The following is a 62821-nucleotide window of genomic DNA, read 5'->3' as shown; positions in this document are numbered from 1 at the left end:
GACATCCACTACCCCTTTTACTTTCACAATGAGATGAATGTTTCAAAATGTGACATCATTAAAAGTGGCAGTTTTATACAAAAGTTTGCAGTCAATTAATGTTTAAAAGTCGTTTCAAAAAGACGAATGTTCGAAGCAAAATAAGTGCAATAAACATTTTAATTCGAATGAACAGAAGTTAATGTGTCTGTTTAGACCGTCACGAACATCCCCATGCTGTCAACGCGATGGAATTTATTTTTTTAACAGAGAGGGGTTCTAAACTCTTTTCTATTGCTGGTGATGAACTGGCCAACCAATAAGATCCACACTTTTTGGTCACATGCCCAGAGCCACTGCTGTTCCATAAAACTAAAGCTGTGTCCGAAACCGCTCCCTATCCACTATATAGTGCACTACATTGGGTGTCGGCCATTTTGTAGTGGTGTCCGAATTCTGAGTGAACGACATCATTCCCTACTTTTACCCACAATCCTCTTGAATTCGAGTGTACATTCGATGTACACTTGCTGAAGCACTATTTCCGAAGTCTATTAAAATTCCTTATTTAGGCATTAACTCAATTTAATGTGTTTTACTAACAGCCAGGTGTTTTAAAGGTGTTGTTAACCCGTTAAACTGTAAGGAAGAGATGATAATTTGGTGGATGATTAAAAAATATTCGTCAATCATCTGTAGGTGCGTATTCATTGGAATGTAATAACCATAACGGTCGCCTGAGGGCGCTCAACGACCACGTCATCTGTGAGCATAAGCGTTTCTAACAATTTCAATCGACGAAACTACAAAGCTGGTACAGAGGTATATATAATTACAAAATAAAGTCATTATGATTGTTATTGTTGTTAATATTACTCCTAATATCACTCCTTGTAGATATAGTGCACTCAAATGCCATTCACTATAGGGATTAGTGAATGAGTGAACGAGTGAGCGGTTTCGGACACAGCTTGTGTGCGTCCGAAAGCTTAAAAATGCTGCCTTTGGAGGATGCCTTCCAAGATAGGAAACCAATATCAGTGCCCGTCTACAGAGAGCCTGGCCACTCCCTATTAAGTCCTATTGTACCGAATTTTGGTTGTAGTTCCACCAGAGTTCCACTGGGGGCGATCACCCATGAGTGCAAAATGAATGGGAGTCTATGGGGCTAGACGGCTAAATTTGTCTCTTTCACCCGATTACCGTTGAGAAATCTCAGATTTGATTGTAGGTTTTGCAAGTTCAACATGGGTTATAGGTCGAAAGTTGAATGAACGAGTACTTATGTCCTTTCGATTTCTTACAGGTTGAGTTGTTGTTGCCCATAACACGCTAGCATCTGCTAGTGAACGCTGATTGGTCAGTGAAGGACTGATTACGACCAGAGATACCGCTTGATGGCATCGTGGCATCCGAAGCGGGACCAGAAACAAACAAAACAAAAACTCTTCTAGCACGTGTATTTACCTGTGTCAGCTGTGTTGTCGATGCCTCGAGTGAAAAGAAAGTGCAGAGCGCGAACGCACCAGAGTGAGTGAAGGATTGCCGTAAAGCAGTATCTCTGGTCGTACGATGTGTATGACGTCATTGACATTTTAAAAGACTTTTTAAAGCAAATAAGTGACTCTAAAAAAATCTAACACCCAGCAATGTGTAATTTCTTTGCATCTCCTTTCGAATACAACATTCAAATTACTAGACAAAAAATGATATCCTGAGAAAAGTGGATTTTGAGGGGTATAGCACCATAGACCTCCATTCATTCTGCACTCATCCTGTGAGCGCCCTCATATGGAACCAGAGTGGAACTGCAACCAGTTCAGAAGTCGGAAGTTTACTGAGAGTGGAACTTCTCCCCTTATTAGACATTCTCTGCCAATATTAGCTTCACTTCCTGTCTCCTGAAATACCTTTATCTGATCGCTTTTTAAAGGCAGCATAGATTCATCCTTGCCTCCCTTTGATATCCTGTGCGTTCCATTCTGTGACAGTTAAAGGAATAGTTCACTTCAAAATGAAAATTCTGTCATCATTTACTCACCCTCAAGTTGTTTCAAACCTATATGAATTTCTTTCTTCTGCTGAGCGCAAAAGAAGATATTTTGAAGAATGTCGGTAACCAAACAGTTGATGGACCCCATTGACTTCAAAAGTTTTTTGTTTTTTTTCAACTATGGAAGTCCATGGGGCCCATCAACTGTCTGATTACCGACATTCTTCAAAATATCTTCTTTTGTGTTCAGCAGAAGAAAGAAATTAATTCACCAAAAGCTCTCTCTATTTTGTTGTAGATCATTAAACCATTTCATTAGGTACCTTCGTTGCCAAATAAAGCCGCGGGGCAACAAATCAGCGGCCCAAGCTTTCGGACGCAGCCTATGACTTGGTGGCACTCACACACAAAAAAAAAACACTTTGATAAGCAAACCGGTGTGTTTTCTTCTCAGACACCTTTTGGTATTTCGGCTTTCCTTTAAACGCCACTTACTGTCAGAGAGTGAAACTGCAGTTTTATTCAGTCCGCCTGACGGTTTTTACGTATTGGTCTGAACAGACATATCGCATGCGAGAATTTTCATGCTGAACATTCGTGTTGATGCAAACAGGCCGTAACACCTAAACAATATCAAACCACATTCAACCAACAAGGCCATTTGGCCATTTTAACTTTTACATTCTAGAGGAATTCTGTTGTTGTCCTGAATATGAGACAAAGTATAAAAAGCCCCATTTCCTACTTCATAAAGAATATCCCTTTCATATTAATTTTAAATGGACTGTAGTGGGATTGACCTGTATGTAGCGACAGTACGGACAGACAACTCAACTATCTTTATCATATTCCCACTGGAGTCTCCCTGACTGAACTAACATACTCTCACGCAAATCACACACGAATGCATGCACCTGTACACTCACACACGCATACTAGTCCCGTGCTTGCGTCTCTAGGTCTGGGAGTAAAACATTCTCATCTTGATCACTGGCTTGGGAGCTTGTCTGTCTGTAATAGGCACTGCCAAATGTCGGAAGCCTCTGGATGCAAAGAGAGTTTCTCTTGTAAAGAAGCCACAACGATCCAGTCATCACAGCAAACAAAACAATGGCCACCAAAGCAGCCACTGAGATCACACCTCGGTGCAGACCTGAAACCAAATGAAACGTCGAGTCTTACTGCATACTTTATAACATGTTTTCTTATTTTCATATGCCTGACCATGATTGAAACTGAGAACTAAACACTGTAGACATATTACAAATAAACTAATTTACACTCAATTTTGAGGTACTGTAGTTATCGCTTAAAAACAGAGCTGATAGTGTTGCAGAGTACACACAGGAAGTGTTATTTCCTCAAAAATATGATTCAGCAAAAAAGATTATTCTCACCTTTCAATGGCTCCACTTCTACCTCTTTGATGGCTCCTGTGATGGAAAGTAAAACATCTGAATGAATAATGATTTTTAATTTTTTCATTTTTATTTACCTTTGTGAGAGCTATTCCTTTAACCTCATCCTCTCCCTAAGGTCAATGTTTGTTTTTGTTTAAAATAAAAATCAATCAGTCACAATGCACACAGATATGAAGTGGTTAGATTTGATGGCATCTGAATTAACAGGGTTATGCATGAAATGGTTAGTTATTTTGAAATAAAGTTGAAAGAATGTGCTGAGTTTATATCATTTATTGATCAAATCTAGTAATTTAAAGATAAATATCTCCCAAACAATTTGCATAAAAAAATTGAAAAAATATTATCCAAATGAAATGATATAAGCTTTCTGGACAAAACAAAAAAAGTATAATTTTAGGGCTTCAGGCTATTTTGACCCATGAGAAAAGGATTTATTACAAATACAGAAGGATAGGATGCCGTTAAAAGATTCTTATTTTGCAACTTGTGAGTCAATACACAAATGACACAGCACTGCAACAAAGAAATGTTGCTATTCTAAGGCCAAAAGTAATTTCCTGTTCGGTTTCTGAACATGAACTGGGACTATACTGAGCCTCTGCTGGTGGTTTGTGGTGGTTTTGATGTCAAAGGCCATTCCTTTTACCTGATGAGGTTTTGCAGATGAAGCCCTGGGTGTCAGTGCAGTTGTCTAACTGCCACACAGCATCTGATATCCGCATAGTCACACATAGACCAGCCCTCATGACACTGGCATCTGGAGCTTTGGAACGCCAGTAAGTGTACTGGAGCGGAGAGCCATCCAGTCGAGTCAAAGCGTTCTCTAAAAATAAGCATTTTGGTAACATAAGGACAATTTTATTTTTCAGATAAAACTTTCAATAAATATAACATAAAACTTTTAACATAAAAGTGCCCCTATTATGTTTTTTCAGATATGACCTTTCATGTAGTGTGTTACTACATTGTAGTGTTTGTGAATGTTTCAAGTTTCAAAGAACAAAGTGTTAAATACGCTAAATGGAGTTATTGTCTCCCAAAAGAAAGAACCGATTCTGAACTGCCTGAAACGAGCCGTCAGTAATTCCAGTCTTACTTCCAGTAGGTTTATAACACATTTGCATAATGCCAGCCTATGGTCTTCAGTGGCTGCCTGTGAACAACGTCTACTTTGACCTACTCTCAAAAACGGTAGCTCTTGCTGAGGAGAGTTTGGTCCGTGTTGCTGACATGTAGAAAAAAAACAGTGTTTTCTGTTCTGCAAAAACAAATCCACTCTGCATGCACTTCCAAAGGATGAGGACTCAGACTCGAATTGATGTGGAGCAACCGACCACATCGTTACTGTTTAAATCACTGTGAGGAAGTGGAAGCAGTGTGAGGAAGCATCTGGAACTGAAATTCAGACAGGATAAGGGGCATAAGCAGGAGATTAATAACAACAGACTGGGCCATCTGACCAATCAGTGCAGAGCAGGCTCTCGGAAAGGAGGGGTTTAGAGAGACTGTGTCCTTCATTGAACTGTTTTAGACACTGGGAGAAAAGAGGTGATGCTGCGATGTATATTATGAGAAAATTAAAGTGTTATTTTTCTCTTGGATGCATGTAAACCTATTTTAGGAGACTTCAAAAACAAAAGTAGGAACCTTTAAAATAGCATAATATGGGCACTTTAAATATAACATATTATAAATTCAAGATAAAACAATGTATATAAAAATTAAATAGAAATAGAAATAAATATCAATACAATAAGACATTTTCATATAAAATTTAAATGAATACAAAATAATATAAATTAACATTCCAAATTAATTTTGTAGTGTGTAGTGTATCTATATATATATCTATATATATATATATATATATATATATATAGATATATATAGATATATATATATATAGATATATATATATACACACTACTGGTCAAAAGTTTTAGATCGGTACGATTTTTTATGTTTTTAAAAGAAGTATCTTCTGCTCACCAAGGCTGCATTTATTTGATAAAAAACTATTTAAAAAAACAGTATTATTGTGAAATATTATGACAATTTAAAATGACTGTTTTCTATTTTAATATATTTTAAAATGTAATTTATTCCTCAGATGAAAGCTGAATTTTCAGCATTATTACTCCAGTCTTCAGTGTCACATGATCCTTCAGAAATCATTCTAATATGATGAATTTAAGCTAAAAAAAAACATTAATTATTATTTTCAAAGTTGAAAACAGTTGTGTATTTTTTTCCCCAAAATTCTTTGATGAATAGAAAGTTCAAAAGAACAGTTATTTAAAATAGAATATTTTCTAACATTATAAATGTCTTTACTGTAACTTTTGATCAGTTTAACTCATCCTTGATGAATAAAAGTATTGATTTATTTGATTTCTTTCCCCCAAAATAAAATTAAAATTCTTACTGAGCCCAAACTTTTGAAGGGTAGTGTTTAATGTTACAAAAGCTTTCCATTTCAGATAAATGCTGTTCTTTTGAACTTTCTATTCATCATAGCATCATGAAATAAAAATGTAAAAACTGTTTTCAACATTGATAATAATCATAAATGTTTCTTGAGCATCAAATCATCATATTAGAATGATGCTGAAGGATCATGTGACACTGAAGACTGGAGTAATGATGCTGAAAATTCAGCTTTGATCACAGGAATAAATTACAGTTAACTATATATTCACATAGAAAACAGCTGTTTTAAATTGTAATAATATTTCACAATATGACTGTTTTTGTTTGTATTTTTAATCAAATAAATGCAGCCTTGGTGAGCAGAAAATCTTTTTAAAAACATAAAAAATCTTACCGATTTAAAAGTTTATATAACTGTTATATATAAATAAATTCTAAATACATTATATATTTTTTGATTTATATATTATGATATTTATGATATAAATTTACTAAATGCTCAATATTTAACATCAAGGCTCTTACTGTCAGTGTTGTAGAAAATTCCTAGCCAAAATTTCTGAGGCCCCTTGTAATAACGCGCCAACTCGTTAATGACGAACCGGCTCTCCTCATCATCTTGAACTGTCAGAAGGTCTGAAGAATTTCCTGAGAAAAATAAAGTCTTGTTAAGCCATGCAAATGCAACCAAAGATGATCAAATCCACCCCTAGGTGGAGCTCTTGATCTAAACTATTTTAAAATGCAGTACCATTCTTTTTACAGTGATTTCTCGCGTCCTCCAGGGTCATCTTTGTCATAACATTTTTAAAATAATAGCAGCTCCCGCGAAACTTCAGCCAGCGTTCAGGACATACCACTTCATAGGAGAAAGCAATGCTTTCTGTGTGAGGACAGACAATGATATCAGTCAGATTTCAACATTTTACAAACTAATAAAATGAATCAAAAGACCGGAGGAATGGACTCACTCGGAGGAGGTATGAAGCATATCGCTCCTGATAACAGCATGTCACATTCGGCGTGTTTCCAGCGTCCATTAACATCCATGAACCCGCAGTCTCCATCTCCTTTTGGCATTTCCCAATTAGTGAACGATCCCTCACTGCCATCGGACCACTGGTGATCTATATCCTCCTATGGAGATAGAGGGCGCTCTTGTTTAATACACCAATACAACTCATCATAATACATCACAATGTGATTTCAAAGCCTCCTTACATCTGTACTGTACAAGCCGATCCAGAGTGGGGCTTCAAGCCTGTTGATGAGCACATTGAGATAGGCCTGCTGATACGGGTCTGTGATACGCACAAGTGCCGACCCCTTCTCCAAACAGGCTTTCTGGGCCTCGTACCAACTCAAGTTGCCGTGGATGATACGGTAACTCTGGTTCTTATACTCAGATGAGTCCAGAGAGGAAGCGGTGTAATAGGGCTGGGTTGGACGCTTGGTGATGTCTGAGATAAAGTAGGAATGCACCGGTATAAAAAAATGTTCATGTTATGAACAACAACCACCCAGCTAACAAAAATATGTTCTAAAAATGTTTTGTTATTTCTGAATTTTCTTTGAACATTCAAAACGTCAATTTAAAAAATAAAAAAAGATTGTTTTTTTCTTGGTTATATTAACTTTAAACAAAGTTCCATTTTATAATTTTTCAAACATTATTGGAATGTTACTTTTGAATGTTCTCTGAAAATTCTGAAATAGTAACATTTAAAACAAAACATTTTAGGAAAAAAACCTCCATGAACGATGTATAAATAATGTTTGGTTACACTTTATTTTAAGGTGTCATTGTTACAGTGTAATTATATATTTAAGTACTGTGTAATATTAATTAACTACATGTACTTACTATAGGGTTAGGGTAGGATTAGGATTGGGTTAGTTGCATGTAATTATGCATAATTTACTGTTATTACTATGGTAAGGACATGTAACATATGTAACAAGGACACTGTAAAATAAAGTGTTACCTAATGTTTTTGTGCTAATGCTCTGAGAAGAACATTTGTTCATAACTTTTTTGAGAGAACATTGCCAGAACGTTACCAAAGCTCTGAGAACGTTTCCTGTTAGCTGGGCAATAAAATTCTATTTTATTTTGTCTAAATAAATCAATAATTTTAAATGCAACAAGTGAATTTTAGCATCACAACAATATAATTCACAGAATAAAACAATTAAATTGTTTTTTTTAATCTTTTTATGATTGTTATTAAATTACTTGTGTTTTTAAGTTAATGATAGATGAAGGCAAAGGCAATATAAATGTAAAAATGTATTAAATGCGTATCCGCAATCACATAAATTATATCTACTATCGGTCAATACTAATAAATAAATAAAAATCTCTATTGTGAAAAATCGATCTATTTCGTGAAAAGGAGCCTACCTTGTGGCTTCTGGCAGACAAAGCCATAGATGCTCTCAGTACAGACGTCATCTTGCCATTCCCCTGTCATATGGAAGATGTGACTGTTGGACAGGTAAGTACAATGATGTTCCATAGGAGATCTATAATGAGACTTCTGTAGACACACACGTAGAAAAAAAACATTTAAAAACAGTATTGGAATCAAGTTACATTTCAAATATATTAAATCCTGAGTTTATACCTCCCAGTTATCATAGACGATTGGCTTCCCGTTGATCCATTTGGGAGAAAAACGCCCCTGTGCACCGATCCAAACCCCCGCTGACCTGCCATGAAGCAGCATGACGATGTAGGCTTCAACCATAAACATAAAAGCCATTAAAAAATGTCAGTTTCACTTTATTTTAATGGTCTATTTAACACATTCTGTTGACTATAAGTAACGTTGCATCTACATGTCTACTAACTCTCATTAGAGTTTTAGTAGAGTATTAGCAGACTGTTAGGTTAGGGTTAGAATAAGTTGACATCTAGTTGCAAAGTTACTTATAGTCAACAGAATGTTCAAAAGGGACCATATCAATATAAATTGTTGGCAAAATGTCAATATAAAACAACATCGGAAACGTCATCGGAAATGAATGTGATCTTTACCTTGTTCGATTTCATCCTCTATGGACACCAGAGATCCCGAATAGGATGTGCAGATGGACTGAGCATCCTGCCAAGTTTTCCCCTCTTCCGGGCGGGCTGGGAGATGCAGAAACAGACACTGGCAACCAATCACAAACAAGCAATTCTCAATCATACAACAAAACACAAGAACCTAAAATGATCAATAAATAGTTGATTTCTGAAGGTCATCTCTGAAGAAAATGGATAGAAACATACTCTGTGAAATAATTCTGGTGTGCTACTAATATCAGTTCCTTAAAAAAAAACCTGATACATGTGAAAGAGAAAAGGTATGAGTCTACAATATTAGGAATTAATTGTTAAATTACGTTTTTGTTGAAAAACTGCAGTGAAAAAAGTCCTGAATTTTTTAAAGCTTTATATATTTTTCACATGATTATTGAGAAAGAATGAATTGGATTTTGTTGTTTAATATAAGTTGTGCTGCGAAACATTTTAAATGGTACAAAAAATAGAAAATAGAAAAACATTCCAAAATAAATAGACAAGTGATACTACTTTGCAAGAGCAATATGAAAGGAATATGCACTTTGTGAACCACTGATCTAGGTTACATTCTCACAATGTGAGTGTATAGTGTATATAACCTTGTGTCCGAAGTAGAACCAGTTCTCTGGGCAGCTGCCGATATAGTGAGGCTCGACTGGGTCCTCCACTAAAGACACCGTTCTGCGCTTGCACACGTAACCATGAGGATCTTTACAGCTTCCTGCCGACCACTGACCTGCACGACATCATCGAAAAGCTGTGTTTGAGTATACTGGATAACGCTACTTGTGTGTGCTTAAAATATTGTGCGCGCATGTATTGTTTACCGGACTGAGACGACATTTGGATGCAGTTTTGGCCAGGCTTTCGGGAAAATCGACCATTTTCCCAGTTCTCATAATCCAGAGCGGATCCATCAGTCCAACTGCAGGACACACACATAAAACACACAAATCCCAACATGAAGTCTACTTCATACTGTAGAGTATGTTCCTCTTATGCTCAGCTTTCTTTCTTAAAGGTGAAGTGTGTGATTTCTGTAATACTTGTTGACCAATTGCAAAAATACTGTTATTTTGACAAGTTAACGAGAAAAATACAAGAATTTTTTAAAGAATAAAAAAAATTTCTCCCGTTTCTTTCTGCCTTTATCTTTCACTTATTATATAACAATAAATACATAAATAAAAGTCAAATGATTAACTTAATTCTACTACTCATTATGGAAGTCAAAGAAAGGCACCTGAGGCCATTGTGATCGCTGTTAGCAGACAAACCAATCCACCAATATTTAGAGTCCTAAAAAACAAAGACACAAACAAAGATGTTATTTTATATACATACATATAGTTAGTATGTATTTATGTATAGTACACACACACACACACACACACACACACACTACTGTTCAAACGTTTGGGGTCAGTCTGTTTTTTTTTTTTCTCGTTTTTTGTCTCTTATGCTCATCACCAATGCTGCATTTATTTGGTCAAAAAAAAGTAAAAAATGTAATATTGTGAAACAAATATTAGTTCAAATATATTCTATTTGAATATATTTTAAAGTGCAATTTGTTCCAGTGACGGCAAAGCTGATATTTTAGCAGCCATTACTCTTCAGTCTTCAGTGTCACATGAACTCATTCTAATTGGCTGATTTGATGATAAGTTGCTACATTATTTAACTGATAAAATCATCAGATTTCTGTGCGAGTATGTGTCTGTACTGTATGTGTGTGCGTTTAAGTGGGAGAGAGAGCGAGAGAAAGAGAGTCCTTACATAAAACGTAATTTTGAGGCCAAAAACATGGAAATAATTTGTCGTTTTTATCCTATTGTTTACTAGATTTATTTGCTCGGTCAGTGTCCTTGTGGGTTTTGGTTCTGTAGTCTGTAAGGACCTTTGAAATAACTGAAATCATTTGGTGTAGTGATATGGAACTGTAATGCGGTCAAATCCTGCCTGGAACTACTTTAGCAAATCCTGCCTGGAACTACTAACGTTTGTCAACCAATCAGATTCAAGCATTCAACAGCCCCGTAGTATAAGATCACTTTAATGCATCCCTGCTAAATAAGTATTAATTTTTTTTCTTTTTTTAAGCTTCCTGAGCCCAGACTTTTGAACAGTCCTTCAGTAAATCTCTAAATAATAACCTTTATGCGTTCTCTGATGAAGTTCAGTTCCTCGCTAGAGTGAACAGAGAGAAGATCAGCGCCCATCATCTTACAGGCGAAGGCGACGGCCTCCCAGGGAAACGGCTTACTGGCAAAGTAATATTCAGCTCCACGGAAAAACACCCATGGGTCATGTTCTGCACCATAAACAAAAACAAATGTCATCAGCATCAACATCATAAGTGAGTCTTTATAGTATTTACCTGTACTGTACTTACGGTCGCTGTACCAGTACGGCTTGACCAACTCCACACCTGAGGAAAAACACCTACATTTCAACAATTAATTTATATTTCAGTGCAGTTTTATGGATGTTCTTCATGCTTAAAAAACAAGCATGTTGTTGTTTTATCCTCAAAAAAAACATATTATTGTTATTATTGTTGATATAAATCAGAGACCATGACTAGACCTCTTTCAATGAAATACAAAATAATTACAAAGGTAACAATTAAAATTGGAAATTTAAGAATGTCTAAGCTAAGGCTGGGTTGTAGTCATGCAATTTTTTTCTGTTCATACATTTTTAAGTCAGTTACATAAAAACGTAGATCGGTCTAAATTGATACCGAAAAGTAAGACTGATTACCCCAAACTAACTGCTAGTTGGTCAGACACAGTCTTAACTTAATGGGGCCACTTGTTTATGCAACTGGCCCCTGGTCTTTTCAGCATGATGATAATGAATTTTTCATTAAATATTTGAAATGTATATCCATACATCCTAAACACAAACCTTTGGGGACCTTGCAAATCCACTCATATTTGGAGTCACACGAGTGGGCCGTGAGAGTGTTTGTGAGGTCACTGTACACAGCACACATGTGAGAGTCCACTTCATTCATATCCTCAAAGAACGATGTCACCACCTACAGAATGGTATGAATATGACAATTGTTTAAAATAACTAAAGCTGATGAACTGGTTCCTCCGTGATAGTCTGTTTTTCTAAACAGATTTGCTGTCTTTTTTCTTTACATGTAGATAATACATTCAAACAAATCCAAATCACTTGACTCTCTGCTTTCTCTTTTCCTGGCTTTTTTGTTTGTTTCTCTTTTTTTATCTGAATTCTTACCGGCGTGCCATCTGACCACTCCCAGGCTCCCTCGGACGTAGGGTTTCTCTTAGTAAAGCCCACCCAAAACCAGCGACCCTCTGTACTGAAAAGAGACAAAAAGAAAAGGAAGGAGAGAGAAAAAATTAATAATTATGTAAATAAATAAATTGGTGCTGTTAAATCAATTAAAAGTTTATATATATATATATATATATATATATATATATATATATATATATATATATATATATATATATTCGTGTGTGTGTGTGTGTGTGTGTGTGTGTAACTTTTATGTTAAATGCGATTAATTGCAATTAATCGATTTTACAGCACTAAAATAAATAAATACAATTTAGAAGAATTGCAAAAAAATAAATAAAAAGTAATTCAATATATATTTTTTTATCAATTATTATATATACTGTATAAATTAGGCTACTTGTCAAAATTGGAGACAAAAAAATGAAGAATATATCCAGATACAGTGGGGTCCAAAAGTCTGTGAACTTGACAATGTCAAAAATGTATTTTGTTTGGTTAGTTTATTTTACCTATAAATAAATCTGAACCTTAAATATTTATTTACCTTTCAGGTTTAAACTACATATTAAATCCTTTATTTTCAATGTGGTCTTGAGAGATATGTTATATATAATGACCACTTACATAGACTACCATATAAAATAATATAATATAATAATATCATTTTAATAAACACTTTTATCTAGCACTATGTATATATACAGTATACACCCCCACACTAGTATTGATCAAAAGTGAGAGTAAGACATTTAAAATGTTACAAAATTAACTTTTTATTTATCAAAGAATCCTGGAAAAATGCTAATTAAGCAATATATTAAGAAGCACAACTGTTTTTAACATTGATAGTAATAATGTTCTTCTATTTTGTTATATATTAGTATAAATTAAGATCATATCTGGATTTAAATTGAAATATAAAAGTTATTTTAAAATGTAATATTATTTCACAATATTACTGTTTTTCAAATAAATACTGTTAATACAGACTTTGTGAGGATAAGAGTTATTTAAAAAAAAAAACATTAAAAATCATCATACTAAACCTTTAAAAATTGCTTATAAACCCCCACCTGCCGTGGGTAAACGTGTAAACCAACCTTTGGAACATCGTGGAAAGGAGATGTTTGACAAAAGTCTGATCTTCATTGTGATGGAAACTGGCCAGATCAGCACCCAAAGCCCGGCAGAAGAACTGAGCCTCGGTCCAGGTGCGCTGCATCAGGATCTTCTCACTGTGATACACCTAAACAACAAACAAACAGATCATGATCCAACAGATGAACTGCAGTAACATACTAAATATTAAGTAAACAATGGGTAAAATTGTATCAGACAAAAGATTCAAAGCAAGATTATGAGCATGCAGTTACTCTCTATTATTGATTTATGATTATATACTCTCTGCACCTTGTAACAGTGAGACAGGCTTTTGCGGCTCTCCCATCCTTTCGGACATGGTGCATTTATATCTATGTGTGGCACAGGCATCAGGGTGTCATGGTTGTCGCTCACTTCCTGTTTGCACACAGCCAGGGCCTTAAAGGTGTGACAGTTTTTCACCTCCCAGTGACCCAGTGCTTGACCTCCAGACATCACCACACACCCCCCACTACTCACTGCAGGCAGAGGGAGAGACCATCAAATAAAGCCTGGTTGTGCCTGCTAGCCCAGGTTTATGATGGTAACTGTTTTAAGGGCTTACCTGGCTGGTGTCGGTTCCAGTTGTTGTAGTTGAGGGGTGTCGACGAGCCGTTCAGGGTCAGCCATCGGTACTCTCCGAATCTGTCCTTGTCCTGTAGGGCTGTCCAGTAGGATTGGGAGTCTGAACCTCCCGTTTCCCTGATCAGGCTGTTTAGAAAGGCCTGCTCAAACCTGCCACAGAGAAACCACACACTCCAAATGTGATGAATTTATCTGCTTCTTTCATGTTGTAAACATCGTAATTATCCTTGTATAGTAAGCATTGCCTGACTCAGCTACTCATTTGAGGTTAACACTATATGAAACACGTTACCTGGATATTCCAGGTTGGTTTATGATCCTGGGAAATTCCATTAGTTACATAAACTACCACTTAGAAGGGTTTTTTTTAAGGGAGTTACTGTAATACATTTATTCATCAAGGATGCATTAAATTGATCAAAAGTGACAGATATTTATAAAGTTATAAAAGATATTTCAGTCACACTTTAGATTAGGGTCCAATTCTCACTATTAACTAACTATTAACTACCACTTTTGACTTAACAAACTCCTAATTACTGCTTATTAACAGTTAGTACGGTAGTTGATAAGTTTAGGTATTGGGTAGAATTAAGAGATGTAGAATATGGTCTTGCAAAATAAAGCATTAATATGTGCTTTATAAGTACTAATAAACAGCCAATATCCTAGTAATTTACATGCTAATAAGCAACTAGTTAATAGTGAGAATTGAACTATAAGGTGTTACTGATATTTCTAGTTCAAATAAATTCTTTTGAACGTAATATTCATCAAAGGATCCTAAAAAATGTATAATGGTTTCCCAAAAAATATAGAGCAGCACAACTGTTTGCAACATTTAATATAATAAATGTTTTTTGAGCAGAAAATCAGCATATTAGAATGATTTCTGAAGGATCATGTGACATTGAAGACGGCTGAAAATTCAGCTTTGCCATCACAGGAATAAGTACACTTTAATATATACTAAAATAGGAAATAGTTATTTTAAATTGAAAGAATATTTCAAAATATTAGTGAGAAAAATACAGCCTTAGTGAGCATTAGAGACTTAAATAAAATAAAAATTACACATCCCTTACTTTTCCCCAAAATAGTAAATACAAAGTGATTTTGTTCAGAATAAAATAGACATTCTAGGTAATTTCATATTTCATGTTTTATTTAATGCACTCGCCAAGCTAATGTAGCAAATAAAAAAGTATGTATGTGTTAGTTGTTTAATTGACTAAATTCTACTCTATTCAAATTGAGTACAAACTAATTTGCCACCATTCAGTTACCGCTTACTCTGTTCAAAGCCGACAGAATTCCATCCAGACGTTTTCTACATACCTGCTTTCTACAGTAACAAGAGGAGATTTGCAGTAATATCCTTTCACTGCATTCTCAAACGTCTGCTCCTGATCTGTGATCTTATAACACCAGTTGTCCTTCCTTCTCCAGTCCTGCACATGCACACAATAAGCAAACTTTAAATAGATTCAGCAAGGCCTTTAATTGATATACAGATATACTAATCATATAAAATGAAAACTTGAAAGAACACAGTAATATTAACATGCTGAGATATATGTGAATGCAAAACAGATTTTCCTCACAAAATCTGATTGTTATGGTTTGTAGAGTGTAGTATAGGTATAGGATTAATATGTCATATGTAGTGTGGACTACTAAGTAAGTCTACTAACAATGTGCAAATTAAAGAACAGATGCAGCCATGTCAAGCGCAAAAAGGGTTAAGACATGCTTTTGTTTTACTCTCCTCCCATAAATGTTGCGTCTGAAAGGGAAACTCCAACAAATGAGTATGCAATAACGTCAGTCACAAAAATAACTTTGCCCAACATGGGGACAAGGTTGGGCGAATATTTGCACATCAGCTGAGGCAACGGATTGCTAATCAGTCCATTCCTGTAATTAATGATGAGCAAGGCTTACAAAATACTGATAGCTTAAAAATTAATTCCTGTTTCCAAAAGTTTTACCAGTCACTGTATACATCCGATTTATGTGTCGACCCTCATTCGCTGGAAGATTTTTTTGAAAATATACATATTCCCTCTATAGATCCAGTGAGGGCTGCTGAATCGGAAGAAGACCTCACGGTGGAAGAGATAACATTAGCAATTAGATCTATGCAGAGTGACAAATCACCCGGACCGGATGGTTTTCCAACAGATTTCTTTAAAAAATTCTCAGAACAGCTTTTCCCTTTATTGTTATCAGTTTTTAAAGAGTCGCTTTCATCAAAAATAACTTTGCCCATGCCTTTTCATCGCCAATTTGTCACTGTATGTAGTAATTCCTCATAGTAGTTTTTCTTTAGGGTTTGCGCTGGTGCAAGTAAATCTGGCTCATACTCGGGTGCGACTTTTTGAGAGAAAATATGGTATATAATACTACTTATACTATAAATAGTGCATGGTTCATAGCAAACGCAGGTAATTTGGTATGCAGCATTAGCTTCAGTGGCATCTGGCTGTGTTTTCACACCTGTTCTCCATTAACCCTGAGTCCAGTGGCCTCAATTCAGTGTCTTTCATATAACCTAGACCAGACTGAAACAAGCATTTTAACAGCTACAAACATACACAGTCGAGTAGCTGATGCTGAACTTTGAACCTTTTTATTCAAGATCAAGATTTTAGGTTAAAACCGATATGAAAGAGGAAGTGTTTTTTCATCATTTTACACTTTTTTGCCTTCAGTAGAATACAAAACCATTTCAGTAGATACAGTACAAATAAACGGTTGTTCTTCACATACAGTATGAGATCAGTAAGTGTGGGTGTGTGTGACACATGAGCGTTCACTAGCACGTGTGCATCTTTGAAAAGTGCCCTTTCTCTGTTTGGCCATATCCGTCATGTTCGTCCTTCTCGTAGCCGTCTTGTTTCATGGCCAGCAAAAGCAGAAACAGAGCGACAGAGCAGATCTGAATCAGTCTGTTGTTCTCCCGCCGTGACCCGCTCTAACCCTCGCCGACGGCCGCTCCGACCTCTAGACACACAGCCTGTCTGCCCTCCTCACCCCACACAAAGCACATCTCAAGCACAACCAATCAGAAATGCCGGAAAATGGATGGAAGGAGAGTGACGGTAATTAGATTGATGGGAAAAAGTTAGGACCTCAACTCATTCACTGCATTTTATTCATGTTTCGTAATTGCAATGTACGCAATGTATTCGGAATGACATGGTAAATGTGTGTATGACTGATCTGGGGAACTTTTGGTTCTGTTTTTTGTTCTTCCTGTGCTTTAATTATGAAATATGAACTTCAATTATATTAGTGGCCAAGAAAAATCTACTTTATTCTATATAGTGGTGGATCACAAAAAAAAAAAAAAGTTAATGATGAGTGAAAAACTACTCCAAAACTACTCTTTCTCTTTCTCTCTTTATAAAATGAATGGTTTGAATGATTCAGAATAAATCACTAACCAATTCAGGATATTTACAGTAACCTACTGTATACTGTGAGTGTATCACTCACTGAAAAGGACTGACTCAAAAAAATGAATCATTTGTGAATTGGCATCAGTTTTATTTTGGTATTACCAGTACAGTACTTTAGTATACCATTATTGTAACGGTCACCAGCTGGAGTGCCCTTGAGAGCCACCAGAGGATCAGAATATTGTCATTCCCTCACAAACTACATCTCCCATAATTCTCTGCCTGGACTCATCAGCGCTCATTGTTTTCAGATGTATCTCATTACTTTGTTTATCTCACACTATAATAGCCTGGTTTTCACATTCATTCCCAGCGAAGTCTTGTTTAGTGTTACACTGCAATTCTGAGCATTCTCCCTGGTTTCAAGTCTCTTGGTTTTTGGATTTCTTGAATGTTCCGTGGATTACTCTTTTGCCCGTGTTCCCTGCCTTGTTGTGTTTGTTTGTATGGACTGCCTGTCTGTGTTTGACCTTGCTTGTACTTTGGATTACCCTGTTCAATAAATACTGCATTTGGATCCTCAACCTTCGTGTCTCAGAGCAGTTTGTGACAATTATAGTATTTATCAATATTTTTATATATATTTTATATATATATATATATATATATATATATATATATATATATATATATATATATATGTTTTTTTAAAGCTAATAATTGAGCTTTTATTTGTATTTTTTTTATTTATTATTAATTTATGTACTTTCTATTAGTTTTTTATATAGATATAGCTTTAATTTATTTTCATTTCAGGTTAGTTTTAGTCATTTTAGAACTTTGACAAACTTTTTTATTTCAATTAGTTGCCAAGGCAACATTTCATTTAAGTTTTTCAAGTAATATTTATATTTTATTTTATTTCCGCTTTATTTCAATTACCAAAAACATTTTTTTTATAGTTTTAGTTAACAATAACAACACTGATAGACATCAAAAGTTCTGATTCAACACATCTTGCAAAAAATACCAGACACATGAAAAACATACAGCTATTGTATTGGCTAGCAAAACATAAGCAGAAATGATTTTATGATGTGTGTGTGTTTGTTATGTTCTCACCTCTGGACATCCTTCATCCCATTCTCCAGCAGGACGCTGAGCCACAAGACCTGACGTCTTACAGATCGCGGCATGCTGCTCTTCACACTCTGCAAACTGCCATCTGCCTTCCTAAAACACACACACACACACACACACACAATAAGTCTTTCATCAAGCACAGAAGAAAATTCAGAACGACCAGATCTGTCACTTGACCTGCTGGTTTACTACTGTGACTAACTGGTGATCACCCAGGATAACGTTTCCATGCAGTGACTGTCTCTGAAATCAGATCTCGTCGTGTTCATCCAACACACAGTTGCTGTATGATTTATGGGGTGATTATGGACACGTGCTTCCTATTTGACCACATACTGTGTGTTCGGTTTATGACATTAATCTGATCTCTGACCCTTTGAACTCACCTTCGAGTCCGCTGTAACACAGATGCGCTTGTCGCCATGTTGATGGGAAGGCTCCTGAGAGGACCAGGATGTGAATGTGACAGGAGAGTTGTCTGACCATTGGACTGCTGGAAGTTTAGCCTCCTTGTGCAAGCCGATCCACACCTTAGAGTTGGATCCTGACACAACCAATAACATATTGTGATCACTGTGACTTTAATAAATGACACTATAAAGTGAAAAACATCCAGCCAACCATTCGAGAGAAGTTTCAGCAGCAGTTCCTGTTGGGAGAGGGAGTGGACGCTGACCAGCTCTGCCTCAAGAGACTTGCATGCGCTCAAAGAGCCGTCCCAGCTCGACTTCTTCTCCAGGTACCGGTAACAAAACCCATTGTGGTCCAACCAACTGTCAGGACAAATCGTCTCCTTATATTGCCAGTTATCTTGAAGACAAACAGACAGAGAAGATTTTAAAATAAATACTACAGTATAGACTACCGTTCAAAAGTTGGGAAAATGTTTTATGTTTTTGTACAAAGTCTCTTAAGCTAATTGAGGCTGCATCAATTTGATCAGAAATACAGTCAAATCAAACAATTTTTCAATTGTAATTTTTTTGAAAATTGTATTCCTGTGATGGCAAAGCTGAATTTTCAGCAGCCATTACTAGTCTTCAGTCACATGATCCTTCAGAAATCATTCTAAAATGCTGATTTGAAACATTTCTTATATGATTATCAGTGTTGAAAACCGTTGTGCTGTTTATTTTTGTAGAAGCCTTTTATAGATTTTTCCATGATTCTTTGACAACTAGACAGATCAAAATAATTTGTTTGAAATAAAAACATTTTGTAATATTATAAATCTAATTTAATGCATCCTTGCTGAATAAAAGTATTATTATTTTTTTTTAAATATTAAGAATCCCAAACTTTTAACAGTAATTTTTGGCCAAAACAATAGGGCTGCATTAATAATACATTTCTGACCAATAATAAATAAAAAAAATCAATAATTGTTTTCAAGTTGCTGATATCAAAATTCTAAATTCTAAAAATAAAAAATAATAATAAATTAAAATGAAAATCAATCCATTTTTGTCCATGTCAAATCAATTTCTGTGATGCCTAAATTAATGAAAAAGTGTTTGAATGAAAGTCCTTAGTAGCCTGGAAATCCAGACCTAAATCTAAAAGATTAATGGTCTGGCATTGACTAATGAAAATCGACCAGCTCAAGGGGCGGCACCAAGCATGCATTTGAAAATCTCACTGCACGCAATTGGATAACACTACAACCAACCACAACAAGCCCCATACGCTTAGCTACCAGCGGAGCTAACTGGTAGATTAGACTCTTGCCGTATCCTTCTTGCAAAGGAACAATTCGAGCGCCGTCTTCTGTTCCTCTTTTAGATAAAAAGCCAAGTCTAACTCGTTCATTGTAGCGGCCAAAGCCGTTTCAAACAACTGGTATTCATCCATAGCAATCTTGTAATGTTTACTAATGACTTCGACATCACAGCGCTGTCGTCATCTGTTTAGCTCGCCTCTGGCCCGCCTATATCAGATAACCCGATGTGATTGGTACAGCTCGGATACAAGGGCATATTTAATGAGCATCATTACTCGACGCCAGAGTAAACTCGCTGAGCAAATTCAATTTGTGCTCTTGCAAGAACTCTGGATTTCCAGGGTAAGTCCTTAGTACAATTATATAAGAAATCACTCTTCAGGAAATAGTGATCCTAAAAGGGTAAATCTTTGAATCTTTGTCATATATATATTAGGGCTGGGGGAATTAACACGTACATTTTTGCGATTAATTTGAAATGTTTAACGCGTTTAAAAAAAATAACGCAATTGACGCAGCACTTTTTTTTTTGCCTCGTTTTAATGATTTCCTGTTGCGGCTGCTCCGTGTTCGGCGATCAGGTTTCATTCTCGCGCAGCTTTCATGAGCGGGTCCGTGTGTGCGCCGCCGGTTCCGTGTGTGTATTTGTGTGCGTGTCGGCGCGCTCTGCCAGCGGCGCGCTCTCCGTTCCGTCCGTGTGTGTGTGTGTGTCGGCGGCTCTGTCGTTAACGGCCCAAACGCTCCAATCATGTACCGAGCACTGGAAAAGTAAAGTCCACTCAAATAACGTGAAATTTCTCTGTAGACTTCTGTTTGCTGAGCTGGTATAGTCATGCTGGGCAACAATGGTAAAAGCTCTGATCACATGCTCTGGTAATAATAGCTTTGTAGGATTAACGTTATATTTTATTTTGATAGAAAAAAATAATAATAATTGTAGTGTATTGGGTGGTGTAATCTGTTAAATTGATTATGTTGATTGATTATTGAAAAATAATAATATATATTGATATAGGCTATTGATGTTTAATATTATTTTAATATAGGTCTATTTTCTGTTCCTTTTTTTTCCTGTGTTGTTTAATTTAATTAGGTGATTGTAAGTTTAAATATTGATGATTACAAGCTTGGTGGAAATGCAATTAATTGCAATTAATTACAGCAAATTGTGCAATTAATTAGTTAATTTTTTTTAATCGATTCCCAGCCCTAATATATATATATATATATATACACACACTGCCTGGCAACAGTTTTTCTAACCCTAATTGTTGGAGTGTGTAGCTTTTCATTTCTTAAAAAAACATGTAGGAAGACACATCATGGCCATTTTCCAGGATGACAATGTCAAGATTCATCAGGCTCAAATTGTGAAAATGGTTGGGAGGGAGCATGAAAAATCATTTTCGAACATGAATAGGCTCCTCTGAGTCCAGACCTTAAATTTATTGAAAGTCTTTGGGATGTGCAGGAGGAGACTCTCCAGAGTGCTTGACTTGCATTGTCAATACAAGATCTTGACTGAAAATTGATGCACCTCTTGATGGAAATAACATCACAACATTGTATAGAGAATAATCTTTCAAAAACAACTGCCTTCAGTAGTACTACTAATTTATATAATATACTGTATAAAGTTTTGGTATCAAGACAACCCTTGTAAGGAAAGGACTGATTTTTATACTGTTGCACATGACCCCGACCGTTTCTATATTTACATACACACTGTGAGAATGTGTGTGTTTGTGTGTGTTTGATAGCCAGGGCCAGTAGTTCAGACTCTAGATGAGCCACAGCTGTTGAGCCTTTGAACAAATCTCAGGACACACCCACATTCTTCTCTTCCAACCAATCACAGTCAATGCTGACCATCATGGAAACAATAGTCCCTGGTCTGTCTGACAGCGTGCTCATTTCCTCAATAATGAGCACTGGAAAATGACACACTTTTTACGTAATACTTGTTGTTGCATGCTGAGGCTGAAGCTTAAACTAGACAAAACTTGATAAAACCAGGTGGATGGAGAGTCAGTCATGTTAGAGGAAAAGACAAAGGCTATTAGAAACGGACGGATGGACGGACAAAAAAGCTGGATTAGTGAAAGGAAGGATGAATAAGCAGTCAGATAACTCATCTCTTTACCAAGCGGCTCGGCATTCCGGCTGTAGTTGGTGGTTTTCTTGCAGATGTAGGGCAAGGCTGACTCACAGGACAGACTCTGCCAGGAACCCTGCGATGAGTTAAACACCCCACACTGCTGGTTCTGCTGCACCGGCGTGGAGGTCAGATCTGGACAGATGAATAAACAGCGAATAGGGCATTTAATAGGTAATACTGCCCGTGAAGAACAACTCTTCTACTTAAAAACATAAGCCAGCTTACCTGAGGTATGATTGACAAGAGCCAAAGGAGATCCATCAGACCATTGCCATCCCCCATGCTGACTGAGATGGTTTAATCCAATCCAGACCATCACACCCATATCTGAGAGTCTTTCTGGTGGAACAACAATGATGTATCAATGAAACACTTCCATGAAACACAGCATGTTAGGAAGAATGTTTGAGCTCATCTTTTCCATGAAATAGTGGATGGAAATTTATAGTGCTAAGCTGCAACAAAACAACCAAAAGCACCATAAAAGTTGTCCATGCAACTAGTAAATGTATCTTATGACTTAAGAAGACTGGGTATCAAATGTTGGGAGTCAGATGGACTACTTCTTTTGGTGCTTTATGTCCTTTTTTAGAGCAAGATAGTATAACTAGCCATATCACCACAGGTCAAAGGTTTGGAATAATTAATAATAATAATTGGAATAATTTTGATGTTTTCAAAAGAAGTAACTTATGCTCACCAAGGCTACATTTATTTGATAAAAATGTAGTAAATGTGATGTATATTGGATATTTGTTTGTCTCTTATTGTTTTCCTCCATTGTGTTATAATGAACATCCTGCATTTGTATCTCTCTTTTTTATTATTATCATTTGGTTTTGTTTGTGTTTTGTCCTTGGTTTGTGTGCAACACGCCGGTTGTTTTTAATTGATGTGGACATGGTTGAAATATCAATTTTAAACAAATGTGATAAAAAACTGCAATATTGTGAAATATTATTAAAATTTTAAATAATCGTTTTGTATTTTAATGTATTTTAAAATGTAATTTATTCCTGTGAGGGCAAAGCTGAATTTTCATCATCATTACTCCAGTCTTCAGTGTCACATGATCTTTCAGAAATCATTAATTTGTTGATTTGATATTATTATCAGTGTTGAAAACAAGGAAACAGTGATACTTTTTTTTCACGATTCTTTGATGAAATGAAAGTTCAAAAGAACAACATTTCTTTTGTAACATAATAAATCTTACAGTAACTTTTGATCAATTTAATGTGTCCTTGCTAAATAAAAGTATTCATTTCTTTCAAGTTTTAAAAATCTTTCTTACACCAAACTTTTGATTGGTAGTGTATCACGGTTTCTACAAATAATTAAGCAGTAATGCTGTTTTCAACATTAATAATAATAAGAAATGTTTCTTGCACACAAAATCATCATATTAGAATAATTTCTGAAGGATCATGTGACACTGAAGACTGCTGAAAATTCAGCTTTGCCATTGCAGAAATAAATTACATTTTAAAAACATTTGAATAAAAAATAGTTATTTTAAACTGTAATAATATTTCACAATATTACTGTTTTTACTGAATTTTTCTTCAAATAAATGTAGCATGTGAGCAAAACAATTATTCCAAACTTTTGACTAGGAGTGTACTTTCCTTCAGTGGAAAAAGATCTTCTTTTGTGTATCACAAGAAAAAAATAATACAAGGTTTGAAGGACAAGGTGGTGAGTAAATGATGACAAAAGTTACATTTTTTAAGTGAATGTATCCTTTAACTAAACTAACATGACTTTCTTAAAGGGATGGTATAATGCCCTTTTCACAAGATGTAAAATAAGTCTTTGATGTTCCCAGAGTGTGTATGTGAAGTTTTAGCTCAAAATACCCCACAGATATTTTTATATAGAATGTTAAAAAAATGCACCGTTTTGTGTCTGTTCCTTTAAATGCAAATGAGCTGCTGCTCCCAGCACAGAGGGCGGAGCTTCAACAGCTTGCACTCACACAGACATGCACTGAAAATTTCAAAAACTTTTAGCCTTTTATGTTCAAACTGGATTCAGACAATGATGGAGAGACTCAAGAAGAAGTGACAACATGTAGAAGCAACAGGACGTTTCTGAATGGTTAGTTGATGAATTTATGTAGCTTATGTGTAGTTATCTTCTAGTCATTGATTAGCATATTCTGTCTTGATAATCTTTAAATCGTGTTCAGGGGGCGGGGTTTATGTAAATTTTAGGGTTGGTGATGTCACTAACCCTTAAGGAATGTTGTGTAGTCCCTACCAGCCGTTTGTTATAGTCCTTAAAAAGTCATTTCTTTAAAAGCAAATATCTCCCTTTGCTTTGAACTTTGAGCGTTGTAACTTTGCAGATGTTGTTTACGCTCAAACAGCAACATTACACACTAACTAAAGTTAAAAAAGTGAAATCTTAATCAACCACCCCTTTAAACTAGCTTCACCAGACAGACTATGCTCATAGACCATCTCCACCAGCTAAATGTAGCTTGCAAACGCAATGGCTATGTTAGTTATCCACCAGTCAGACCAAACCCAAACCAGCATAAACCAATGAATGTCAGCAAAGAAACACAAAGAAATTATGTCAAAATAGTCTTAGATTATGCAAAGATTTGAGCGCATGTATACCTCTGATATAGCTCTGTTCACTGGACTGTGTGATGGACAGAAGACTCCCACCCTGTGCTTGGCAGGAAGTAAGAGCTTGACTCCAGGTGAGGATGGAGTACAAGTTAAACTGGTAACAGGCATTCAGCTCCGGATGGCTCTCCCAGAATTCATTGCAGCCTGACACTGAAGAAAACACACATAGATAGGTTTTATTTGGTTCCTTTAGTTAGTTAGTATCCACTCAAAATACACTACCATTCATAAGGTTGGGGTCGGGAAAGTTTTTGAAAGAAGTCTCAACAAAGCTGCATTTATTTGTTTTCTATTTTAATAATTTCAAATTTAAGCTGAATTTTCAGCATCATTAACTTCAGTCTTCAGTGTCACATGATCCTTTAGAAATCACATGTTGATTTGGTGCTCAAGAATCATTTATTTTTATTATCAATGGTAAAAACAGTTGTTCTGCTGAATATCCTTGTGGAAACCATGATAGAAATCTTTTGTAACATTATAAATGCCATTACTGTAACTTTTTTATCAATTTAACTGAATAGAAATATTAATTTCTTTCAAAAAAATTAAGTTTGACCACAAACTTTTGAATGGTAGTGTATAAAAAGGAAAACATACATATTTAAATTAATTAGCACATGGTTTTACCTGAATTGGGGCAAAAGCCCCATTTCTCATCTTGATCATAGTGGTTTGTGGTGGCACACCAGAGGTGATGGTCCTCTCTGCCCTCAGAGGTACAATCCCAGAACCATTTATTGTTGTATTTGAAGGGTATGGAGCAGGTCATGCCATGGGAGTTTCCCTGTAGTGTGTGGATGTCTGCCAATGGCAAGAGAACAACAGTTACAGAACACGTAGAATCTGTCTAACTCCGGCAACATCAAATAAACCTCATCAAACTATCCACCGAATGCACTAGTTTGATAGTGGTGAACCAAAATGGGGCATCAGTTTAGCGATGATACAGATATCTAGAGCGGGTTGTGACAGCAATTTAGTTTATGTTTAAAGGGGTGGTTGATTATGATTTCACTTTTCTAACTTTAGTTAGTGTGTAATGTTGCTGTTTGAGCATGAACAACATCTGCAAAGTTACGACGCTCAAAGTTCAAAGCAAAGGAAGATATTTGCTTTTAAAGAAATTGCTTTTTAAGGACTACAACAAATGGCTGGTAGGGACTACACGACATTCCTCCCAGGTTAGTGACATCACAAACACTAAAATTTACATAAACCCTGCCCCCTGAACACGATTTATATATTATCAAGACAGAATATGCTAATAAATGACTAGAAGATAACTACACATAAGCTACATAAATTCATCAACTAACCATTCAGAAACGTCCTGTTGCTTCTACATGTTGTCACTTCTTCTTGAGTCTCTCCATCATTGTCTGAATCCGGTTTGAACATAAAACGCTAAACATTTTTGACATTTTCAGTGCATGTCTGTGTGAGGTAATGGAAGCTGCTAAGATCGAGCTCTTGAAGCTCCGCTCTCTGTGCCGGGAGCAGCAGCTCATTTGCATTTAAAGGGACAGACACAAAAACGGTGCATTTTTGCTCACCCTCAAAAAGTGACAATTTTAACATGCTATATACAAATATCTGTGGGGTATTTTGATCTAAAACTTCACATACACACTCTGGGGACATCAAAGACTTATTTTACATCTTGTGAAAAGGTCATTATACCACCCCTTTAAGTTTTGCCAAATCAAAGTCATGTGGTGCAACCACCATGCAAAACCATGCAGGAAAAGACACATAAAACAGGAAATTACCCTGATGACCATCATGGCTTTTTGTCAAGGTCCCTTAAAATATCAAATAAACTTATTTAGTTTGTTTGTTTTGGCAATGCAAAGTTAGATCAGATTATAAAATGCCATGTGGCGATTAATGATTTGTGAATAAATAATTAATTAAAAAAAAAAACTTAATAATTTTAATGTGCACACTCACATGTACTCAAAACGTAAGAAAAATATGTTATTACTTTTTACTTTATGGTTACACTGATTCAATAAACTGAAACTTTTCTTGAAAATGGTTTAAAAGTTTTTCAGAACCATACGAAATCAACAAGGAGTACATTTCTAAGAACTTGGTACATGTGTGGACGCTAATATAGTTATCGTTATAGTTATTATTCGTGGTGTGAACGCGCCTTTAAACTAGATTTTTACTTTTGCTTTATCGCGGACACTCGTATTTGTCATTGATCCTAGTTTGAAAAAAAAAGTGTCTGAAGACATCTTGCCTTCGTACGGGTAAGCGCACGGCCCTTCACCAGCCGCCCCATAAATCCTCCACTGTTGCAGAACGGCTTTCTTTACCAACACTTTTGAGTCCACCACCGCTAGCTTATTATTCATCGCTCCGTACAACATGCTGCCCCCACAGCGCCACCACATGGTTGGGAGGGAAACATCACACTCAAAGATGCCAACGACAGGCTGCTTGGTCGTGTTGATCCCTAGACATCGATTGGTGCCCAGATTGTAGAGACGGTGCCGGGACACCCATTTCCAAAGCAGGGAGGCAGACGGGGGGTCACAGCTGGCCAGAGATAGACCGGACGACTCTGCTGAGAGGCAACCCTCCTGCGATACACTTTCCAACCGGAAAACTCCTTTACCTGAGTCACACAAACACAGATATTGAATATGGCAGCTTGTTAAGCATATTTTCTTGTCGTATCAAATACATTTGGGAGATGTGAGGCCCTAGGGTTTTTTGACCAGTGGGAAAAGCCTTTCTTTAGGAGTATTATATAGCCATTTACATGCAGGGCCATGTTAGATTATAAAGGCAAGTGATATTGGAGATTCTAAGCCTTTCAGAGGCACTGAGGTATCAGACAGGTCTGATTATGCAGCGAACAGATAGAAAGATAGAGCTGCTCTCTCCAGTTTCACCTCCACAAAATGGGGCTTAATATTTCAGAGTTCTCAGAGTCGTCAGGGCTGAGGGTCTTTTGTGGGCGTTGACACGAAAGAGTAATTGAAGACACAGGCCAAAGACAAAGATATTCTCAAACAGTCGAACACACACAGAGTATTCTAAAACTTCAAGGGGAAGTTACGCATTACACTCGCCATATGTCTGAGTCGGAAAGTATATAGGAAGTATAGGATTTTCTTGTGCTTGTGCTGAGAATGGGAACAGTATTGTGTTTTTTTCATCTGCAATGTTTTAAAATATGTTAATAAAATGGCTTAGTCTTCACACAACACCGTTTTAAATATAGCTGAAGATCTTTACACATTTTTAAAATGGAAAAGATTAGATTCACAGTGAGAGCTTAAGTTTTACTTTAAAATGTAGTGCCCTTTCCTGGAATACTTTAAGGAGACAAATATGTCCTAGAGTTATCTTACCTTTTTTTTCTATTTTATTTTAATTTTGTTTATTTTTGCCACTTTTATCTTACTTTTTTTCAGTACACTTAGTGTGTCCAATCCTGTTTCTTCTGAGGTATACAAAGGAAGATATTTTGAAACATTTGTTTTGGGGTCCAGTGTTGTTTTGGGCCCCATTGACTTTCATTCTATGAACAAAAACAGTGGAACATTCTTATATCTTCATTTGTGTTCAACAGACACATAAAAGGCTCATTTTTGGGTGAAAGTGTCCTACTTTACCTAAATTCTTCTTGAAACAAAACTTAAAGTGTTCCACGACCCTAAATATCTCAGTGACAGATAAATTATTTGCTATGTGAGATCATAATACTCTGGAACTGCAAGACCCAAACGGGGTATTTCGAACGTGTTGTTACCGGTCTGAGTGAGCAAGGGTGTAGTTTTGTGTTTTTGAATGTGCTGCTAACCTCATCTGACCCTGTTTATTACAAGTGGGGTGACTCATAACAATGCTTGTTCCCAAGTAAATGTATACCTGGAATGCAATGCTAGTCACTTTGGATTAAAGCATCTGCCAAATGCATGAATGTAAATGTAAATGCACTGGGACTGTAACGAATCAGGCTGTTGGACAAACTTCAGAAACCCACTGTGTCCTTCAGCAGGGGTCTTGTGACATCCTGTTTATTAGAGGGAGAAGTTATGCGGTATTTTACTGTACTCTATTATCCACAAGGTTTGCTTAACTTTTAGTCTTTAAGGGGAAATGTGCCGAAATACAAAACATGTATGTATGTTTTGTATTTTTGTAAAGCAAAGAAAAAATGGAATCTAGCTTCTATGTGTCTATCTGACAGACAGACAGACAGACAGACAGATAGATAGATAGATAGATGTGTATGTTAAATTATCAAACTAGACTATAGCAAAAAGTCACCATGGTAGATTATAACTGAAAAGTTGAACTGTTCTTAACAAATGGGTAGCCTATGTGTCAATGTATACTGGGGCAAGTTGTCACGTTATTAATTTAACAATAAAATTTGTTGGTCAATTCAATGATTGGATATCTTTGTCTGTTGTTTCCTGATACAGTTTTGTAGAATGTCAAATTCCACTGTGAAACATAGCCTATTCTGTTTACTATAAGGTCATGTTGTCACAAAGGTCAACGTGTGTTCAATAAAATGGTTTTTTTGTTGTTGTTTATTTTTTTTGGAAATGACCACTCAGAAAAAAATAAATAATAAATCCTTAGTTTTATTTAAAAATGTTGAGTGTAGGCTACTTTGAGTTCCGTCCAAACTGTCTCTGTTGTATCATGTGATGAGCAGCCGCCTATCGGTTTGTTTGTGTGCATTTAACTTTCACTAAAACAAGTTAAATGGGCAGCAGTTGTGCAAGTCTTAAAAACACATTACTAAACATATTTTGTATAATCTCCCGCTTGAGACTGAAATAATAATCTGTGCAGCCGGTTTATCTCAGACGAGGAATGACACACTACGGCCAGTCTTTCATAGAGAAGAGCTGGACTATGCGCTCTACATACTAATGTAATTTACAGAGCACAGCACACTTAATCTACACGACAAACTCTTGATCCTGACCAAACCCACGCGCTCATGCCATCGCGCAAAGTAGCGTTTCAGTAAGAAATGTCACAGATATGTCGCGCAGGCCGATTCCACTTACTGTACAGCTCGAGAAGCTGAGTTTTGTTCCAAACTTCCGTTATGTTCGACGCTTCCACAGCAGCACAATCGAAGTTGACGTAAAGCAGCATATAAAGGACATAAAGCGCTTCATGGAAGCGAATACGAAGAGTTTGAGTGTATCCTTGCATTTCCATTGGAGTTGCGTGCGCCGCATAGACTGCAGCCTGTTTTTCTCCACACTTTCCGCAAGTTTTTAGGTTCTTTACGTCACTGGTCTCTGTATGAGGCAATAAAAGGCTAAATATTTCTCTCTTCTTACAGCCCGTCTGCTCTGAACGCGACGCGACGCGACCAGATTAGAAGCGTTTTTTTTTTTTAAATTCCCGTTGAGTCGCGTCACTCGCGTACAGTTTTTTTTTCTTGTAATCGAGCATTTGGCAAGAAAGTAGCCTAAGTATAGCATGCCAATACTTATATTGAATGTTCATTTAAATGTACAGATTGTTTTAAATCACTGCACTGCAAAATGCGACACAGAAGGATGCATCTGAAGTGGCTTATATCCAACGAAAAATGACGGAATACACACAGTTTAATGCTGCATGACTCGTCATCATAATTGTATTTACACATGAATTACAAATGCAGAAATAATATTTTGAAAACAATGTTACTTCGACACACTAATCCCTGGCTGAATACTTGAGTTCAATTGTAACATTGAAACAAGCATTTTCTGTAAAGCTGCTTTGAAAAATTATATTGTGAAAAGCTCTATACAAATAAGCTTGAACTGAATTGAGTCCAAATAGTATTTGGACTCACTGGCTTATGAGCCTATACAGGAGATAAATGTATTGTCTTTATGTGTGTCTCTTTTTTCTTTTTTTTTTGTAGGCTAATATAGACCATTATTCACGTGTCTGAAATAAAATAAAAATAATAATAATTTAATATATGATCTTATTAACTTTTTGGATCACACTGCAGCATTAACCTGGCCGTGTAAAAACACATTTAGAGAGAAATAATGTGAGACTCAATATGGAAAACCATCAAATATATTACAAAACACAAGTACAAACAGACTTTTTACATTTGATCCTGCAAAATTGAAATTAATTAATAAATTCAACAACAACAAAAAAAAGGCTCAGCCTCAACTAACCAATCACAAACAAACGGTCACAGATAGCCTATATGAAAAACATTTCGCTACAAAAATGCTAAATGTAAAACAAGAAGATCCAGTGTTGCCCAGATTTAACAGTACCTTTACCACCTTTAGCAGCACAACACATTGTTCAAAATTATTTACATTTTTTAAAATAAATTCACTGCCAGTAATTGACAATCCTGCCCCCAATTTACAAGCACACAATTGCACACACACACAGTGTCCCACTTGTACAGTACAATAAAATACATTTAAATAAAAAAATAGAAGGTAAATAGAAGCCTATTCTGTGTTTCAACACATAAAGTTGGTCAGTAGCCCTAAGAAATATCACTCTTCTGCTGGCCTGCGCTTTTGTAGGTCACATTTTTAAATGTTGATGTCGAGCTCCTGAAAAGAGGATTTGTGCCCTGGGGATAAAATGTAGACAAAAGCACATTACATAAAAGCAAATTGGGCCATTAACACATAAAAATGAATGGAAAATGCAGTGAAATGCATGAGTAAACATGTTGGAATAGGGCAAAACTCTCAATAATGTTATCATACCGACTGCCATTTTGCTTTCGCCTTCTCTGCCTCAAACTTGGCAACCTCTTTCCGGTCATGGACAGAAACAAGAAACTTCCAGATCAAAAGGAGTGTAATGCCAACGATGAGGACAGACATGCACACGCCCAGAGCGATCAATGGTGCGTTCGGTGGCTCAGGGCAGGCTGTAGGATAATTATAGACACACACTATTTTAAATATGATTGTAACTTGTGTATAATGCCGCAATGTATTAGTTAAACTGTATATGTTCATGTATTAAAAAAATGAAATTTTTGATCTCACCGTAAAGCTTAGGGTTGTAAATGATGCTGCCGTGATCGCTGTCCACCAAGCTGAAAGACAGTAGGCAGCTGTCCTCGTTCTGTAAGGTGCAAAATGCTGCCCGACTTTCCTCAAAATCTAGAAAAATAAATAAATAATTATTATTAAAAAAAATTACACACTTTTGTATTAACCCTCAGGGATCGACAGAGGCACTGGCGCGATCACTTGCATTTTTTCCCGATAACGGCGAAAATAACTTAAAATATTCCGTCATTTTGTGCCATACATCATTCAAAACTGTAAATGGTCTATTGTTTTTACGTACACGCAATAACAACAAAACTTTGTGCTTGTGTAAAAAAAAGAAGAAAGAAAACAATCAAGGTGCGCTTTCTGCCGTCTCAGTATCTGTGAACTTTTTTCTGAAACGCGTTTCAAAAAATGAACCGAAACTCAGCGAAGACTTGTCACACAGACATGAGAGATATGTCTTTAGAAAGCTTGAAGTGTCTAGTTTTATAAATAAATTTATACGCCCCCATTACCTCCATAAACGAACCATCAGGCTTCATCAGGTTCATCTACTTTTCATCGAGTTTGAAAGAATAATACACGCTTTGAGGAATAAGCCTTGAATTTACCTCAGAAGAAGAAGAACGCGATGCGTGGCTTGATCCAACGGAGGATGCATCAGTAAGTCATTTAGGTTTGAATTAATAATCTTTAATTAAAAAAATGGTAATAAGTTTCTCCACCTTTGGAAACAACGTTCCTTTTCTGAGGACATCACCAAGCCCTCTTATTTTTAAACCCCGCCTCTCCAACCACCTGACGTATAAGAGCCGCTTTTCACGATCCAATTAACTCCTGACAGATATAATCATTTTGTTCTCAAAATTAGTTATTCGTCACTCCAATATTCACCAATGTCACGCATGCATGATATTACTGTGAACAGGATTTCACCAAGTACAACATGTTCCCAAAGATGTTGATCCTGGAACAACATTCCAATCAACCAATCAGATTTGAGACACAAGTTTACAGTTTATGTCAAGTTTTGGCTTACAACCAGAGCCTACCTACCTATCATTTCTCTCAGATATTAGGGATAAGTTATGGGTAGGGTTAGGTTTAGGGATAGGGTTAAGACTATTTTTTCAGACAGGAATGTTGTTCAGGGATCAACAAAATATGTTGATCCAGGAACTTGTCTTACTTGGCAAAATGGCGGTGACCATGATATTACCCCATTAAAACCTCATTTTGTTCCCTTAATCTCTTTCCTTTGTTCCTCTTGTGTCTTTATCAAAGACTGTCAGGCGTTTTGTGTCTTTTCATCGACAGTCAGTATAGAGCCAGCCTCCACAATACCAGCTGGCTTGTGATCTCAGGGTTCATATAATAGACTGATCTTGTATAGACACTTGAGGGTCTTGAAACTCAATGAGCCCCAACAATAGGCTCTCCACACAACAAGCTAAGTAGCGTGTTTTCCTTTGTAAAGTGTCAAGAGGGATGATCTAAAGAATGGCTGCTTTTTATGTGCGTGCATGAGTATATCAAGACAGATTTTGAAAGAAATCGGCGTTAAAGTATCATAAAATTGTCTGTATGAGTTAAAATACATGAATTTTTTGCTATACTGTACCTTTAAAAGAGGTGTAAAGTAAAATGTTTGCCTAATAAACAACTACCCTACTGAACATGTGAGCATTGATAAAAGAACACTGCAGAGAACAAAACAATGGATTCTGACCTGTGGAATTGCTGACAGTGGCATGTAGGGAGTTGCACTTCACGGCGCACTCGTCCGACGGGTCTTTAGCTTTGAGGTAACACTCCACACAAGACCTGTGGGACACGTAATGACAACATTAACCCGTCAACCTCACAGAGAGTTTGTCTCTAGAGGAAGCTTAGTTTTGTATTCGTTGTGAGTTCATTCTCTCTGTATCTCTCTATCACAGAGTCAAATGACCCACAGGGTGATCGGACCTTTAGTGGGAAGGAAATGCAATCCCACAGAGCTGCCACATGCCTTTCGGTGCTCATATAGCCTATGGCCTCTGGATATGAGTGAACAAGAGGAAGACTCACACAAACACACAGTCATGAGAAATACGCAGAGGAAGGACAATGTCAATCAAAGAAATCAATTAAGGTTAAATTAAGCATTGTTCAAACCAGGCTGTAGTCAAAAACAAATGCCTTTAAATGCCTGTCACGGATACATGTGCATGGCTTTACCTGGGTAAGTTACAGATATCGTCACAGGTTGGGCACCTTTCGCAGCGCTCTCCTGAGGCTCCGGGAACGGTGCACTCGCACTTCCCACACACACACTTGCCCCGTCCGCTGCAGATGGACCCATCCGCCGATGTGCACATGCTGGTGCTGGTGCTGCAGTTACAGAACTCCCCCATCCAACCGCTGTGACACACACACTCGCCACAGTCACATTCCCCGTGACCTGCACAAACACAAATTATTGAAAAAAATGTATAATGTATAGAAAATATTTTTGTCATGGTTTCCACAAAAATATTCAGCAGAACTAAATTATTACATTGTTTAAATTAACACATTTTTAGCTAACTGTGTGATTTGTATATATACATTTCTGAAATACATAACTTAGACAGTCACCTCTGATAACAGATCACTCTAAATTGTAATGTAGACACATGCATTTTCTGTAAAGCTGCTTTTAAACTAAATTTATTGTGGAAAGCGCTATACAAATAAATGTCAATTGAAAAAAAGAACAACTGTTTTCACCCTTGATGATAAGAAATGTTTCTTGAGCACCAAATCTATGGGGCGCCGTTTGTAAAGTGGTTCACGCTGAAAATAACAGCAACATTTTGTCACATTTAGCTTCAAACATCATTTAAAAAACTGGTATGAATTTTTGACGGTCACTTTTTAGCACATTTACAACAATATTTGTCAACTTAGAGATATTTTAAATAGTTAAATCTAAATTTTAAATGTTGTACCTAAATGTTAAATCTAAATCTAAATGTTAAATCTAAATATTAAATCTAAATCTAAATGTTAAATCTAAATGTTAAATCTAAATCTAAATGTTAAATCTAAATCTAAATGTTGAATCTAAATGTTTCGGGTGAAACTAAATATTTAACTAATATGCAAATTCAAAATGCCGGTAACCGGATTTAGATTCAACATTTAGATTTAGATTTAGATTTAACATTTAGATTTAGATTTAGATTTAACATTTAGATTTAACATTTAGATTTAGATTTAACATTTAGATTTAGATTTAACATTTAGATTTAGATTTAACATTTAGATTTAGATTTAACATTTAGATTTAGATTTAACATTTAGATTTAACATTTAGATTTAGATTTAATATTTAGATTTAACATTTAGATTTAGATTTAACATTTAACATTTAGGTGTAACATTTAATATTTAGATTTAACTATTTAAAATATCTCTAAGTTGACAAATATTGTTGTAAATGTGCTAAAAAGTGACCGTCAAATATTCATACCAGTTTTTTAAATGATGTTTGAAGCTAAATGTGACAAAATGTTGCTGTTATTTTCAGCGTGAACCGCTTTACAAACGGCGCCCCATACAAATCAACATATTAGAATGAATTCTGAATGATCATGTGACACTAAAGACTGCAGTAATGGCTTTGCCGTCAGAGGAATAAATTACATTTTAAAACATAATAAAATAGATTAAATATAAAATAGATGAAAGTTATTTTACATTGTAAAAATTTCACAATATTTCAGTTTTATTGAATTGATCAAATGCAGTCTTGGTGAGCGCAATAACTTCTTTCAAAAAGTGTGTGTGTACATACATACATTTATAGTTGCCATAGATACTTAACTAATAAATAAGTTTTGTCAGACCAGTCAGATATGGTGATTAATTAATCAAAATAATCACATAATCAATGATCAACAAAAAATAGCCTTCAAAATGACAATAACTTAACACATTACATTATTAAGGTAGACAAAAGCTTTAAACTTGAATTGCTCCAATGGTAAGAAAATTCCTTATTACAGAATTATATTAGATTTATTATTTATTTTATTATTTATTAATTTTAATAATTATAGTTTTTTACTCTTTTAAAAAAAATTTTTTATCACATTAAATGATTGTGATTATTATCACACTAAATTGCCAGCCATTAAATAAATATAAATAAACTCGCATAGCACATTTGCATGGATATAAATATAAACATGGGAAGGCCCAAACTAAACCCTTCCGCCCGTCTCCTCCCGGGCACAGCAACTGTTTTGGCAGTTATCAGTGTGTTATTCTTTCATCAACATTCCACAGGGTGAGAGCAGATCAAATATCCCCCTCCACTGCATCAGCGCTTTCTTTTCCTCCCACAAATTTTATCACAGTGTTACGGTGTGATCTGACCTCCGCAAAGCTCTCCTCTGAACCTGACGCAGGAGAAGTCGTCACACTCGCAGTACGCCCCGTACACGTGACCGAAATCGGACGGGTGACACGCGCACTGTCCGCAGAAACACTCGCCCTGGCCGCTGCACATCTCCGCACCTTCGTGTGTCCTGCCAAACACATAAACTTACGTTAAACTGTGTCTGCGTGCCTCGCAGGAAACACTCCATGACGCTTGTTCTCACCTGCAGTCACTGACTTGGTCTTGGCCCTCTGTGCACTCACACTTCGGCCCCACAAAGCCCGGATCACACACACAGGCTCCGCACTCCAGCGCCCCTTGCCCTTGGCTGCAGTGGGTGCTGTTCGCCTCGGGGGTCTGATGGCAGTCACACACGCACTGGGACTCCAGTTTGATCTCCAGGGTATCTTGGAAACCCACCGGCCGCAAGTAAAACAGCCGTGGGCCAGCAAGACAGCCTTTTAACTCGACCGTAACGTTAAAAGATACCTGAGTGAAAAAATCCGTTTTGTTTAAATTTCTTTGACGTCAATTGATTGTTACAGAAAACAGGACATATTTATCAACGTTTCGAGCTAATATTTTCTAAACGTGTCCAACTTGTTTGCAGAGGTTTGTTTGTAACTGTCAAATTGTTTGATTTGCTTGAATGCAAAACTTTTATGTAGCCTACACAAAACAATGAGAGCAAAGACCTTTCTAAACTAAAATAATAGTATATTCATGGCATTGTATATCATACTTAAGAATGACATGCTTGTTATTTCGTCTCGTTTTTTTGCTTCAGTCCTGTTTTAACCTACTAGGGAAGTATTATTGAAAGCAAATAAAGAATAAAAGAACTGACCACATCACCAGCTTTGACATTGGAGCAGTGTTTATGTCCGGGGATGATGGTCCCGTCCTGACAGAGTGCCGTGAACGAAATCTGCAGACCCTCAGTGTTGCCCAGAACCTCCAGATCAATCTCTGACCTCAGTTCCTGTCAATCAAAAAACAGATACATAAACTCCTTTGTGTGAAGTGTGTCATTTTCTCAGTGTTATAAAAACTAAAATTAAATAAACCCAGTCAAAACAAAGCAAAGCAAAGCAAAGCAAAAAAACAAAACAAAACAAAACAAAACAAAACAAAACAAAATAAAACAAAACAAAACAAAACAAAACAAAACAAAATAAAACAAAACAAAACAAAACAAAACAAAACAAAACAAAACAAACAAAACAAAAAGAAACAGCCAAAACAATACATTTCATTTGTAAGATCACAGTAGAGTGATATGAGAGACATTAAACTAGCACAGCTTTGAAATTATGTTTAGTGGTCATTTTAGAATGTTGTATTTGATAATAATCAAGTATTTCATAGAGCTGGGTAATAAAGAAAACAAAATATCAAAACTGTGAGTCAGCCAATCAGCTTCAAGGACTCAAACCAATGTTATATGACCGACACTATTGGATGAGAACTGAACTGAGCTGGACGATGACATCACTGAATGAGCTGCTTTACAGTCAAAATGAACTATGTTTGCATCATTGAATCATTCTCCCGTTATCACTGTGAAGCTGTCCGGATTGTTCAAAGCGCTAAAAATAAAGGTGACTTGACTTGACTTATATAAGTATGCGGCATACTCAGCTGGAGTCCATCATGACTCTGAATGACTCACGTGTTGTGTCAGCAATACGAGCACACCAGGTGCCAACACGTCCAGAGCATTTTTAGATGGTCAACTTCACTTCACATAGTCTTTTCTGCTATTTTGACATGGATTTGTCATAGACTTCACACTTCAATTAATAATACACCACCATATAGTGCACCTGTGTCTTGTCGGTGGGATGCGCAGCACTTAGAGGGTTCTAATGAAGATTAGAGTGCAGGCAGAGGAAAGAGAGAGTGGGGGATGGAGGAACGGAGATGAAGAGATCAAACAACAGCCAAAGAACGAGTGCAGACACGCTCTGTGAACACGACGATTCTCAAGAAAATGAGCAGAGGGGGTTAAAGGGAGGGGAAATGTTGAACAGATAAGACATGTCAGCATAAAAACATAAACTATTCTCTCATACTCAATGATCATTTTGGTAATTTATGCAACTTCCTGCAAATCATCATGAATAATTTGGTTTCTGCTTTTTTAAATATTTCCTCAAATGACAGACATGGACTACATGCCTATTTTTAATTTGAAACAATATTTTTAGTGCTGGGCAACCATTAATCGTGATTAATCTTATCCAAAATAAAAGTTTGTGTTTACATAATATATGTGTGTACTGTGTGTATAATTATTTTGTATATATAAATACACACATATGCATGTATATATTTAAGAAATATTTGCATGTATATACTGTATTTATATTTATACATAATTTATATTATATTTAAATATAAATATTTTATATATATAAATAACAACTTTTTCTTAAATATAAACATGGATGTGTGTGTATTTATATATACAAAATAATTATACACAGTACAAACACGTACTGTATATTATGTAAACAAACTTTTATTTTAGATGCGATTAATCGCGATTAATCACGATTAATCGTTATCCAGCGCTATAAAAAAATTATAGAAATTTGTATATTAATATATTTGTAATGTATATTAATGTAGGCCAATAGAATGTATTCATGTATTTTTTAGGGATTCTTTCAAAAATAATTTTATAACAAATAATTTATTTTTAATTTGCAATATCTCACAGCAAGAATTCAAACATTGTTGCTGGAAAATGATGCCATTTTAAGCCTCATCTATGTCAGCCTGCTGACATTTCAGAATTCGCAAAACATTCGAAACATCAACAAACAAGTTTACAAAGCATAAAACCACATACATGATCATTAAATGTATGAACGTTGGCCTAATATGGCAGGTGACACCTGAAAGGCCATCCAGAAAGACTTGTGAAGACTAAAAGGTGTTAATTTACCTTATATGAGGTCATGATGAGTTCCAGAATGTTTCTTGAATCAGATGCCAACACCCCCACGGTAGCACCAGGAATCAGACTTGCATAATTCTGTCAGAAATGCAGAAGAAACTGGTTAAACATCAACTCCAAACTCCTGAAGCCACAGAATGTGAGATGTGGGAGATCGATAAGGAGAAAGTGAGAGAGGAAGAAAGGAAAAGGAGAACTCAGAAAACATTAAATATTTGTGTCGTGAGAGGTCGGTCTGGGTGATGTGATAAAGACTGTGTTTGAACATGTTATAGGAGAACTGAATACACTAGTGATTCATGCAGTATATTCACATACTGATATATCTTCCTTCACAGGTCGTCTCAAGTTCCACATGCAACACATACCTGTTTGTTTGCCTCACTTGCCTAATATGAAAAGTCCCTTACTCTTTTCTCACCTCATAATTCTGTCTCTGTTCATCAGTCACAGCGAATATAAGGAGGATATTGTTTTCAACCAGTTTGTCGACAAGCTGCCCTAATGTTGGATACTCCTAAATATAGAGGACAAAAGCACCAAAAACAAGACACCCCAGTCACAACACAACAAATTCACACAAAAAAATTAGAATACAGGGGAGAGGACATAATTCAAATTAATTTGCATTAAAAAACAATATTTAGTTGTGTTCGTTTAAACAAGAACTCAAGATTGCAATTTGTAAAGGAATATTCCAGGTTCAAATCTGAAAATAAGGATTCTATTATCTTATTTGAAGTATTACTGTAAATGCTTTCAAAAAAATGTAATCTTTTCTTTTTTGAAAACCGTTTTGCACAACTTCCCCCATAGGCTACCATTGTAAGGAAGTAGTTGATGAATAAAATGTTTCTTTTTCTTTTTCCTAACAGCTTTTCACTATTTTAATAAAAATTTTGCCTTAATTCTTTAAGTAACTAAAACAGAAATAACAATAATTTCAAGCAGCTTTACAATAAAATATGATATTATAATATATTATAATATAATATAATATAATATAATATAATATAATATAATATAATATATTTTAAGAACAAATGAAGAGTTAAGATGCAAAAGCCTCTAAGTGCCATCTGAAATTTTCTTCTAGAATTATCATTTTTATCAAGCTCGTATATTTAAGTTCAGTATTTTCACTTAAATGGCAATGAAAATTACCTATTTGTTGTATTTAAGTGAAATTACTGAACTTAAATATACGAGCATGATAAAAATGATCATTCTAGAAGAAAATTTCAGATGGCACTTAGAGGCTTTTGCATCTGAACTCTTCAAATATTCCATGAATGCATAAATTTAATGACTACCACAAATACAATCTGCTATAAAAATTATAAATAAAAATTGTTAAAACAAATGAATAAGAATTAGGAAGATGGTTTTTACAAAAGTTATAGTAGTATAGCGTGCCACGCCACAGGAAACAACTTCCCAAAAGTAGTTCCCGTCAGCTAATGACTATTATTGTAAACGCAAACCTGTAAGCATTATACTTTTCCTCTTAGAAACTGAAGGATCAAAATTATTCACTATTTTTTATCTCGCATGGCGTCGATCGTTCAGCTGATGAAATACTGACAATATGCGCTTCCAGAAACTACATCCATCCATCCCTCACAGCCTCTTATTTATTTATATCAGATGAAAAACGACTATAGAGTTTCATTTCTATTTATTGTAACCCGGAATATTCCTTTAAGTGATCCAAATTTCCCGATTACTCAGGAATTGAAGCTGCAGACTTCACCTTACCAGGTGGGCAGTCATTGAATACTCATTATTGCCATCCAGGTGGCACTCTCCGTCATTGGGGACCACGATGCCGGACATTTTGCTGTCCATCCCAAAATGAGAATCAGCGTCGCTCACGAACACCAACAGCTTCATGGAATCGTTCCGCCAGCCAATCCTGTCCTGAGGTGGGATGGACATTTCCAGGAAGTTGGAACAAAATGGCATCCCTCCATAAAAGCAAAAACTGAGTAGGATTTCAAGGGCGTCTTTGGAAAACGACTCACCCCACACACCGCCGCTTGCATGATGGCGTCGAAACCGCACTCTGGCACGTCAATGTTCGCGGATACCCGTTGCTTCGAGATGATCTCATTAAACTTGTCAGTGCTGCTTGTTAAAGACAGGAGGTGTCTGTATCCGAATGTGGGGAGACATTCAAAATCAACACTCCTGCGAAAGACAAAAGCGATAAAAGTGGGTTGCTATTGTCTGAAACAGTTCATCATTCACTTCTAAATGGAAGATGATGTAACGCACTGGTCATAAATATGATTGGTTGAAATTAAATCACACATTTCCCCCACTGATGTCCCATCGGCTGTCACGATTCATCTCCCTATGCGTTTATACTGGCCGACCCTTTAAATCTGGCAATGGGAGATACCTGCAGGGATTGGCCAGCTCCTCGCGTGTTATCTTGATGAAAGGCAGAACTGGTTTCTCCACAAAGGAGCCGAATCCTAGTCTGAATTTGCTGGTGAGCTTAGCCATCTCTTTTGAGAGAGTCGAACCCAAGTCTTTGATCATTTTCAGATCGTCAATCATAGATGCCGACAGGTCCATCAGGTAATAGATGTCCACCGGATGGTCCTCCGGTTGCTGGACTTGAATCGGAAAGGTCAGCTGACTTCCTGTGGAAGAGAAATGACATAAAAAGCTCAAAGTTTCAAATGCACATTCTAAGATTCCAGTGTGGTACAAATGTTTTCCAAGTCAGAGTGATCTTCAGTGCCCACTCTAACCAGTAGACATTATTTAGTTTGTCTATAGATTGTTTTCGGGCTCTGAATGACTAGATGTTTCCGTCAGGGGAAGCACCTCGACAGCTGTGGGTAGAGAGTGACGTTTCTTTGATTTTCAAAATCTGTGTCACCCATTTTTATACCTGGTCTAAGCTGGAGGCGCATCTTCTGAGGCGCGATGTATGAAACATTGGTGTGGTCGGAGCGCTTTCCTAACCCTTGATCCTTCAGCACGTTGACATTCGTGACGGGAAACTCCACAAATTCGCCAGGGCATCCCTTCTGAAGAAGAGCCTCCGGTGTGTCGCATCTCTCGTCGATTGAGAAAAAGTCAGTGAAATTCTAGATAAACAGTTTGAACTATTATTAGTGGTAATGCTTTACAGCGTTGCAAAGTGACATAATTAACCAAAATAGAAACAAGAATAATTTCAAGCAGCTTTACAAATAATATAATATAATATAATATCACAGTGATTTTATTGTTTTTCCGAGTTGTAAATGAAACAAAGATTATTGAAGTACGTTTTGCAATAATATATTTCTTTTAAATTTCATGTTTTAAATTTCCGCTTTTTTGTAATGAATTATTTATATGAATTATTATATTTTTGGCCCCCTGCAAGTGTTACAACATACACATATCCTACATCTTATTCACAACACATAAACACATTAAATCCATAATAGAAAACAAACAAACATTAATGTCATTAATTAAATAATAGTTCAATTGAGAATGGTATAAAAGATTTTTTCCTTCATGCGCCCTAAAAATTCATTAATTCATAAAAAAAGGATGTAAAGAAACATTTACTGCCATTTTTGCTATATTATATTGTGTGTATATATATATATATATATATATATATATATATATATATATATATATATATATTATAATGTATTAATATATAATAATAGTGTAATAATATATTTAATGTATACACATTAAATTAAACATGAAATTTAAAAGAAATATATTATTGCAAAACGTACTTCAAAAATCTTTGTTTATATATATATATATATATATATATATATATATATATATATATATATATATATATATATATATATATATATATATATACAGTGCAATGCATAAGTGAATACACCCATGCTAAAGTTGACTAAAAAGAGGAATAAAAAATCATACTTTGGAAATTGAACTTAATGCCTTAATTAAAAAAATTAGGAAAAATCCAACCTTTAAGGACACCAATTTTCTTTGTGAATGAATAATGTATCGTAAATAAATAAATGTTCTTCCTTAAAATACATGGTGCATAAGTGAGTACACCCCTATGTTAAATTCCCATAGAGGCAGGCAGATTTTTATTTTTAAGTATTTTTAAAAAAAATTTTTTAGGATACTATGCATCCTGATAAAGTTCCCTTGGCCTTTGGAATTAAAATAGCCCCACATCATCACATAGCCTTCACCATACCTAGAGATTGGCATGGGGTACTTTCCATAAGATCATCTCTCAATGCAAATCAAACTAGCTTTTAGGCTAACTGAAATAAAACCATGCCAATCTCTAGGTATGGTGAAGGCTATGTGATGATGTGGGGCTATTTTAATTCCAAAGGCCAAGGGAACTTTATCAGGATGCATAGTATCCTAAAAAAAATATAAAAAAATACTTAAAAATAAAAATCTGCCTGCCTCTATGGGAATTTAACATAGGGGTGTACTCACTTATGCACCATGTATTTTAAGGAAGAACATTTATTTATTTACGATACATTATTCATTCACAAAGAAAATTGGTGTCCCTAAAGGATGGATTTTTCCTAATTTTTTAAATTAAAGCATTAAGTTCAATTTCCAAAATATGATTTTTTATTCCTCTTTTTAGTCAACTTTAGCATGGGTGTATTCACTTATGCATTGCACTGTATATAGTTCATAGTATCTCTTTTTTTTAGAACTATCCTTTAAAAAAAAAGAGTTTGCGCACTACATTCTGATTTTTTTAGAGCAAAATATGTGTACACTGTAAAAAAAAGTTGCTGCCTTAAATTTTTAAGTACAATCAACTTGGATGTTTAAATCATTTCAACTTAAAGTACATTAAACTGACTTGAAAAATGAATAACTTATTTTGATGAGTTAAAGCAATGTAAAAACATATGTCATATGCATATAGGATTTACTTTTAAACAATTTTCACTAATGCTTGTAAATTTCACACATAGTTCCAAAGCGGTTCTGATGGGAGTGCGGTGTTACCTGTAGTGTGCACCATGCGCACTGCGGCTCCAGCTGCAGACACTCGTCACAGGACACAGCGCTGAATTGAGAACACGTCCCTGCAAGTGCACAGTGGTTTGTGGAAGCGGTTCGCTTGTTTCTCACGCAACATCAAAACCATAGAAAGTCAGCTGATATTTCTACTCTCTGCCAGAAAGTATTCTGAGCAACAAAGTAACCTACACTAAAAATGATTGTTAAATAATAAAAAAAACGGTTGCTTCACTTGCAAGAACACATCTTATTTCTTCTTATCTATTACAATATACTGTTTTTGTTTTAAAGTGAAACCAACAAACATAGAAGGTGAGGTGAGTTAGATTGACGCATGTTGTGAGTTCAAAAAAGCTTACACTGAAAAAAAATGGGATTGTGGTTCACCACCCAGCATGCACTAGGGTTAGAGTAAATAAGTATGGTAGCATATTTTTTTACTGTTTAACCTTTTTAAAAATAAAAAAAAACATTATTGCTGTTGTCATGTTTATTAACTTGTGATGTCAGGATGAGTTTGTTCCTCTATTAAAATCATCAGTTGATTGTTATCCTTGTCGTGTTTCATACCAAGTTTTAATATGTGACATCTTGTGTGATTTATATCTTGAGAGCCTTCAGGTGAGTATTTAGCCCACATAATTATGTCACTGTAAGTAAACAAGAACTCTGACATTATTCTCATGAAAACACACCTTTATCAGAAGCACATTATATTCAACAATTTAAATGCAAATGAGGGAAACAATCTACTTAGAGCTCTTTTTAAAATTACAGACTTTAGATTTACATATCTAAATAGGTAATTGTAACATTAATGCAGATTTTAAAAAACTATTTTTTTTAATTAAATATTTTTTTTAATTAAATGTGAGTAATGCAAGTAAAACATAAAAATAAAGTTAGTTCTAAATGATTCATATTTTCATATTTTTAAAACCGGAATTAGGCTGAACGAAGAGCGAAACTGCACGTATAGACTGTATGTGTGTGTGATTGATCAAAAATGTGTTCAGTCTTACCTCCGACAGTCCCGAGCCAGAAGTGAAGGACAAGGTAGAGTGAAACAATCCCCATTAGTCCTCACGGTTTCTGATCACAGGAGAAAAAAATAAATACAGTTCATATTCTCACACAAACAAACGCGGGATGCGATCATGTAGCGCGAGCAGGTCTGAGCTCACCTGGACAGACAGACTCAGCGCGTGCGCTTACCTGCCCAACCTTTATATTATGCACTTCCGTGCAAGTGAGAACACCACAGGTAAGTCACCCTCTCACAAGTGCAGATATTTCACACAAATACTTGTGTCAGAGCACAGCAGCCTCTCGAACGCACTTAACATCGCGTTTATGAGTAAGAAATAGATTGACTAAGAGTAGGCTTTTTTAAAAGAGTAGATTGAGAACTAATTTCACACTCTCTAGTAATCATTTTGTCGTTAGATATTTTATTCAGCGATACAATTCGGACGAAGTTCTACCTTTTTCATAGACTAGAAATGATCAGGTTTGTATAATATAGAGTGTGGCACTTTCTATGGTAGGCTGTGATGTGACGTTTTCTGCTCAGATGTCTGTCTCACTTCTGCAAACACGGTTTAGAATTTGCGACATTGAGAGTGAATTGTTCGTCTTAGAAAGTAAAATGTCCATTAGATAACAAAATATTGTTAAAAAAATTAAGATTGAAAGTATTTAGATACTCTCTGGTTGTAACATATTGGTCTAACATGGTCATACACAGTTAATGCAATGAACGTCACATTGTTAATTGGACTCCTGTGTGAACTTGAGGGGAACTGACTTCCTACATTCACTAAACTGACTCAGGGACTAGTTAAATATTAAATATTAAATGTGACTAAGAATGTTAAAGCTATTTGTGAGAAAATATGCAGCCACTTGATTTATATAGGCTAGCCTATTGTTATCTATGAAATACTATGTAGCCTATTAGGCTACAATATAGGATATGTAAACAAGCTTTCAAAGCATTGCGTGAATTATTCACTGACTTTCAATTTACTCAACTTTTATAAAACATTATTAAAAAAAACAGTTGACTTTGGTCTTGACTCACATGTGTTGTGCACAGTTAGCTAACCGCTAATCTTAAAGGCATTTTTAAAAAAACAAGTTCCTGAGATATTAGATGAGATATGAGTATGCTGACTAACATGTAATCTAATTTTGTGGTTTCTGAAATGTTTGAAAATGCTGTTCGAATGTATAAATGTAGACTTACATGAATTATGAAAACATAGTACATGCTAACTGTAGTTTTGATTTCCTTTTGGGGTGTTTGAGCTTTAATTAGGGGAATCAAGCCCCGTAATTCACACCCTAACTGAGTGCAATTAAATCAATGGAGCCCCCCAGAGTCACTATACTGGTTGTGATTCCTGTTTGACTATCTTGACAGGCATCAGATTACAAGGGCTTCGCTGACTCCTTTTGGCAGTCGCCCATAATGCAATATTTGCACATAAAATATCACCTGTCACTCACCTGCAAACTCTAAAAATGAATGATTTCTGCTCACATTGTCTCTGCAAATAGCAGTCAGTGTGAACTACACATAAACGTTTATCTTTTCTTTCATTTAGTTGATACAGTGTATAATTATACAGCATTTATCTTCACACTCATGAGTTAAATGTAATTAAGACTGACAAGCCTAAAGCAGACATAGAGGTTAACCTCAGGCTATGACCCTGCAATGAATCATGCCTTATCAGCACATTACTTTATATATAAAACATCTGCTCACTCCCATCACTGACCTCAATCATAATGTGGATTACTTATGAAAACACCCCTAAATATGACTTTCGCAAACACGTCTTTTGGGAATCAATTCCAGGGATATCTTGTTTTCTGCAGTGCACTCTCATTGACTATGTGTTTTGCCGTATATATCCATAGGGAACAGCCTGATTCTTCAACAAAGCCTGTGGGAATCCCCATGGCCTTGACTTATATTAATATTTGTTAAGTATGGTAGCATGTGACACATTCCACAAAACAGGTGTGTGTGTGTGTGTGTGTGTGTGTGTGTGTGTGAGAGCCACGCCTGGCTGTGAAGAGCCGTGACTCAGACTCTGTCTGAGAGCACAGACATATTGATAAAACCAAGTCAGTGTTTAACTGATCAGGTAATACAAAATGACCTCAGGTCGTTGTTTTCATATTTCAAAAGAATGGCCGAATGTAATGATTAACATCTGATTGTAAAATTGTTGGGATGGCCACCAGTGTGAATGAGTGGATGAGGCCTTGAGATAGATTTTAATGTTACAGTAACAATAGATGGAATACCATATTATTTTCATTTACAAGCATAATTCAAGATCAGTGTGTGACCACACTGATACTGCTCTTTCACAGCCTTCGACTTAATAGACTTGGTTATAAGTGTCAACTCTGTTCCTTCTAAAATTCCTTGGCAAATCCAAGCACAGTTTGAGACATTGTTGTGATGTCTTCTGAAACTCTAGAAGAGATATGAGATTACTGGGGACTTTTTCTTAGGAGCAAAGTTTGAGAGGCACCAGATTGAACCTCATTCACTCTCAATTTAATCTAATTTCTACAACTGAAATGATTCAAAATTTCAAAGATCGCATTTGTGATTTTTCTTTCCTGAAGTGTGTATTTGGTTAATCACTTCCATTTAGAACAATGGCATTTCAAATGAAACTTAAAAGTAAGAGCCATTAATGGATGGAAGAGGAGTGAGAGAGATACAGATGTCAAGGCACTGTATAACTGCAGTTAAGACCATGAATCAAAACCTTTTCAATTCAAACTGTTTCTCTTCTCTTTTGTCCTATCCTGTCCTATCATATCCTATCCTATCCTACAGTATTGTAATACTTGCATCCGTACTTTGACTCAAGCCCATCTCGGGTGTGTTCACACTTGGCAGGTTTGGTTCGAACTAAAACGAACTCTGGTGCGATTGCTCTGTTAATGCGGTTTATTTGAATAAGTGTGAACGCTGGCATCCGAACCCTGGTGCGCACCAAACAAGCGGATCGAGAACCCTGAAAAGATGGATCTCTCTGTCCACTTTCAAATTAACTTTGGTGTAATTTGACTGACATATGAACGCCACACGGACCAAACACATGTAAGCAAACCAAAAACAGGACATCAGGTCACAAGAATGCTCAAGCATACCTGTTTTTTTCTCATCATAGTCGTGATGTTGCCCATCATAGTTCAGGCATCAGAACCGCGTCTCCTCGCAGCAGATCTTCATTTGTGGGTTTTGAATCCTTTACACATTTTATAAGCTCTTCATAAGTTGTCAGCTCCATCATATACCATCATATGTAGGCACATGCAGCGAGCACATTTAGCCCAGCACACAGCATTGGTTTAGATGTTCAACAAGTTTCATCACAAAATATCCGTCATAAAAGTTTTTGTTTTTTTTTGTCTTTAGGTTTGGTTTTTAAAAATGACAGTGTGATCGCTAAGGGGACCAGGAATAAATGTATAATTTTCTTTTTTTATGTTCCAGACCAAAATAACTAAGAGAACCAAACTACATTTGTGAACACCCCCTAAGACCATATTTTTATGACTATTCGAGACCAGGTCAGGAATGCATCTTAAAAAATGGTCTTGGACTTTGAAAACATTGAAACAGACCTGAATCTGGTCTGAACTCAAGTACTACAACACTCCTATCCCATCCCATCCCATCCCATCCCATCCCATCCCATCCCATCCCATCCTATCCTATCCTATCCTATCCTATCCCATTATATATCCTATCCTATATCCCATCCTACCCTATCTTATCCTATCATGTCCTATCATATATCCAATCCTATCCTGTCATATATCCCTATATCCTATCCTGTTATATATCCATATATGTTATATATCCTATCTTATCATATATCCCTTCCTATATAATCCAAATCTTGTCCTATCCTATCCTATCACCCCATCCTATATTATCCAAATCTTGTCCTATCCTATCCTAACCTATCCCATAATCCCAACCTATTCTATCCTATCACCCCATCCTATATTATCCAAATCTTGTCCTATCCTATCCTAACCTATCCTATAATCCCAACCTATCCTAAACTATCATATATCTCATCATATCATATTATATATCCCATTCTATCCTATAATATCCTGTCCTACCCTATCATATTATATATCCCATCCTGTCCCATCCCATCCTATTGCATTTACCCTATCCTATCCTATCCTATCCTATCCTATCCTATCCTATCCTGTCATATCCTATATCCTATCCTACAGATACTGTCCTATCATATATAATTCTATCCTAATCTATGATATCCTACATATATTAGTCTTACATTTGACATTGGCTGTTTGTGTGTAACAATATAAACATATATATTGTAAAGTTATATAAACTTTAACCTTTTCTTCTTCTTTTTTTTTCATTTTGGATGTATTAGAATGGAACTCACCCCTGGAGGCCTCGGCAGCTAGCATGCTGTCCTCTCTCTCAATACCAAAACCACAGCAGCAAGTGGGATAGAGCGATACCGGAGCGTGTGAATGTCTATCCGACTGGAAGTGTGAGTCGGAAGCAATAGTACGCTGAAACTATCACAGTGGTTTTATGGAGCATGACGCCTGCGCTCCCTTCCTCACCCCCTTTTCTCTCTCACACACACACACACACACACACTTTTCTGCATGAATGACAGCAGCAACTGCAGGACTACACACACCCCCCCACATACATGCACACAGCATGAAGCTTCTTCATTAGTGAGAGAGAGAGAGAGAGAGAGAGAGAGACTAACAGGCTAAATGGGCATGTGTGACTGTAGATATTGTTGAATGTGTGTGTGCACAGCATGTAGGTCAATGGGGTTTTTCTGTTGTCTGTCAGACAGCGAAACTGATTCTGTGGTAAGTAAAATCCACCATCACAGTGTCAGGTGCTTTTTTTTGTTGTTTAGTAACAGGTCTTGGCATGTCCACTATGTGTGAATATGCGCGTGTCAGGGTTTTTCTACATTGGGAAATCAATGTTAAATAAAATATTTATTCTAGAGAATTTTGTCTCACAAAAATGAATTGACTCATTAATCGACTCATTAATCGACTCATTTCGACTAATCGAATCGAACTTGTCATTAATATAGACCAAGAAGCCAGCATCTGACAGAAACAATAAGAAAGACAATTAATCGACTCAGCCAAGGGTTCCATGAGGAAAATAGCATCACAAAGATACTAAATTACATATTAATGAAAACTTTAAAAAAAAGAAAGGTTTCTGTGAGGGTTAAGAGATTGAAAACATCATCAGCTCAGTATAAAAACAACTGAAGAAGTTAGTAGAAAGTAGAAAGCCCCCACAATGATTAAAAAAAAGGCAAACGTGTGTGTGTGTGTGTGGTGCAGTCACACTCACCGGAAATGAATGGCACAGATACACTCATTCTTCCACACTGAAATATGAATGGAACACGGAGAAACAGAGAGAGAAAGTAGAGAAAATGAGAGACACTGAGGGAGAATGTGTCTTTTATATAGAGTCAAAAGGAAATAATGTGGGCAGCGAGAGCTTTGTGGTTGCACTATTTCAAACAAACACACACAGAGAGTGAGACTTCAGAAGGTCTATTAGTAACTCAATGGTTACATAGTGAGGTAATGATCTTACAATGAACTTTATTAGATTCAAAGCAAAACCATGATTTGGCCTTATTTTTAAATTTGTGAATAAGTTTTACCTTTAAGGACCTCCATTGGAGTTATTTAATGATATTTAATTAATTCATATTTTTTTATTTGTTAATTTTAATTAATGAATACATTTTTATTAATTGATTTAGCAGACTACTGGGGGTTATTTTGCCATCAAAGTAAAGCTACACAAAACCACAAACACAAAATTATCAGTTCAAAATAACAGCCAACATTTTGTCCCAAACACAGATAGCTTTATAATGAACTGTGACGTTCTCTTTCCGTCGTGGGGTTCAGCATGTGGGTTTTGATTGACAGGTTGCTGTGGTAGTGATGGTGGTATTTAGATTGAAAAAGTCAGAGACAGATCTCCTATCTATGCAACACACACACACACACACACACACACACACACACACACACACACACACACACACACACACACACGCGCGCACACACACACACACACACACACACACACATGTTCAAGCACAGACATGTTCATCCACACACTCGCACATACATGCACCTAACCTTCACACTCCCACCAGGATACAGAGTGTGTGTCCTCTCAGCTGTCTGGGGGAGGGAAAGAGACAGGTGTACATGCTATTAAATGTGAACTTGTCATTAATATAGATCAAGAAGCCAGCATCTGACAGAAACAATAAGAAAGACAATGTAAAAAGGATTAGAAACAGAGGAAGAGGACTACCGCAGATATGCTCTCTTAGATTAGAGTTTGAGTCTGTGGCAATTAGACAGTGGAAAACACACACACACACACACACACACACACACACACACAGACACAGTGCGAGAGAGAGACATATGCAAGGTGCCTGTGAGTCTTAGACATAATCTCCTGGATTTATGATAAAACCCAGCAGGCTGATATTACAAAGGGTCCATCGGGAAGGCCCCTCTCAGCCAAAAAGGTGCAAAATGACCTTCCAAAGAGATGATTGCTAAATGTATATTATCTAAATATAGGCCTGAATGCAAATGTACTTTCTACGCAGTACAGTTTAAAATCAAGGCAAAAGACAAAAATGCTAAAGATGTGTGCGAGTTGAGCTGATAGGCCTACTTGCAGTTTTGTGGCCTAGACTATAACGCCATCTGCTGGTCAACTCCAGTAAGACAATCCTAAATTATAACGATTTACATTTGCTTTAAAAACTAGATTTTATAAAAAGGATGAATTATTGTCACTTTTATGCAGTTACTAAGGTGTTCTGTGAACTTTTTAGCACGCTGCTCAGTGGTTGCTTACTCAAGTCGAATCTACCAATTGCCCCAAATTATATTTTGATCTTGGTTCCACTCTCAGTGGGCCTATGTGATTTTTGGCGTCCTCCCAGCGAAAAAATGTAAGTCCGATTAATTAAGGTGTTAAGGTGATAAATATGTTTGCTTTTGAAAATATCAAACAGATTGTGGACAGACACGCACACGTTTTGTGAATCCCTCGTCCACAGACATGTACAGCTACATGAGTCGACAAAGCCTACACTGAATTTTTTTGATATTCCACTGAATATTCTTGATGTAGGGGAGAGTTTGTATAAATCTACTGTAAATGTACTCAGTTTGTGTAAATCTACTTAGGGTTCAGAGTATTTATTTTTTCCCACATTAATTTCCCACGTCTAGTACAATTATGTGGTTTTGCTTTATTAATACAGTAGCCTATAGACTTTTTTCTTGATATACCCCGAAAGAATGGAAGTGAAATGTGACAACATGCCCCATAGGTGGGGTACATTGTAACATGTGAGGGGCACATTGTAACATGACCATATGACAGATTAAAATGCTATCTGATCTAATCAAACAAATATACAAGACAAACTAAAATATTTTCTCAATAAAATACAATTATTAACTTTTTCATATAAAATAATGCCATTTTTTAATAATTAAAAAATAAACAAATTTTTGAGTTTGACTGCGAACAGGAAAACACAGCTATACAACATCACATATTAATAATTAGTCATTTCTGAACATTGACTCTCAGTCTTTATTCACCTTTTTCTCATGTTTTCTAAATAGAATTCATAAAAGTGTAGAATAGAATAGCATATTTCTAATAGGGGCTCATTGTAACGCAGTGTGACAACATGCCCCACCTGCACAACTGGGATTTAAACTCTGCGAGTGTCTGCTAGTTAGCGAAGCATTAAAGAACTATATCAACCGTTAAATAATATATTGGAGATTAAAATATCAGATTTGTCTAATTTTAAATAAACACAAAAAATAGAATTTTGGCGCAAATTTTACTCCATATAGTGTTGATATGGCAGCTAGTAAATACACTAAGTTTCGTCATGCTAGCATGTGTGGAAGTATTTAAAACAAGTGTGTTACAAGATTCAACTATCTGGTAAAGATATTTTTTTGCTATACAAAAATAAGAGTGTGGAGCAAAATTTTGTTGTTAACTTAATAATTATGTATGGAAAATACCATATACATAAGCAGAAATGGACAAATAATAAACCTAACATTATATTATTTAAAATTGAGCTTAAACATTATATTGAAACCCTAAAAGATGCAAGAAATAAAAAAGCGAAACGGATGTATACAATTTTTGAATCCTTTTCTTTGTAATTTTTTTGTAATTTTTCCCCTGTGTAATTTTCTTTGATGCTATTATGAATGTAATAGATAATAATACATTGTGTTTCCTCTGTATTTGTATGTTGTTATGCAAAAAAAAACAAAAAAACAAGTGTGTTACAACTAGCCTCGCGTTACGTTGTTCCCCGCTCTCCCCTAGACTACTACGTACATTTTGAGATTGACTTGAGAATGAGATAAGACAATAACAGCCAAGGCACAGAGAGAACTAGCGTTCTAAAAATATTCCGTTTGTCTGTCTTACAGCACCACCTACAGGTTAATGTCAGTACGGACATTATTTTTAGATGTTTTGGAGACAGTTTGAAGCAACTTTTCAAATTAAAGCTTCTTTTCTCAGTGTGCAGATATGACGTGTTACGCACGGGCGAGTGACGTATGCATGCAATTTCCCGCGACATCCGTCCCGACACCTCAAAAATATTGATCATTTTGGAAGTAGTTTTTTTTCTTTTCTTTTCTTTTTCTAATATCATTTTGTTAGGTTTTTAGCAACAACAAAAAAGATGAAGAAGAAATTCCATTGTGTAACTAATAAAATACAAATTGATAAAGCTGTTTTTAATAATAAAGCTGCTACAGATTATAAATATCATGGCTGATATTTTTTTCAAGACAACTAAGAATATCCTATATAATTACAGTTCGTTCCCTTAACAAGTTAAGCATGCGGTAATATACACTTAAATTACCAGGTCCTAAAAATCACAGGATTACAAACCAAACTCAAAAACACAAGTTTGAGCTCTTTTAATTCAAAAAATTTTCTTTTCACAACAGAAAAAAAAAATGTAGAAATAAAAACAAACGAAAAAAAGTCTGGACGTGCAAGTGGCAGGTGTTCAATAAAACAATTTTAAAAATTAATAATTTCAACAACAGTCCTGTATTTATACACTGCGTGAATGATTGCTGCTCTGAAACGTTTACTTTGACTGAAATAAAGACACTGTATCTGTCCAATGAAATTATGATGGGCTGCTTTTTGACACATTAGTCACCATGATAATAACTTTGGTTCTTCAGATTAGGCCTCTAAACATGGAGAGGCTACAGCAAAGTGAAAAAATTCCAGAGAAGGTAGTTTACATGGATTAAAAACAAAAAGAAAAAAAAGAATGAATGAATGAAACAAATGCAGGAAAAATTACACAATCCTCTCTTTTTTTTTTTACTGCACCTATCAGGAAGAAAATGGACAAAAAAAGAAGAACATAAAGGAATTCTCCACACAATCAAGCTCAAAACATCTCAATGCAATGTTTAAAAAAAAAACACCAACAGAAAGACATACAGATACAAAACATAGATGTTTCTTTAAAGAGGAGGACATTAAAGATGAAGTTCTGCATGACACCAGCTCCCGAGCTGGCGCTTTTACATCTGATTGGACAGGATAGACCTGCAGCCCGACCAATCAGACAACAGATACAACTCTGAGGTAGATCAAAGGCCAAGCTGACCTGGACATCTAAATACACAATCACACACAGACACACAGAAATCTGCTTAACTAACTGTAAGACAGACAGATGAAAGCCTTGTTTACAACCATGTTATGAACCCGCGATCAAGTCTTCCCTCCATCCAACTGCTTAGAGATGTGTCCACACCTACGAAAACTAGATTAAAGCTGAGATTGACGAAAAAGACACAAACTACCATTCAGTTTGACCAAAACCTATTGCAGTAGTCCATACTATTGTGTTCAATAGTAGGCAGAAAAGGTCTTTGGTGGAAAGTGTCATAGTTGCCTTGAAGTTGCATGTTTTTTACATTTTTTATTATTTATTTATTAAATTGTAATGACGAATGTTTTACATTATTTATTCAGAAATGCATTCATTTGCAAAACTGTTCTATCGTATGTTTATAATCTGTTAGGCCTCAACTATTAGGTTCAATTTTTATATTTCTTGATTTCTACCTAAAGAAACATTGCACTTCTGCCTTTAATCTGCGCATCAAAGAAATCCTGATGTGTTGTGTAAAAAAGAAAAAAGATAAAATAAATAAAAAATGGCACTGAAAATAAAAATCGCAATCATCCTGTGAACAGATGGAAAAATGTCAGCTATCCCATATCCATAATATCCCTTTTATTAGCCACGCCCACATACCTCAGCTATCTTAACCACACCCACTCATGCCCCGCCTCCCACGAAACCCCACCCACCCTCATCTCAACATCCACTTCTACATCTACCGAAAGACTTTACACATGAATTCAATGGAAAGAAAGACTCCTCCACAACAGACACACAATCTCTGAAACAAATCATGTTTGATTCAGAGCAACATTAAAAAAGAAAACAGGAAAGCCATTGCTTTGAGAGACAGGAGCAAGAACCAATAGCTAGCAAGCATTGCATCAGTCAGTCTAAACCCCACCCACCTTATTTAAAAGGTAAATATCTGAACTACTAAAAAGGCAAAGAGTGGAAGACCAAAAAGCAAACAGAAACCTCTTCATTTCGACTGCAACCGCAATTTTTTTCTTTTGTCTGTTTGAGAAACAGTCCGTAAAAACATAATAAAAACCATATTTAAAAAAACATCATGCATCGAAAGGTGTCATCATCATCACTCACTGTTACTCACAGACATGGTCTGTGTTAAAAGTTCTTGGTAAAAAATAAGCATTTGTCATCTTCTCCTTCCTCTTTCTAGCAAAATAAAACTCTGCTCCCCTTTGTTGTCCATAGTTGATGTGATATTGCCTTGTCTTGATTTGTTGGAGAAAATGTTTGCACAAGAGTTTTCTGAGGTTTCTCGTTGATTTCTTTTAGTAGATGATTAAATCGTGGACAAATTTTCTGGAACCCGTGCGCGAGCGTCGCTTCCTCTCTGATGTCACTTCCTCTAAGAGAAAGCAAACGTTGTTACCGTAGCAACGGCTCGTACGGTAGTCTGGCTCTGATCTCAGAACCTGAAACGAAAAACAACACTAATCAAATACTGAACACTATGGACATGTAAGCGGTGTTACGCTGATGTTGACTCAAAATCATTTTAAGACTCAGTTTAATTGAATAGCTCCTCCAAAAAAGATTTTTTTACTTCAGTGAAACTTGTAGTACGTCCTAGAGAGTTCATGTGGACATTCTCAGTCTCAGACGGTTCCAGAAATGCATATGGCACACAAAATTGGAAACACATCAGGAGTTTTCAAGTCGTCATCCGATTGGTTGAATTCTACAGGATTTGGCACACCATTGGCAGGGCTCAATCCGAGGGGCGGGATAAACAGTTGTCTTTCAAATTCCCTCTGCACGCAATAGGATAGCGCTACAAACAACCACCAGCGGAGCTAGTTGATAGATTAAACTTTTGCCGTGTCCGGTCGCACACATCTTCCTTTTTCAAGAATGACTTCAGTGCCGTCTTTGTTCTTTTCTCTTTTCTCAAATAAAAGCTTAAAGGGATACTCCACTTTTTTTGGAAATAAGCTCATTTTACAACTCCCCCAGAGTTAAACAGTTGAGTTTTGCCGTTTTCGAATCCATTCAGCAGATCTCCGGGTCTGCGTAATAATCAAGAAACTTTGCTGCCGTACCATGAGTCCAGCAGGCGTAATGATAAGACGCAGTGCCTGAAGAGTCAAGTTTTAAATAGGAAAAATATCGAAACTCTTTGGTCATTTTTTTGAGAGAGATGCTAATGGTCCTGTCCGATTCAATGATCTATGCTAAGCTATGCTAAAAGTGGTACCGCCAGACCCGGAGTTCGGCTGAATGGATTCGAAAACGGCAAAACTCAACTGTTTAACTCTGGGGGAGTTGTAAAATGAGCCTATTTCCAAAAAAAGTGGAGTATCCCTTTAACTCCAAGTCTTCCAGAGTCACGGCCAAAGCTGATTCGAAAGACCGCCGTTCGCCAGCAGCAGCTACTCTTCTTTGTTTTCAAGTAGCAGGGAATTCACGCGGAACCGTCGCAACTCTGCCGTCATTATGTTAAGCCCGCCCACCGACTCTATACACGATGTGATTGGCCTGAGTAGAGTTTGGCTTTTCCAGCTCGCAAGCAAAACGGAGAGTTGCTAGACCACCCTGTCTGCAAATTACATTTGCTGCCGCTAGGGTGCGTCTAGATTTCTAGGCTAGCGCTCTTTAGCGGTCCGCCTAGAAACAAAGCCGTCGTGATGCCAAACTCATGGAAGAAGGAAGCCGTCGTGTTTACAACTGCGACAATGAGTGCTTATCATGAGTTTTCCTGTTATCGACTTTACATTTTCACGTCTCTAAACATGACGCTGAACAAAACGAACTGTTATTGGTTGCTTTACATGTCAGTCAGGCGTCCTCTTGGGTGGTCCTTGGCCAATGAAAGCTGTGATGGAGTCCGTCAGTCTGAAGGCATATGCAAGACTAATGTGGACAGGGCTTTCAAAGTCCAAAAAAGCCAAAAAGTACCATAAAAGTAGTACATAAGACTTATGTGCTGTATTCCTGGTCTTCTGAAGCCACAAAATGGCTTTGTCTTAAATTTGAACTGCTGTATCTCTAAAATCTCATTCAAATGTGGAATGTTTTGAACAAGGTTTTGACGTCCATGAGACCACTGCTTTCCCAGTGAATGGGATTTCAATGTATGGGAAAGAGCACCGTCAACATTCTACAACTTCTCCTTTTGTATTCACAGAAGAAAGGAAGTCATATGGGTTTGACAGAACATGAGAGTGAGTGAACAGGACACTGACCACCACAAGAATAAAAAGATGAAAATCAAATACCGTTTTATTGCTTGTTGGGTTGAAAAGAGTACGATGAAGGATCCGAAGAGGACACATCTTGTGGCTGTACACCACTTTCCTGCTGAAAAAAAAACAAAAAAAACAAATACATTTCAACATTTATTTCAATATTTTGTGTGGTTTTCCAGTAATAATAATAATAATCTAAGCTAAATTTACTTTAACTGAATGAGTCATTTCCAGAGAATATTTCTTAAAGTCTATCTTTCTTAATCTTTTCTTTTTGTAATATAATATATTATAATATAATATAATCATTCAACTGATCAAAAGTAATAGTAAAGATATTTATAATGTAATGTAATGATGCTGAAAATGTAGCTTTGCATCACAATAAAAAAATTAATAATAATAATTAAAAAAAAAAAAAAAAATATATATATATATATATATATATATATATATATATATATATATATATAAAACAGCTATTTTAAATTGTAATAATATTTCACAATATTATGATTTTACAGTATTTTTGATTAAATAAATGTAGCCTTGGTGAGCATACGACTTTCAAAAACAACAAATCTTACCAGCCTCAACATTTTGAATGGTATTGTAAATATGATGAATTTAACAAGGTTTATGCTTATAATTTGATAGCAAAAATAAAGCCTGTCAAGCAGAAAAAAAGAAAAAAAACGTAATTTCATATAAATTCTCTGAAAACAAGAATAGCTTTTTTTAAGCAAGATCAACCAAATTTGTACAGGCGTCTTGACAATACAGAAAACTACAGCAGTCTGTGGTATAAATGCCGATTATAATTGCGGTATAACTGTCATTGAGTGTAGGACTGACCTCAGGAGGGATAGCAGCGGGCTGAATGTGGGCGTACTGAGGGATGTAAGCTCCTGGCATTGCTGTGTTGGCAGGAATAAACTGCAGGAGAAAAGAATTGTGGCTTTATTAAAAACACAGGTGTTAATATTACTTATTAATTAGCATATACGCCTGTGCCATATTATTGCAATCTGTGTGATAAGATCATACGGTTGCAGTGCCGCCCAGAGAGAGATGGCCCATCTGCTGGGTGAGGGGAGCCAACATAGCGGACGGCTGCAGTGACATGGGATGCTCCATAGAGGGCGACAGAACGGCTCCCTAAGTCAAAAAAACAAGAGAATACAACACTTATATTTAGCAATTGCAGAGAAAGAGCGAGAAATCCAGCACTAAATAACAGAGAAATTCGGCAAAAACAGGAAATATTGTGTAAACACACACACACACGTCTTTCTGACTTATGTGTAAGCAGCATTGGTTGTGAGTCATCTCCTGTTGAATAAATGGAGAGATATAAAGAGATGAAAGAAAAAAAGAGAGAATAATTTGGCCTTACTGGGTGTTGCATGATGTAAGGCTGATGTTGCATCCATGAAGGATTCTGTACCTGGAGACACAAACGCAGATGTTAGCAAGAAAGCAGGTGCTAGTCAGAAACACTCACATCAACACAACGTGACCGTGAAGTAAAGGGAGGTGAAGAAGAGCAGTACCTGGTATGTAGAGATGTATGGAGACACTCCTGGCTGAGCCATTAACCGGTTCCCCATAGCATAAGGAGCAGCATAGTACCTATAAAAACACATTATACAACGGATACAATATTTCTGAGGGTCTATATGACATTTACACATCATTTAACTATTTAAAGGCAATTGCACAACGTACATCTGAGAAAGCCATCTGAGCATTGTGGGGTTTGTTGGTGCATTAAAGGGAATGGAAATGGAAATTATCCTGTAATTTACTCAATCAAGCCATCCTATGTGTATGTGACTTTCTTTTTTCAGCCAAACTCAATTAAGAGTTATAGTAAAAAATTTCCTGTATAGTAACTGAGATTTTGAAGCCCAAAAAAAGTAATCCACACGGCTCGAGGGGGTTAATAATGCTTTTAAGTAAGAAAAATAATCCATAATTGTAACTTTATAAACTGTAACTAACTAATTTTTTTACCGGTTTTAATTTAGTTAAATCGTGGCCACGACTGAACTAAGACAAGGGAACGAATCAGTGGCCACAGTTTAACTAAAACAAATTAATACAATGTGGCCATGTTATAAATAAAATGAGGTAATGATTCAGTAAAATGTGTCCACAGTTTAAATAAAAATGAGGGAACGAATCAGTACAACATGGAAATGATTAAACTAAAAATTATTTTTTCCGCATTCCATTTGCTGGGCTCGGAAGAATAGCATAGAAAATAAACATTATAAACTAAAAATGTGAAAAATAAATTGAAGACACGTTCAAGCTGTTCTTACCCATTCTGAAGGGCGGTATTGGGGTCATAGGTCAAGGTCATTCCACTCTAAAGAAAGTAAAATAAAAATTGGTTTTGATCACAGCTGGTTTCATACAAAGGCAGTTTCACTATACAACTGACAGTTAAAATATGTCAGTTATTATATTTAATTAGCCTACAGTACAATAGTTGGAAACCAAACAAAGGATGATGTATGATGTCATGTAAGAATGGCTCATTATGCTTCAAGGCACAAATACACACCCATTCACCTACCGTCACCGTCAGCACCACGCACATACGCAATTGTAAACAGGACTTACTAGTCTCACCTCGGCGTCCCGTGTCCAGGTTCGTCCATTAGGGACATATTTAGCCTGACTTTGTCTCTTCTTCTGACCGCCGTCAGCAAACTTACACAGCAAAGGCTCTGATGCACCTAAAACACACACACACACACACGCTTAGCTTAACAGTACTGAAGACTGTAGCCTACATATAGACTATATATGCATTATAATAAAACACCACAAGAATATTGTGCTGAACACTCACCCAGCATCCCAGAGGAGGACTTAATGAACTTCCCGTTGAAGTGAGAGATCACGGCATCGCACTTCTCTGTTGACTCCATCCTTGAAATAGAGCGGAATAAAGATGGAAAATTTCACAAAACATTCACATGCATGAACAGTGTAAATCTGACCCCATTTCACAAGTGAACACACACATACACACACAAAATCAGTAGTCTCACTAACCTGGCAAAGCCCACTCCCCGGCTCACTCCATTAGTGTCGCGGAGGATACGGGTGGACACGACCTGTCCGAAGGGTTTGAGGAGGTTCTCTAGCTCCTGCTCATCCATAGACACGGGCAGGTTGGACAGGTACAGGTTAGTCGGGTCCTGCTCCTGTTGCTGTATTTAGAAAAACACACAACACGATATTACACACGTAATTAACCATCCTTCCATCATATGTCTATTCAGCTGACATAATAGCCACTGTGAAGACTGAGTCCAAAGACCTTTATGTACATGTAATTTTTATTAGCTCATAAACCTATTGCTCAGCGATTAGCCTGTTAACTTAGCACAGTGGTAACTGATTATCCTGCTAGCTTAGCATACTACTGTTACCCCCGGTTTCACAGACAAGGCTAAGCTAGTTCCAGACTAAAATGCATGTTTTAGCTGTTTACACTAAAAGCAACTTGCACTGACATACCTTAAAAAATGTCACTGCCATTGTTTTGTCTCAAGATGCACACCAGTAATGTTTTTTTTTTCTAAAGCACATGTATAAAAGCTACTTATTTAGCTTAAATGCTAACCTTTGCATTTTGTTAGGCGACTAACCTTCTAGCTTAGCATATGATAACGGATTAGCCTCCTAGCTTACCATATGGTTAGTCACCATGAAATCAAACTTTATTTACAGAATGTTGCAGTGCTTATTATAAATGATTTATCCATACACATCAATATTTTTTAATTCATGTGTACTCGTAATCTTTAATTCCCTTCATCCCTTAATTCCTCTTCATGACGTATGTCTCAAAACATAATATCCTCCACAACTGATTGCATTCAGATCTGCTTCCATTTAGTTAGCAATGCCCAACTTCCTACGATCCAATCAATTCCCGAAGGACGAAATCAAATCCTGCCCTACATTTTTCTCATTCCAGAAGCCGTTTCACTCTAATATACATCACAATAGAGACAAAAAGACTTTTGCAACTTCTGTTTCATACTGCCTTTAAATGGTTGGCCTGCAAGCTTAATATACTGCTAACTGATTAGCCTGCTAGCTTAACCATCCATGTCTGATTAATTCGGTGCCTTAAGAAATTAAAAACGATAGAAAATCACTTTGCATTTAGTCATAATCATGATAAAATATTAATGTATTTAAATTATGCCACCACATATAACATTATACCAATGAAACTATAAATAGTCAAATTAATCATTTGTCATATATTTTTTCAGTTAGCTTAAAAGCTAACCTTGCTTATTGCTAGGGTATTAGCCTGCTAGAGTAGAAT

At 36.1% G+C, this 62821-nt stretch overlaps 3 protein-coding genes across 8 annotated transcripts in view; all 3 read right to left on the bottom strand.

Moving 5' to 3' along the window:
• Positions 1-2169: 2169 nt before the first annotated feature.
• Positions 2170-30283, bottom strand: pla2r1 (phospholipase A2 receptor 1). The gene is made up of 30 exons (XM_084101575.1): positions 30022-30283; positions 27222-27599; positions 25601-25774; positions 24956-25120; positions 22554-22667; positions 22314-22460; positions 19072-19260; positions 18837-18994; positions 18430-18540; positions 15242-15354; positions 13884-14053; positions 13589-13797; positions 13279-13424; positions 12152-12236; positions 11810-11942; positions 11292-11327; positions 11053-11210; positions 10140-10195; positions 9724-9821; positions 9496-9632; positions 8867-8984; positions 8454-8566; positions 8231-8366; positions 7048-7286; positions 6798-6963; positions 6578-6709; positions 6352-6474; positions 4043-4219; positions 3370-3405; positions 2170-3125 (listed from the first exon to the last, which is right to left on the bottom strand). Exons 1-30 carry the CDS (start codon positions 30176-30178, stop codon positions 2908-2910), a joined length of 4392 nt encoding a protein of 1463 aa, XP_083957701.1. The 5' UTR covers positions 30179-30283; the 3' UTR covers positions 2170-2907.
• Positions 30284-31027: 744 nt separating this feature from the next.
• itgb6 (integrin, beta 6) lies at positions 31028-49997 on the bottom strand. Of its 3 annotated transcripts, none has more exons than XM_084101578.1 (17): positions 49871-49997; positions 45422-45491; positions 44385-44464; positions 42289-42487; positions 41788-42034; positions 41408-41573; positions 41142-41303; positions 39805-39900; positions 39372-39461; positions 37266-37400; positions 36642-36907; positions 36415-36566; positions 34231-34453; positions 33740-33834; positions 31999-32115; positions 31711-31877; positions 31028-31571 (listed from the first exon to the last, which is right to left on the bottom strand). In XM_084101578.1, exons 2-17 carry the CDS (start codon positions 45474-45476, stop codon positions 31482-31484), a joined length of 2340 nt encoding a protein of 779 aa, XP_083957704.1. In that variant the 5' UTR covers positions 45477-45491; positions 49871-49997; the 3' UTR covers positions 31028-31481. The 3 variants fall into 3 exon arrangements, with proteins under 3 accessions (XP_083957704.1, XP_083957703.1, XP_083957702.1); XM_084101577.1 differs by lacking the exon at positions 49871-49997 and adding an exon at positions 45584-45636; XM_084101576.1 differs by lacking the exon at positions 49871-49997 and having other exon boundaries at positions 45422-45591.
• Positions 49998-54494: 4497 nt separating this feature from the next.
• rbms1a (RNA binding motif, single stranded interacting protein 1a) overlaps positions 54495-62821 on the bottom strand; it is a 19746-nt gene continuing 11419 nt past the window's right edge. The window contains exons 5-14 of one of the 4 annotated variants that reach the window (XM_084100603.1): positions 61531-61688; positions 61325-61404; positions 61093-61208; positions 60789-60835; positions 60015-60093; positions 59858-59908; positions 59509-59619; positions 59317-59397; positions 58492-58570; positions 54495-56688 (exon numbers count right to left, since the gene is read on the bottom strand). In XM_084100603.1, coding sequence (XP_083956729.1) covers positions 58496-58570; positions 59317-59397; positions 59509-59619; positions 59858-59908; positions 60015-60093; positions 60789-60835; positions 61093-61208; positions 61325-61404; positions 61531-61688 — 798 coding nt within the window. In that variant the 3' untranslated portion in view covers positions 54495-56688; positions 58492-58495. Of the gene's footprint in view, positions 56689-58491; positions 58574-59316; positions 59398-59508; positions 59620-59857; positions 59909-60014; positions 60094-60788; positions 60836-61092; positions 61209-61324; positions 61405-61530; positions 61689-62821 lie in introns of all 4 variants that reach the window. The other 3 variants (XM_084100604.1, XM_084100605.1, XM_084100602.1) reach the window with 3 other exon arrangements.

The sequence above is a fragment of the Abramis brama genome, assembly GCF_963993115.1.
Source record: "Abramis brama genome assembly, chromosome: 23".
In the NCBI taxonomy this organism is placed as follows: domain Eukaryota; kingdom Metazoa; phylum Chordata; class Actinopteri; order Cypriniformes; family Leuciscidae; genus Abramis; species Abramis brama.
This window is presented reverse-complemented; position numbering and strand designations above follow the sequence as displayed.

What these genes read in the sequence shown, in the direction of transcription:
- pla2r1 (XM_084101575.1), bottom strand. Translation starts at nt 30,178, where the DNA reads ATGGAAATGCAAGGATACACTCAAACTCTTCGTATTCGCTTCCATGAA. An exon ending in GCCTGTCTCACTGTTACAAG is followed by an intron (nt 13,425 to 13,588) that starts GTGCAGAGAGTA and finishes TTTGTTGTTTAG; the next exon opens with GTGTATCACAGTGAGAAGAT. An exon ending in GGTTCTACTTCGGACACAAG is followed by an intron (nt 8,985 to 9,495) that starts GTTATATACACT and finishes ATTGGTTGCCAG; the next exon opens with TGTCTGTTTCTGCATCTCCC.
- itgb6 (XM_084101578.1), bottom strand. Translation starts at nt 45,476, where the DNA reads ATGGGGATTGTTTCACTCTACCTTGTCCTTCACTTCTGGCTCGGGACT. An exon ending in TCATCATGACCTCATATAAG is followed by an intron (nt 37,401 to 39,371) that starts GTAAATTAACAC and finishes TTTGATTGACAG; the next exon opens with GAACTGAGGTCAGAGATTGA. An exon ending in GATATCTGTAACTTACCCAG is followed by an intron (nt 33,835 to 34,230) that starts GTAAAGCCATGC and finishes CGTGTCCCACAG; the next exon opens with GTCTTGTGTGGAGTGTTACC.